Source organism: Cryptomeria japonica, chromosome 9 (assembly GCF_030272615.1).
Source record: "Cryptomeria japonica chromosome 9, Sugi_1.0, whole genome shotgun sequence".
NCBI classification, from domain to species: Eukaryota; Viridiplantae; Streptophyta; class Pinopsida; order Cupressales; family Cupressaceae; genus Cryptomeria; species Cryptomeria japonica.
In genome coordinates, this window is record NC_081413.1 from 641,018,989 (window position 1) to 641,091,077 (window position 72,089).

A 72,089-nucleotide genomic window follows, 5' to 3' on the forward strand; every position below is an offset into this window, starting at 1 on the left:
AAATGTCCTTACTTAGAACCAATAGATTCCTTTAAATTCTCGAGAGGGGTGGACATTCATCACAACACGAGGAGTGTCGAAAAGTCTGAAGGTCGGGCAACTTCACAACCATCAAACTTCTTTCAAAAGCAACCACGAGTCCGACTTCCAAAGGTGCCAACATCATGCAGACTTCCCAAAGTTGGTCAGATGATTAGGCGATTCTAAAAGCTAAGAACCCCGCGACAGAGGTTAGTAAATTCGAAAAGGCCGTGATAAGAGCAAAGAGAGAAAAAGTGGAGGGGGTGGCTTTCAAAGTTTAAATTTTTTATAGGTAACACATAGGCTTTGAATGGGGACAAGGACTAGCAGGAGGTAGAGAACTTCAAAATCTAGACTAGTGCATACAAGAATGGGCAACATAGTCAAGCGTAACATAAAGAAAGGGTGTTGCTTAGCAGGAGGGTGGAGGGGCGACTGGGCAAAACGCAAGGCCAACAAGCCAAAAACTGAAAGCAAAACAAACTACACTTTCAGTAAACCAAAAGAACCTAAATATGTACATGGCCATAAGAGCCTTATGATGAAGGAGAACAATATTGTTCAAGCGAAACCATTTACGGGTTGAGATAAATATATACCTCTATAGAAAAGAGGGTTTGGGATGCATGACATGAGATGAGATGAATTACGTCAGATGATGATTCCCAGACTAGGCTTCCAATTATGACCACACCAAAGTTTGTATATGTATTCATGTCAAAAAAAACATTCTCTGTGATAAGCTTCTGGAACTATACCTTTAACTTCTTTACAACTTGCTTGAGATAACTGACAATTATCCTTCTGAGAAGATCTAACCGTCGTATCTTGTCCTTGATCATACATCTCATAGCTTGGTAAAACAACATAGCCATCATGGTTCAATATTTAGACTTCACATGACGACAATTCAAAACCTTCAACAATTGAGGTTTTATCCATTCCATCATCAGAGCTATCCTTAAGGACACTTTTCTCAGACTCATTTGGGATATGGAGGAAAGGCAATTGTTCTATCAACTGAGGGTTCATCACTTCAAAAAGGGGATTATTTCTTGTCTGGGCATCCTTAAAGAATTTAGCCGGGTAATACAAGGGTTTCAAAGGGTTCCATTTAATCTCCATCCCTTGTGTAGGGGGCTTCTCTCTGGAAAGAGAAAGTAAATCTTCTTCGAATGCTACGCCCTACATAGAGCTGACTAAGTCGATAGAAGGACCTTTAGACAGAGGACCCTTTTTTGGCCTACTAACAATCAGGACATGACTCATGCAACCAGTACATGGCAACATTTGATTGTCATATTCCAAAAGCATAGAATCAAATCTTGGAAGGATTTCATCCTCTCTTACATGCATGAGCCCATCTTGGAGAGTGGCTTGAGTCAAATTTTCCTTCTTTCCAATTCCACCAAAAATGCTTATGAACCTTTCCACTTCAACCTCGGTGATGTGACCCTTATCGTCAACTACACCACATCGGAAGTCACTCTCAAAACCTTGACAAAGCCAACTTGAAACATAAGCCCTTTTAAATTATTATGATGTCTCTTCCTCTTCAAAGGAATCTGAAAACAGATCTTCAGGATTTACTTCACACTTTCCCTCATATGTACTTTTCCTCGAGGTTGCCCTTGTCGATCCCATGACATGGACATTTCACGTGATAATGTTTTAGAAACCCTTCCTTCCTTTCAAGTGGTGACCATGTATTAAACTAAAAACCCTTCTCTGGATTGGTGCAAACAGAGTCGCCAACCTTCTTATCATAAGACATTTAAAGTGTTTTCCAGGACACAGTAATTTCAAAAATTTCCCAAGTAGAGTCGCCAAAAATCTGTTGGTTAACAAATTTGTCACCCAGCTCTATATTCTCATGCCCACGAAGATGACAAATGTAACCACAGTTGAACCAGTCTAACAAACTACTAACTGACTGATTCTTTGCTTATTTTATAAGGTAGCAACCGTGTGTGTGAAAAGTGGACCTACATTTGTATCTAAATACAACACTTCAATTAAGTCATTAGATGCATGGTTAGTAAATCAATAATTAATGAATAATGAAACCATTACAAAGCGACCTATTGCCTTCTAGTAGATGTGAGTTTAGTTTTGCTCTCAGATTTCTTTATGCAACACCAGTGACTAGACGACACCTAAATGAAGGATTTAATCTATATGAGTATGAAATTGAGCTAAATGGATGCAAGATATGCAAGATATGCAAGATTAATGAATATTAGGCTAACATGATTAAGCTCTGAATGAATATTCAAGCAAGATGATTTAACGAATATGCAATATTCTCAATGCACAAAAATCTTAATAGACATAGAGCAAAAACAACATGATAACGATAAACCTCCAGGTTCTCTTTTTTTGAATGAGAGATGAGAGCCTGAATTTATAGAGAATCCAGAGAGAGACCAACAGTCAAGATCGATCAATGATGAACAACAGAGATTCTCCAAGAGGAAGCACAATCCAAGTGAATTGATGTGATTGGTTGCTTTTCTCAGCTTTAAAGGAAATTGAACTAATTTTAAGATAAAATTAGAAAAACTAATTTATTTCATATTTTTATATTTAATTGTTTTTTCTGATATTTTTCAATTTAATTCCTTTTTAATTTATTTTCTCAACTTTAATTTTTTTTCCAAATTAATTCATTTTTAATGATTTAATGGCAAATTGATTTATTAATTAAATATGCTAGGATATTTAATCAAGTAAATAGGATAATTGATTAAAATGATTTACTTGGAATGATTAATTAATTAAATAAATGTTTAATTAATATAGAATGATTTAGTTGCCTTTGGTTAGGACCTTGGTGATGTAGTCAAGATTAGGGGCCCATGGTTTACATGACCATTTTTAGGGTATTATAGTAGCTACCTTCTAATGATTTGCAATGATTGAACAAACAACCTGATGCCCTCCTAAATGGCACAAGGTTAGTCTAAGATCAAATAACACAAAAGCACACAAAATATTAGTGTTAGTCAATCTAAAACTAAACATATGAAGGCATACCAAAAGAGACACAAAGAGACATGCTAATATATCTAATAAGTAAAACAAAGATCATGAGACATCTCCAACTGCCTCTTAGCATGGCCTTAGCTTCTTCTCCCTTGTTCCTCTCCTCTCCAAGTTCCAAAATAGTGTAGCTCTCAGCAGCTTTTTGCACCATGGATGCTTATGGAGGATTGAGATTTGTAGTATAGCTCCAAATATGAAATAAAAAGCTATTTTTATGCTAAAATGATATATTTTAACCAAAAAGACAAGATTTAGTTATGCTATGCTAAATGCTCTCTAAAATGTCTATAGTCTAAATGCTTACAAGTTTTCAGGATCTGGATTATGAAGGAATGGGCTCTATTTATAGGAAAAATGGAGCAATGGATGGCCAGGATTGAAGGGTTTAATCAAGGGTCAAGCTTGAAAGTTGGGGATCCATGTGCCCAATTGGCACCAATAAAATAGTGACAAGTGTCAACACAGGATTGGGTTGAGAAAAGAGGTTGGAGGCATTAAAGGCCTGAGAAGACCTCATGGTTATCTAAAGGCTAAGGGTCAAGCCTAAATTAAGATTATCCACTGGATTAAGAGTTAATCCAAGGATAAACCTTTGTGCAAATGATTAAGAGATAACCATGGTCAAAGCATTAAAGGCTTGATGAGACCCTTGGGTTGGGTAGAGGTTGAGTCAAAACAAATGTTTTAACCATGTGGAAGGGTTTGGGTTAACCATTAATGGTTTTTGGAGACTTTGGGGATTAAGTGGTTGAAAGTTGGAAGCCTTCAATGGTTATCAAAGACTTTGAGGAATTAAGTGATTGAAGGTTGAAAGCCTTTAATGGTTATCAAAGACTTTTAGACTTTGAGAAGTGACTCCATTTTGCTTAGGAATGTGACAATATTTAGGGGATGGATTAGGCTAATTAGGAAGGGGTTAGAAGAATCTAGAAGGGGATTAGATTTTTGCAAGTGGATTTGGTGGGTGAGGGAAAATAGGATTTTATTTAAAATAAAAATTCATTTATTTCAATAAATATGTGCAAGTTGCATTTGTAGGAAAATGCAAGTGGGGGAGGTTTTAAAATGATTTAAATAAATGTTAATTTATTTAAAAGAGGAATAGGGGGATTTTAATTAAATAAATTGATTTTATTTATTTAATTGATTGTAATTGGATTTTAATGAATTAATTAAAATAAATTGAGTAATTTATTTAATTAATAGAAGAATGTTTGGGGATGAATTAATTAAATATTAATTTAATTAATTGGTGGCTAGTGGATTTTTAATCAAATAAATACGAAATATTCATTTAATTAAAATGGACAGATTTATGTGACTACACAACCCATATGCTTTTAACTAGAAATCAAATAAAGAAAGAGCTTTTAACTGGAAAGCTTTGTAAAGGCATTCACAAACTAACTACTATTTTTAGGATTTTCTAAATTTTAAAACAAAGCCACTATGAAACACCATTCATAGATAATATTACATAGCAACTGAGATTTCAAATCATCCACCACTTCAATATAAATTCACCAACTAATATCCATTTCAAATAACAAAAAAACATCCACACACCATAATTCAAAGATTACGAATGTATGAAAGCCACCAGTACTCCTTCTATATCAAAATAATAGATAACCACATGCATAAAAGTTTTGTTCTAATGAGAAAAAACAAAGTTTTCCCAAAAGATCATCTGAAATTAACTAATCTACCTATTTAAAGCTACTATCCTCTTGTCTTTTCCGTTTCTAAGAAACCATTACTAAAGATAATGGTCTTGAACATGACCATTTCAAAACAAAAATCCTATAAAGCAACGTCAAAATATAAACCACTTCACAACAGATAAGACTACAAGACCACCAAGCTCAAGCTCCATCGTTAGGTACCAAGTTTAGCTCCGCAATCCATCTGTCGATCTCATTTGTCTTTTCTTCTTCTTCAATTAGCGTCAACAAGATGTCTTTGAATTCTTCCCAATCAAAGATGGTAGCTCGAAAAAAGTTAGACATGCTCAAAAGAATATGCCACTGCACTGGGTTAGCATCAGGCTGCATTACAGGACCTCTTCCAACTGGGAGCACCGTTTCACTGAAGTTAATTATTCGGGTTTCTTTATGTCGCTAGTTCATCTCGCATACATTGTTCGTGATTCTCAGCTTGTTCTACAATCTTATCTAATAGGGAGACGACCTTCCTATATTCACTATAATCAATTTATGCTTTCCATGCAAAGACTGTAATTATCATACTATATCCTCATACTCTATCTCTGGCAAATTCAAATATGGGTTATGGAAAGGTAGTTCGCTGTCATGAGGCAAGACCATTCTGATGCATGAAAAAATGACGACAATTTCTCCTTTAGCTATCTTTAATGTTCTTTGCAAGAATGACATCAAATGAAGTAACGTATGTTGCCACCCTTTTTCGTATTTGGATTGCTTAATAACCATTAATGACGGTACTTCACAAATCTTGCCTTGATTTGTTCCCTGAAAACAATGCATGACGTGGCAATCGACGAGGAGGAAGGAGGAATAGAAAGAAGTCATTATTCTTATCGATCCAACAATCCCATTTAATTTCGTCAACGTCCAAGCGAGGCCTATCTATACCATTGTTCGTGTTGCTGCCCAAGGTACCCAGACCACTTGAAATTACTTCACCAAATGTCCTTACTTAGAACCAATAGAGTCCTTTAAATTCTCAAGAGGGTTGGACATTCATCAAAACACGAAGAGTGTCAGAAAGTCTGAAGGTCGGGCAACTTCGCAACCATCGAACTTCTTTCGAAAGCAACCACGAGTCCGACTTCCAAAGGTGCCAACATTATGTAGACCTCCCCAAGTTGGTCAGATGATGGGTGATTCTAAAAGCTAAGAACCCCATGACAAAGGTTAGGAAATTCAGAAAGGCTGCGATAAGAGTGAAGAGAGAAAAAGCGGAGGGGGTGGCTTTCAAAGTTTAAATTTTTTATAGGTAACAATATTGCCCTTTGATTTATTTTGCTATTGGGTTGTGATTTATTATTTAATTATTTATTGAGCTTTAGCGTTATTATTACCCATGTGGTTTGTTTAATTTAATTGGTTGTTCTTATTATTTTATTCTCTTTTACCCTTTTGTCTTATTTGATTAATTATTTATTCTACCCACCCTATTTTACTATTGGTTGAGAGATTTGGGGTAAGTAAATAATATTATTTTATATTTCTTACCTTGGTTTTATGCATGGTAGGTATGAAATATTGTTTAATCGAATATTTTGATTGGTCAGTTTATTGTATAGTTTTGAATAGATTTTTATAAATACGTTTTCTAAGATTTTGTGGGGGTTGGCTTTCAGGAGTAATTTTATGCATATTTGGAGATTTGATTTTGCTTGGAGCTTGGGATTTTTGGCTTGGCTAGATTTTGGTTTGGGATTGCGCTTCTTTAGATTCACTTGCCATAACTTCTATTATTCCAAGTTGGTTGGATTTTCTTCTACTTGAATTTTTGTTTCCAAGAAATATTGTATTCCTCGTGTCTACAAAAAGATTGTTTGCGGGAGGGTGCTGGAAATAGTTATAAAAATATTACTTGATAAAATAGTTATGAAATTTGTTTGTTGTGTATTGTCATGAATGGCGTATGATTTCATTTACCTATGTTGTCATGTGAAGAAATGGGTTGTTTGAAAGACTCGGGTATCCCTTGCTACCATGCTTGAGATGTATTATGCTAGATTTACCCTCTTTGATTGATCCAGTCAATGATTATGTATTTTGAGTCTGTTAGAGGTGCTCTCCGTGTTGCGTCAAGAGACATTGGTTATTCGCTTGGCTTGTTTAATTCTTTTTCAAAGTAGCTCTTTGACTTTTAATATGTTATGAGGTCATTCTGGGTTGTTTATTCTTGTCTTTGTATGCCTATATGATTTTAGACTTGTCGTGATTTTGTCTTTTTGTATTTTTTAAGTCTGAAGATCAAAAGCGCTAAACTTTTGTATGAATGCGTTGAAATTGTAAATGCATTGTTCTATCATATGTACGTGTTATTCTTGTTATCTCTAAATAATGCACCCTTGCTAATTTGCAAAAAATATATTTAAGGAGAAACATGGGAACACTCCTAGGCCAATGGATTGCCTAAACTTGGAGTGAGCCTCCAAAGAAAGCTGGTTCTTATAGGGCCTTACCTAAATTTAACTATTCCAATTACCTTACTGAGAAAAGAGTAAGAAGGATTGCATTCATTAAACCTACAAACTAACGGGTGATGTACCAAATGATGATTTGAGACTTACACACATAATAACCAACAATAAGAATGTATTATTGCACAACTCAAAGACCCATACCCTTTGCATTAACAATTTATAAGAAGGCTAAAATAAAAGCAATCTTAGTAGGAGAAAAATTCTTCCTCACAACTTGAGACTGATTTTACCACTGGCACAACTTATAACCTGCAAATGTATATGTATTCCTGCACAACAATCATCACATGAAATTGCATCAGTCATCAAGTACATAATATCATAAAAATGAGAAGGCATAAACTACTTATTACTGATAAAAAGGTGTTACAATGTTATATTAATTTCTCAAAATGAGTTACAAACTTTTCACTTCTACAAAAAGAACTCTCCCAATTACAAGTTGCAAGAAGAAAGTCTAGTAAGAACTAAGTTCAAAAATGAAGTTAAGACCATACTTATGATTTTTCCAAGTAGTCACAAGATAATAGGAATCCCAACCTCCTTGGTCGAACGCAACTAAAAACCCTACTTTTTAGGTCCCTAAAAGGCACTAAAAAGGCTCAAAAGTGGGGAAATGGTCAAACCATGACCATACATACCATAACAACACTTAAAACCATGCCTAGATATACTCTAAGAGTCCTAAAATGACGAGTAACCTCTCCTATATTTTCTCCCCATGTTTCCTAACTTATCTCAACTCCTCCCCTTTTCATAGCACACATGCCTTATATCCTTGGCACTTGTCATTATTTTCCAGTTACATCACTTTGACTTGGTTTATTGGCAACACATGTAATTATTCGTTCCATAAATAATATCTATTAAGTAATTTGTAATCCATCACTTGCTAAATATTTTTTCTTGCATTGATATTATCTATTAAGTGACCCATTATAAATCACTTAATAGATATCATTACATTGATAGAAAGATGCAAAGCAAAACATGTGATTATCCTATACCCACGAGGGTATTAGTGAAACAAGAAAATTGTTAAATGAAAAGCAAAAATGCCCATGTGCTTATCGGGCATACTAGAGTAACACAAACCCTAGGTTATACATTTCTTTTCTTTTGGCATTATCACTTTCATTTTGCTCTGTTGAATGTCGCCATGAGGATTGGAAGTTTTATTGGAGATTTTTCCAAATGCAGACCATGTCTTGATGTTGCCAAGCTTGGTAAGTCGTTGTTAAATACATCACTCCATATCACTATTTTAACCTTTGAGTTCTTTCCCTTGTCTCAAGTTTTTTGTCTTATCTTGGTCACTCTGAGATATTGGACCGTGCTTAGGGCTTTGTTGTGATTACTCATAGGTGCATATATGTTGCTCTTAGAAGGCTAATGGTTGTCGCTTTGAGGGCATGAATACTTCATAACTGTATATGCATTTTATGGATTCTCTGCTATTTCATGTTGAAGTTGCATTTGGTCTTTTGCTCTGATGGTTATCAAAAATCACTATCACTGTTATAGCCATTTCTATGTTTGTATCTCTCATATTCATGACTGAGACTCCATGTCTCGCATTCCCTTCTCGATGTTGCTACAAAATCTTGTTTTGTAACTTTTGTATTTTCTTTGTAACTGCTCCAACAGATTTATAATGCTTTATCTATGTGAAAAGTCATCAATTACTAAGACATGACTATCTCTCTTTGTACCTGTGCATCATATATACTTGTTGTTGTATCTCCTTTACTATCAAATACAGTCAACTGCTACTAGGACTGCTCCTTACATATTATTCTTTGAAGCACTGTATTTTATCAATGAATGTCACTCATTCTTTGAGCCAGGGCAGTGTTCTTTGCCTCGAGTCTTTCACTGTGAATAAGGATTTTTAAGTCTCATTGCTCTTTAAGAGTTGGGTTTGAAACCTTTTAAGGTGACTATATATACGTTGTCTTCTTGACTTTTTGTGATGATGATCAAGGGTTGTCAATATGATGCTTTTCTTTTCTTCATGACTTCAAAACCCTTATCAACCATTGGACTATCCATTGCTCGACTTGCCATTTATCATGATGGGCCCTCTTCAACTGTTCCTTGGGTTGTCATGTGCTAGGTATATTTTCAGTCCCTATTATTTCTTGATTTCTCTACGCTTGAAGACTTGTTTTAGGGTCATATTTCCTTTGCAGTACAAATTTGAGAAGGCTCATCTCCCATCTCGATGAAAGGACTCTCCAATGCTAGAAGACTCTGATTATATGATGGTATGTTGTACATTCCTGTGCATATCATGATTGTCATGCTTTAGTGGTGCAAGAGCACCTAGGACTTAGGCTAGTAGTCTTTTCTCAAATTTTGGCTCAAGCATCCGATCCACACCCTTCAACTCCTATCCTTCATTACCACCCTTTGATCTTGCTCATTCTATCCAAACCCATCTCTCAATCTTGATCAAAACTAAGGACATAAATGCAAAAAAAACAAAAACTCTTGACATGTCCATTCCTTTGGATCACACGATACTCATTACACCTATCCTTGCTTTATATTGCTATATATGGTCCCTGTGCTTAGATTAACATGCTATCCTATTGTGAGATAGCCCTTGAACATCACATAAGCCTCTGGTATCATTCATATCCATTCATGTCTCATCCATTCATTCTTTCGCTCAAAATCCCTTTTACCTTGCTAGGCACTAGGGTCAAACATTCAAAAAATCATAAAAATAATAAAATGTCTTGAAAAAATCTTAAAAATCATAAAATGTCCTGAAAAAAATCATTAAAAATCATAAAATGTCCTGAAAAAAAATCCTAAAAATCCTAAAATGTCCTGAAAAAAAAAAAAAATCCTAAAATATCCTAAATCTTAAAATGTCCTGGCATAATCCTAAAAATCCTAAAAATCATAAAAAGTCCTGAAAAAAACCTAAAAAATTAAAACATTTATAAAACCCTAAAAATCATAAAAATCCAAAAACATGTAATAAACATTGTGATGACACAAACACTTTAGATGAGCATGCAACTTTGCACTTCAACAAAATCATGACGTGACAAGATTACTATTGAGCAGGCATAACAACATTTGATCTACTTATCAAAACCAAACACATTAAATATGAACAAAAACCATTCGACATGAAACATATTGTTTGTTTGTTTGCTTATTTTCTTTTGATTGTTTCTGATTTTTCTTTTTTGGTGACATGTCTTTTAGCTTTTCTGAGATGTCTTTGACTAGAAATTTTTATCTCCAGGATGTCTTTGACTAGAAAGACGAGGATGGGGCATGTTCACCTGTTTGTTGCTTTTGGATTGTTCCTTAGTAATATGATGATTCATCTTAAGGCATGCTCATTTAAGACCATCAAGGACATAGTAGTGATGCAAACTAAGGCAATCCTTCTTGTCTGATGTGTTTTGTTTCACGCAATTGGTATGTCGATTCATTTGGGTTTGATCTATATCTAGATGAGTTTTTTCCATTTTTCATAATAAACTTGATGATGACTTTAGCACTTCAAAAGTATAAGAATTTTTATCACCTTTCATATACTCTTTCTCATCACTTTTCCCCTTTCATCTATCTTTTTCATCATCTTCTTCATTCTTCTTATTGCAGTGAGATCGATCAAACACTTTATCCAACGATCCATGTGTTTGAATCTTCAATCGCTTTATCAAAACAATCAACTTGATTCTTGCAATCGTAATGCCCCTGGATCAATCAATCAATCAATTCTTGGATCACCTTATCTTGCGTTATCATCAATCCCAATCAGCTTAATCAACTTATCAATCTGGCTATACTGTTCCTTTCCATTAATTGTTTGGTTATGCCTCATCAACAGTGCATTTCCATCAAATGTACATCTCAACTTAATCACTTGCGCAATATCAATCATCCAAGCTTCTCTTCTGCAATCTATCGAGAGATCAATCTCCATCAATTTGTTCGATCAATCTCTTGAGGAGGCATAACCAATCAATCATCACCCATACTAGGATATCTCTGGGGCATATATCGGTTGATTATTTTCTTTGAAACAATGCGACAAGCTACATTGTCTCAAAGAGGGGCAAAATGTAGACACATAAAAATTGCCATTAAAATGTCCTCATAATTAAACTTAATTTTTTTTCATCATTAGGTGGATCCTTATTATATAATATTCTTATTATCCATTATTATTCTTCATTGCATTATAATATTCATTCATCAATATATTATCTCATTTTTCATCATTATATCATAATATTATATTATTATTCATTTAATCCATTTGTATATTATATTATTAATCTTTTTCCAAATCTCTTGCATACCCAATGCATTCCCTATTTATAATATTTCACCTCTATCAATTACACTCACCTACGCATGTGGGATAAACACTTACAAATTTCAAAACCATCTTTTGTCCCACATTCATCCTACAACTTGGATCCACCCCAAGGATGTCTATAAAAACCCAACTCCTTTTTCGTTTGGGACCATCTAGCAATCTAGCAATTACTTTACTTTTTGCATTCTTCTCTTGCATTTCGCTTTTCTTTAGCTTTCTTTGCATTCATTATCTCGAATCTCCAATAAATCATAGCCTCTTGTGCACAGTGCTCTGAGAGCAAAAATCTAAAAAACACAAGACCTTGATTTAAGGAGTGCAATGGAGTAGTTTTTCGTAGCATGCATGTGTGTTTCTAGCTTAGATTTTTGTTTTGCAGGAAAACTTCATTGTTTGATTTTGGATCATTTGGATCTTCTTCCATAAGATCTCAGGTTGCATCTATAATATTGTCTACCCACACATATCTCATTACTATAGGCCACTTCTAAGGAAGTTGTAGAAATTGGAAGCTCATTCTAGGTAGGTGAATGAACATAGGTAGTTTTCCTTGCACAAGTGGCTTGATGTTGGTCATGTATGATAATTCTCTTATGCATTGTTGGTGAGATTTAATTCTCCTTACACTACAGTAGTTTGGTTGCTATTCTTATTATCAATCTCTTGTTCCCTTGTACATGTCAATATAGTTGTTTAATATGGAAGATGCTCTTGTTATTGTGTAAGATAAACATATATTTTCTACTAGTAGGTCATGCGGATCTCGATGGTTAGTTTAGTGGTGGTCATATGGATGGCCATTGGCTTGGAAGGAAACTATCCATCTTCTTAGGTATAGAAGTTGAATAGGCCACTATTGTCGTCTAAGGATAATTGTTAGTCCTCTTCCTAAAAGAAGAAGAATAAGGGGTGGGAGAGAGGTTTAATACAAAGTTAGTTAGAAAAAGCAATACATTTTCAAGATTATATAGGTAGAGAGGAAGAGCCATAGGAACCTATGAAATCTTAAAGAGTAAATTGGAGATATAGGTGACTATAGGGTTAATATAGAACCCTAAAAAATCACTAAATTTACTAACACATGGTGATACTAATTTGGAGATAGAGATGACTATAAGATTATTCTATAATCCCATAAACATATTAACTTGGAAATAGTCAATGAGATACTAAGTTGCATACCCTTCGCCAAGTTTTCACTCATTTGGGCTTTCCTTAGATATAAATCCATGTTATCTGTAATCTTGCTCATTGTATGTCTTGTTATTTATTTTATTCTTTTCTTATCTTTGCATACTTGATATTGCCATAGATTTATTAATTACACTAGGTCAGATTAGTGGAATTAATGTTAATTAAGCTAACTTAAAACAATCCATTGTTCATGAAACTCTAAGATTACAAATATAGATGTTCAAACCTTAAGTTTCCCATCATATTCAAAAAAGAAATTGAAAAAAAATTCTCTTCAAATCTTTGCTTTATAGAAATCCTTAATAAATTAATTTAAAAACTTCTACCCATTTCTATTGTTCATTTTTTTTCCCTTTTATATAATTTTATTTTGTACATACTTTTTACATATATTCCATTACATCATTTACAACAATTTTTCAATTTTATATTTCAAACTATATTTTCTTAAATTTATATAAGGATTCTCCTTAGTCTAATCTAAAGAGTAGAAACCATCTTCAAGATGGAACTATGTGGTCAAGCAAAGCCCATTATTATAAGCAATTAAAAACTGATTCAAGAAACGTTGGCCATTTAAAAATTTAGCTTAAATTCAACGCCTTGAATATTGATTTGTATTGAATAATAATAATCTTATCAAACATCACACCAAAACTTTGGTTCTCATCTAGAGAACAACACCATTTATACTATCTTTTACATGGGCAATAAAATCCATAAAAGAAAAAGAGCACAAATGACCGAACAATAATGCTAAGGAAAAGAAAACACCAAAACCACCTCCCCAAAAAATAAAATTAAAAGAATTGACCAAAGGCCATTCCAATATGCTTGCTTCCAAACACAAGAAAATTAAAAAGAAAACAAGTGTTGTCATTAATATCAAATTTAAATTTGTGGAGCACCAAATGTGGAATTCATTTCATTATTAAATTCATCTCAATTTAAATTTATGTAGTATTAAATTGAGAATTTATTTATATTTAATTAATACTAAATTTAAATTTGTGGAGCACTAGATTTAAAATTCATTTAATTATTGTAAATCTAATTTAAATTTATGAAGCATCAATTTGAAAATTTATTATTTATTTTCATTATAAATTCAAGTGTAATTAAATTCAATTCTATATTATTTACTTTTTTTACTATAAATTCAATTGTAACTAAATTTAATTCTCTATTAATTAATTTTATCAAATTTCCACAATTCATAAATTAGTTATATCAATTTCGTATTATTTAATTATTTCATAATAAACCCAGTTATAATTAAATTAAATTCTAAATTATTTAATTTTTGAAAAATAAACTTAATTATAATTAATTTCAATTATATAATTTTTTATTTTTTTACTATAAACCCAATTGTAACTAAATTCAATTATGGAAAGTAGGTGAAACATTACTTTTTTTTTTTTCTTAAAACTCCAATCACAACAAAATCCTTTGAAACATTATAAACCCCTTTTAAAAAAACTCCAATCACAACAAAATCCTCTATAACTGAGGCTTGGCCCTAGGGAGTGTCTCCCACCATCGACACCAGGCCTAATTATGCCTTTAAAATAGATAAATATTGCATGGAAACCAATCTCTACCTTGGCAAAACCACCAGGATTCGAAAAAGATGGAGGCCTTGCTAAACACAAATTGCGTAGGAAAAATATACATTTGATATTGGTGACCTCAACGCAGGTAGGAAAACGTTAACACAAACCTAAATTTAAAAAAATCAGTATCATTTAAGTAGCTTAGCCTCGGAATGTGGTAAGCATTCCATGAAAATGAAATTATAAAAATGCCCATCAGATTAAGCAAAGGCAAAGTACTTGATGGACACCTTGCAGTTATGGTTGCCAAATCAAATATTTATAAAAGATGTGCCCAATCCAAACCTGGAGAGTTTTTCGACATAGGGACTGTTAAATTTGCTTATTGAAAACGCGAGATTTGAAGCTTTTTTTCATCAAATTTGATGCATATTCGAGGGTATTATAAGCCAGGCTTCTGAAGGCATGTTTTCGTGAAGAATTTGGCGATCCAGAGCGGCCATAGTATGCAGGTCGGTGGGCTCTTTGAGCTTTATTCCGTTCGCGCTTTATTGGCATTTTTGTGGGGTTGACTTTGGACTTTTAAAATCAAACCCCAGGTTTGTTATTTTGCTTTTAAATTTTTTTGTATCGGTCATGATGACTTTTTGGCTTGGGGGGTTGGATTGCTCCGAGGCCTGCTGAAATGGGTTTTCTTTAGGTCGTAGAAATGTGTTTGTATTTGTGAATCTTGCCAGGGCTTGAAGATTTTTGGATGGGTTTTTGTTTGGTTGGGGACTTGAATTGGCTTTTCATTGCCTAGGGTTTCTTGTGATTGAAGTTTTTAGTTTGTTGTCGTTTATTGTTGTTAATACTGTTCGAATAGATGGAATTAGAAACTGGCATTTGAAGTGCGCGTGGTTGGAGATAGATCATTTTGATTAGGGTATGCAAATTGCTGCCATTCTATTGTTTTCCTTTTTTCGCGTTTGATTGTAAAATAGGCTATTTTCTCTGTTGGCTCTTACCGTCGCCTAGGATTTTGAAGGGTTTTGAGCTCCCTGTTACAAATTATATTTAAATAATTCAGATTAACACATGTAGAATGCTTCCTGAATGATGGGCACAGCCATTGTGGCAATAAATATGGTCTATTTGAAAGGCAAACGGTTTGTTCTATGCTAATGTATTTGAAATTCACGTGATTGTTATTTCTGGATTTTGTTCATATCTGTATATAATTTGAAGCTTGTCAACAATCTCTTTTTATGTGTTACATCTTGTAGTTAGGCCGTCCTCTTGCTCAGGACTGCCTGCTTTGATGTTGTTTTTGCGGTATCTACAGTGATTGTCAAACACCTGATGGAGTGAATGGTCTATGTTCTTTGAAGATCATTCCTTCTCGCTTTTCCTCCTCCGCCCATTTTCCCATGAAATTTGTGTAAAATATGATGAACAGGGAGAAGACATTGGATAAGATGAGTTCTTTTCCATCTTTCTTTCACTTAAAACTTCTTCAATATTTCTTTACAACATCATTTTTTGTCATTTCCTTGGTACAAGTGGAAACTTTGTTGTGGTGAAGGGGATTTAACCCAGTTCTTATTCTTTTGGTGTGATTATTTAGCTTTTTACACCCTAAGTTCTTTAACAACACAATCTCACCACGAGTTTTTTCACATTAAAACCTCAGTGCATCTCCTCTTCTGTTGAGGGAGATTCTCTCTGGCTCACACCTGTTAAGTACCCCTATATTTCTGTTACGTCAAATCTCCTTTGACCGGATAGAACCTATGGGTATAATCCCTTGATCTATTCAGTTGGTATGTTTCGGTTTACCAAGTTTCTTGATAAAATAAAAATACCTCAATCAAATCTCAAAATGTCAATTTGTATTTAAGTTCCGTGGTTATTTATTTTAGCTATTCACTCAAAATGCTGGTAGTTTAGTAGGTCATTTAAAGGGAGTAATGAAATAATTGCTCTTCATATTTCATATGATAATGATTTTTTGCTCTCTTTAGCCAGGCAATTTGGTTGGAAGAAGGAGACCAGCCAGGACGTTTCTCCTTAATTACTACTCTTTATTTCCTAGAACATCATGAACAGAGGGAGGTCAAATCGAAAGCGGAATCAGGATTTGGAACTGAGGCTAGGCCACTCTAATTCAGACAAGGGAAGAGCATTGACCACCATGCAAAACATTGCGTTAAGCAATGTTATAGTTGTTGAAGATGATGACGATGTCATTCATATGTCATCCTCAATGGTTTCCATTCATCATGAAGTTCAGGCATCATCAATGGTCTTACAAGTATGTCTGAGTTATTACTCACTCTATTATTTTAATGTGATAACTACCAGCGATGGGAGGCATTCCTTAATTATTATTTAAAGCTTATACGTGGTCAAACTGAGAAATTACAGTTGGATTCTTAGGAATGTTTAGATGTTCATAGTGATTGGCTCTGTATTGTGTATGTCTCCATGATTTGGAATTCCTTCTGAAAGGCAATATTTACTTCTTTGTATTTGACCAGGTTAGAAATTCAGCTCCTCGGCGTTCTCTTCGAGTGCAACCAGCTTTGAGTGACGAGGATTTAGAGCTTCGACTTGCAGTTGGAGGTGCATTCATATACCTTGATATGCATAATGTTATTGATAACCTTGATATGCATAATGTTATTGATAAGTTAGACAGTAGTCTGAAGATTCTTCATCATTGAAGGAATGTGATATCGAATATGTTTACTAGATTAAAATAGATTGTAGTTGGGGAAAGAAAAAGGTTACCTAAGGAGGATTACAAATACCCATGGATTGGATTCTTTTATAAAATGAAACATTAGAAAATAATAGTGCTCTTGAAGGATAAGATTCTCTATTGTTTACATGCCTGAAAGAAATGGGATTATGCAAAACTGAAACCTCTATAATATTGACTATTGTTAATCTAGAATAGAATATTATGTACATGGTTAAAAGACACACTCATGGTGGAATTCAAAAATTGTATAGGTGCAAAATGTGCAAATTGTGGTTGAGAAAACTAAATATGCTGGTAAAGTATTATGTGCAACATGCCAGTGCTCTATGACAGAAATTTATATACCAAATTGAATCACTTTTCAATTATCTATACCCCTACTTTTACTTGTAAGAGTTTAGACGATAGTATCAATGTGAGTAAATAAACTAGAATATCTCTTAGCAAATCTGGTGTGGGTGCAATTTGAAAGCAATTAAGATAGAATAAATTATAAATTGAAAACTACACAAATTAATATAAAGTTTTGTTACATGCATCTTAGTTCTTGTTTCTGCTCTCTATTTGTACACCGCACTCCCATTCCATGATCAAGAAATCTGAAATCCTTATTAACTGCACTCCCATTCCATGATCAAGAAATCTGAAATCCTTATTAACTGCACTCCCATTCCATGATCAAGAAATCCTTATTCACCTCTCTCCCATTCCATGTGATCAAGAAATCCTTATTCCATGATCAAGAACCTGTTAACATAGCAAAAAACAAAAGCACATAGCGCTTTTATTTTGTTATGTACTTAATTTATATGTTTGTGCAAATTATAGCTTTTTTTTAATATATTTTATAAAACCATGCGCAAACCATACTGAAACTGGGTTTAGAAGATTGGTGAACTGCTATATCTGAACCTAACTGGCAACCTAGGTGATATGTGTTATTTTAACATGAACTATCTCCCGACCCTTGAAACATTTTGGAAGGTTAGCTTGATTAGACAGGTCTGCAAGAAAACATCTATTCAAGCATCTTCTCATCTTGGTTTATTGCAGAAAATATTCATGCGTACCTACAGAGAATGTTCCTTGGACATACTATTCCTAAAATTTAAATTTATTTAAGATTGTCTTGATTAAGTGGAACAAGATGTTTGAGATACCCAAGCTATCCTGAAACTGGGTGTTAGAAATTGGTGAACTGCTGTACCTGAACCCGAACTGGAAATTTAAATGTCATGTTGTATCTCAACAAGAACTATCTCCTGACTCGTAAAAATTCTATAAGGTTATCTTGATTATAGAGGTCTCCTACAAAACATCTGTTCAAGCCTCTTCTCATCTTGTTTTGTTGTGGAAAACATTTATACATACCAACAGAGAATGTTACTGGACACCCTACTCAAAATTTAAATTGATTGACTTGTTTCAATAGAACAAGATGTTCCCACCTTATTAGGTTAAATATAGTTTTTATATATTTAATATTTTATATGTTCATATCCAAGCCATACTGAAACTGGGTTAAAAAGATTCATGAACTGCTGTACCTGGATCCTAAGTGGCAACATATGCATTATGTGGTATTTCGACATGTACTATCTCTCGACTCTTAAAATGTTTTGCTAGGTTAGCTTGATTAGACAGGTCCCCAAGAAGACATCTGTTCGAGCATCTTTGCATTTTTCGTTGTTGTAGAAAATATTCATGCATACCCAGTAAGAATAGTACTTGGACAAACTATCCTAAATTGATTGAAGTCTATCTTGATTCAGTGGAACAAGATTTTCAAGCCTTATTGGCACTGCATTGTCTTTAATTGGTAACAGACGCATTGGGCTAATTTCTATTTCATTGATGTTTCCGCTACGAAAATTAATGATTCATGGGATCCAGCTTCGTTGGGTACCATTTCTAAAAAATATCTTTTTCTTTTTCTTTTGAATCATCCAGCAGATAAGAACATTCCTCATTGCCTTGTCAATTCTCCCCATAATTGCTTCATCATCCCACAGGAAGTCCTTCTGATAACAAGAATACCAGACAACTTGTAACACAAGACTCAGATTTTGCAATCACATAAAACCCTTGAATCGTTGATCATCTCTACATCAGGCAGATAGTGTGCTGTGAAAGTTGACTCTTTTAAAATATAATAGCCAAAACTCAAGCCCTTTGCCCTATTTTTCTCAATTCTGTTCTTTGTGCTATTTGTGTGGATGGTAGTCCCTGTTGACATTGATATAACACTAATGTGCAGGTCTGAATATATATCCTCTGAAAGGCTTCTTGTTTGTGCTTTGTTCTGATCTGCAAGTGTAAGCCCTCCAGCAATAAACTCTTGCTTTTGCTCATTTGGCTGCCATGATTGGTTAGGGAATGGGAAGCCCGGGTATTAGTAAAATCAATTCCTGAAAAATATTGAAGATAGTTGCATTTACAAAGCTTCAAAGGCCATAAGAACCTCTGAACCAGACAAAGGGTCAACCCCCTTTGGCCAGCACAAAGTCTGGGCAAACCGATACTCTTAAAGCTTTATTAGTTGATAACCAAAAAATTTCTAACTAACCAAGTAGGCAAATGTAGCCATGAGGATTTTGACTGACAAAAGAAATCTTTGAAGGCATTCAACAAATTCAATTTGTAACTGTCTAGAAATCCTCAAAAGTGTTAAACAAGAAACCTATCTGTAATTGCAGATGCTATTAAATTGTCATATTATGTAAGAAACATTATTGTGATTGTCAGCCCAACCATGGGCCCATCTTCAAAGGACCAGAATTAACTGATCTTATAGTTTTATTGAGAATCAAATCTGCAGGAAGGATACTCAAATAAGTGTGGAAAGCTGCTAAGAAAATAGGATGCATATTTTAACAGGGACTATTGGCATCAGGAGCCCAGTTTAGAGGTAAATAACATTCTCCAAGAGATATCACAGTAAGGAAAATAATAAAACCTTGACTGTGAAGGCTTGAGGTTAACGGACGGCATCTTAAAAGCATGTAGACAAACAACTGCTAGGATCTACACTTGGAGGAAGTTAGTCTCAACAGAAGAAAAACGCCCACTACTACAAGAAAGACTAGCAGAGAGGTTCAAAATTGGGCATGTTGTGATAATTTTATTTCTGAAGTAATTACTAATGTAACATTTTGTATTGCCATGGATTTGAGACAAATCTTTGCCCTAGCTTTTAACCTTGCTATATTTGTGAAAGAATTGTACGAGCTAGTTCTACTGTAGCCAAACACGAAATGTATCGCATTTACCAAGTGAAACATATGTATCAATGTAAATTTCTGGTAAGACTGACACGGCCAAATATTCCAAGTGTGGAAGCCTGCTAAGAAAATAAAGGTGCATATTTTAACAGGGACTGTTGGCATCAGGAGCCCAGGTTAGAGGTAAATAACAATCTCCAAGAGATATCACATAAGAAAAATAATAAAACCTTGACTGTGAGGCTTCAGCCTACTGGATGGATTCTTAAAAACATTGAGACAAACAACTTCTAGGATGTTGCCAATGCTACACTTCGAGGAAGTTAGATTCAACAGAAGAGAAATGCCCGCTACTACAAGAAACACTAGCAGAGTGGTTCAAAATTGGGCTTGTTATGATAATTTATTACTACAAGAAACACTAGCAGAGTGGTTCAAAATTGGGCTTGTTATGATAATTTACTACTACAAGAACACTAGCATAGTGGTTCAAAATTGGGCTTGTTATGATAATTTACTACTACAAGAACTAATTTAACATTTTGTATTGCAATGGTTTTGAGAACAAATCTTTGCCCTAGCTTTAACCTTGATATATTTGCGAAAGAATTGTATGAGCTAGTTCTACTGTAACCAAATATGAAATATATTGTATTTACCATGTGAAACTTATGTATTGATGTAAATTTCTTGTAAGACTGACACGACCAAATATTCTTTTGTAAGATATCAGATTGTACTCTTTGTTTTTCAGTAGCCAATGAGAGTTAAGTTTAGGTGCTTTTTACCCCTTTTCAGAACTTTTTCCTTCTGTTTTTGTCTTTGCTCTCCTTTACACACGAACAACAACACCTCTGCAATTATTTTTTGATTCATTATAATACCATGCAACAGATTATATTAACTCAATTAAAAATGCAATCCATCCAAATAATGTTCCCTCCTAATATAAAATATTTAAATATCAACTAATTTTCGAGCGTGTGTGTATAATATCTGTATTTATATGTAGTGACACACATATATACTAAGTATATGTGGAGAGTATTCAAATAATAAACTTTACCTCGTAGATATTGTAGATATCTAGTTTATCTATATAGTAGCTCTTTTTAAGTTTTGAAACCATTGGTTATTTTTCAGATTGTGCCTTTTCTGATGCTTGCCCAGGAACTTCATCTCAAGTTGATGTAACAAGGATTTCATCTGACCGAAATGTTTGTCGCGAACGTAATCCAGCACCAAGTTGTACAATTAATATTGTTGATGATGGTGATGATGATTTAACTCCTTATAAGGTAAGAAATGATAACTCTGTTGTTTTAGTGGGATATTTATAATATTGTCCCAATTTTAGAGTTAAAGTTCTATTGATCTAGTAACAATCTCTTTTTACAATTGTGATGTAATATGCAGTATGCAAGTATAGTTTTGTCATTTATGTATATGTTTGTAAAATTTGAGGATCCCATCTTGATTTTCTGCACGTTTTCTGGGATGTTAAGGATATTAGTTGTGAGAAATTATTGATCTGCTCCCATCTTGGTTGATATGCTTAAATTTACATTATTGTAGTTTTTGAGGTGACATTTTATTCACAACAAAATTCCCTCAGTATATTCCCTTGATATTCACAAAACATCGATATCACCTGTGTGTTTTCTTTTGAAATATGGCTCCATCAAAATCTTAAATCACTTATTTTAAGAAAAGGAGCTTGTCTGATATAATATGTAATGTCCCCTTTTGGGATATACCTGATTTTTTCCCAAAAATAGCAATTCCAACAATACAATTCATTTACAAGGAATATTCTATAAATTAATCATACAATTGTTATAAAACTTGGAGAAAATTGTAATTAATCAACAACAAATATTATGATGATAGATAATCCCTATAGAATACAAAATATCCTAAGTGTATTTGGATCCATTTCATAGTTATTCCCAACAGGCAACCATATTATGAAATTCGATGGGAAAGCCTGATAGGGTGCTGGGAGGTTGTCCTCCTCAATCAAGCCCGAGGGCACCGAATGAGTCTCTGAGTCATTCGGACCCTTGGCCCTAGATATTGGCACATCCATCTTGGGGTTGGCAAACTTGATGAGGGATCCAGTACTGCTGCATCTCCGTATCAAACATTTCACATTGATTCCAAATATGATTGCTGATGGAAATCAGATAGATAATTAGTAATCTTATATTTCTTGTTAGGATGCACTATCTTGCTCAACCAAGCCCAAGGGCATGGAATGAGCCTCCAAGTCATTTGGCCCCTTGGCCCACAAGTATGGCAGGACCTCCAGTCCATCCAACTCGGGGTGGCATGCTTGATGAAGGAAAACCAGTGCTGCTGCATCTTTTTAACAGATTTATATTGAGACAAATAAATAAATAAATACAATAATACTTGCACTAACTTTCCTTATTATTGTATACCACTGTTCTTTTATTGCTGAACTCGTTTCCAAACGAAAGCTTGGTGATTTGATTTCACTTGATTGATGGATTGCTGTTGAATGATTGATTGATTGAATGAATTCCTTTGATTGTATAATTTGAAATTTTGAGGTATTGGTGAGTGATGATTAAGTGATTGTTGATTAGATGATTGATGAGTGATGCTGTAATGAATGCTGGTTTGATATATTGGTGAATGATTTGCTGATTGAGTGTTTGCTTGATTTGGTAATTGATGATTGCTTTTGTGGATTCATGAGTGATGATTGATAAGTGATCCTTGAATGCTTGGAATGATTTCTCCTTTATACTTGATTGGTTGAAGGGTCACCACCTTTCATAAGAATTGAGTCACTACCCTCCATTGCTGGCTTTTTTTTTTATATTAAACTTACAAAAAGTATAGCTTCAGCAGTAACGTGAGGTCATGCCTCAAAACCAACAATCCTGACCTACATAGATCTGATCGATGACTACTAACAGTTTTGCATGCACATTATAAACAGCACAATCCTATACTTAGCCTATTCTATGATGTGTCCAAGCAAAAATAGTATACATAGATAATGTTCATGTTCGAACAAAAAGGACCAAACAGCATCTCAACACTCATGAAGATGATCCTGACAGGGCTCCATCCAAGCTGTCCACCCCAAAGGGCCTTCCATCCAGATTGTCTTCCTTCCCTCATGCGGCTGAGTCAACATTTGGATCTGTTCCATTGTTGGGTTTTTGGCTTTCCGAATCTCAGCACCAAGATTCTCCATTGCAGTGGCAAAAGAGGTGTGGTCTCCTGCAACCCGCCTCCATTCAAATCCATTCTCCAGCTCATATATGAACATAGTAACGTGACCATCTTTGAGAAACCGCAGAAATTTGTTCTTCTCTATCCTCATAGTTATAGAGACCTGCAAAATAATTTAATGAAGAGTGAGTCCACAAAATGACTCAGTAAGGGCCCTAGTATTACCTTGGAATTTATCTTCATTTCTAATTTTCCAAATGTACCATAAGATATCAGTAGAAAGAATATGCCAAAATAGATTAGTATCTTTTTTCAAACCATGGATGCAACCAGTAAGAACTTCCATAATATTAACCTGGTTAGGAATAGAAATGCCAAACATCAACCAGATTTCTTTAGCAATAATACACTCAAAGAAGATGTGTCTAACAGATTCAGGCACTATACATATCTTGCACATATCAATATTGGATTGATCTTTCCTGAAAGGAAGCTTGTTAATTAACATCGGCCATTTAAAACATTTTTTCTTAGGAACAATAGGACTGTTCCATAATCCTATGAATACTTTCTGCCACTGCTTTAAAGATAAATCTGCATACCACAAAGTATTAGCATGATTGATAATAGACTCATCATAAGAGAGAGTATTATAAACAATGATAGACTTAACATTAGAAATAAGGATATCATTATTCCATTTATAAGCAGAAAATCTGGTATAACTTATTATCCACATTACAATTTTTAGGCAACTGAAGAATAGCTCAAGCATTTTTAACCATATCGTAACTTCTTTTTTGGGAAGCCGGAAGGTCATACTTAGCACTAAGTGCTTCGCAACTCCTAAGCATATCACTATCAATAATGTCTGTAAAGCAACAAATACATTTGTTAGCCCATGCTTTGGCAGAACAGCTTTGTGTAAGTGCAAGAGATTTGGAGGAGTGGAAAAGGTTCCACCAGATAGATCTCTCTCCATGAATGTGATCATTGTTGCTGGCCCTACTATTGGTGATGAATGGTCTAACTATTTCCCAAGCTCTCCAGATAGATTTAAAGACACGCGAACCCTGTATTGAGACTGGGAAACCTCCAGCCACCAGGTCACAAAAGGGTAAAGACTTCCAAGATTTAGCCCCCTTAAGTACAGCCCTCATAATGTTGCTTCTGACCAAGACTTTCCATGGTTCACTGCCTTCAAACGCCTGAAAGATCCATTTTGCAGCAAGTGCAATCCCTTGGAGTCTTAGATCCTTTAGTTCGAGCCCTCCCAATCTCTTCTCAATATGACACCAACACCATTTAATTGAATGTATCTTATTGTTTCTTTTCCCATCAGACCATAAGAACTTCCTTATAACTTTTTGGATTTCAAGGATCTGATAGTTACAAAACATCCAGACAGATGAATACTAAATGCTGTATGAAGATATAATCTTTTGACAAACTTGCACTCTGCCAGCAAACGACAGATATTCCACTTATTTAATTTCTTTTCTATTTTACCTCTAACCCATATCCACATTTTCTTTTGAGAAGGGGAGATAGAGAAGGGTATCCCCAGGTATCTGACAATCTTGTTAGGACCCCCCATTGGAACCCAAATTGCTGTAACCAATCCGGAGGGTCCTCTCTCCACCCAAGCAAGGTGGATTTAGTTTGAGAGATTTTGTCCCCTGAGATCTCACCGAGGAACTTGATTTTGCTTTCAAGGGCTTCCATGTTCTGCTTGGTGAGTTCTACAAATAATGCAGTATCATCTGCAAACTGAATATTAACCAAATCTCACCCATCAGGGAGCACAAATAAATCATTTTTCAAATTGATCTCCCTTGGATGTCCTCCTCAAATAAAACCTTCTTCCTTTCATATCTCATGTTTGAGGGAGTCACAACTCTTGATTTCATGCCTTTTGACCATTCATTAAACTTAATTAAATTTTAATTATATTATATTTTATTTTTATTTTTATAATTAAAATTATAATAATTAAATCCTATTTCAAAAAGGGGACATTACATAATAATAGGAGAAGATACAGAAAAGGTGTTGAGATTCTGCACTGGAATGAGAGTCAATAGCTGAGGCATTTTCCTTCAAAATGGTTGAAACTCAAAGTTGTTGACTGTATGCTATGCCATGCAATTGGTGATGTTGAAACCCAGTAGGTATCCCATATAGTAGTTCCACCTTCCAGTGATAACTAATATCAGTCCTAATAAACTGCATACAGCCAGAGTTCTATCTGTGGAAATCAAATAGCTATCAGTATTGTGGTATCTTGAGGAAGACAAACTGAAGCATGCTTGGGACAAATTTTCTTCCACAAAGTTGTCTATTAAAACAGTAACTTTTAATCTTAAAAATTCCAGTACGTGTCATGCTTGCTGCTATGCTATGTATTGATCTAAAGGTTGTTGCGAAGTATATATACATCTACCATTCTTACCAGTTTATGTTTCTCTCAGATTATTGGTCATGTGGTACTTGAGCTTGAGGTAACTTTGATAATGCACTTGCATCTGTAATGTACAATGAACATATATTCACTGCCTTTTATGCATTTTAGTCCATATTCGAGTTTATAAATATATCTGTTTCCTTTCCAATAACTGCCTGGAACATGTTATGTTTGAAATCAACTTTAATGCTTATGTGACAATGATCTCAATTCTGCTGATACAGATTCTTATAATATAGGTTCTCTCGATTTGTCACTCTTTTTCTGTTTTTTTTTTTATCAAACCAAGAACATTATTTTTGCAGTGTTGTTACAAGTGACACTAATTGTGATTATCTTTTAGACACTATTGTCTGAAATTTGCCGTTTGATCATACTCTATTGTAAAAGTGTTTGCAAACATTGGTTGCAGTTTATTCTGTCTTGAAATGTTGGACAATGTTTTTACCACAAGTAGAAGTTCCAAATTAGCCAAAACAACTAATTTTCTGGGCATATTCAACCAGGCTTAAAACATAACATTCATTTTTGTCATGATAATTTGGGTTCCAATATACTTCATAAATCATTTATGTACTATTTATGTTCTTATTTGTCATGATTGCTTGTGTTGTTCAGATTTGTTTTTGTACACCATTTATGCACATCTTTTGTGTCGTGAATTTTCTTTAGCAAATAATGCCATACCAATTTTAACTGATGGAAAACTTTATTAGATATGTTCTCACAAATGTGAATGTCTTCTTATTTCATGTTTATTGACATCCTTTTTTCTTATAATATATGTTAGTTTATAGGATGTTTTATGTTCTGGTTTAATTCTGGTTTCTTGTTTCTATTTTGTTAATGAAGATTTATTTTTCTGCTTGTATCTTTTTCATATGCAGAGGAGGAGGCAAGGGCTTGCGTCAAGCAGCAATAATCCACCTGTTCAAGTAAATGAATTGAATCTAAATTGCCCCATATGTATGGATTCAATGAAGGAGGAGACTTCTACTGTCTGTGGACATATTTTCTGTAATAGTTGCATTTTAAGTGCAATCCAATTTCAGAAGAAATGTCCAACTTGTCGCAGAAAACTGACAGACAAAAATATACACAGAATCTACCTTGATAGCCACACTACATAATTTATTTGTAGAGGCGCTCACATTTTGGAATTTGGTTGATGAACGCTACCTTACCATAAGTCTCTCTATATGGCCGAGGGTAATATATAAAGGGATAATGGCTAACAAGTGTCTTCTGATGTGTTCACCTAAGAAGCCAAAGTTGATAAATGGTGCAAATGTTTTTATTCATTTTCTACAGACAAAATTGCAATTACAGCAAGGGCTTCCATCTTTTATGTACTGTTAAAAAATTAGTTCTCAGGTTTTCCATGATTTTCTGAAGACTTGGGACTGTTGTCCATGTTTTCTATGGTTGTCCATGTTGATGAATGTTACCTTTACACATAGGTCACAGCTGGGCTGAGGGTAATATGTAAAGGAATAGCTAACAAGTGTCTTCTGATGTGGTCATCCGAGGAGGACCAAAGATGATAAGTGGTGCAAATGGTTTTATTCATTTTCTAGAGATGAAATTGCAATTATGGCTCAGGGCTTTCATGCTTTTGGTTGATCTGTTATAAAATGAGCTCCCAGGTTATTGATGGGTTTCTGAAGACTTGGGCTAATTGCCTGCTTTTTCTATGAATTTTTTGAAGTGTTTTTGGGATAAAGGGGCACATGCAGTTTCTTTGAACATTTATTTTAATGCACTTATTTGTGGTGTTTACTCTTTTTGAATTGATGTGGCTTTTGTAGATCTTCATAGCATCCTGTTTGTGTCTGCATTTTTTGTGCCATGATATCCTGTTAGTGTATAGAATACAGTTTAGAGGACCAAATGGCTGCATGGCTTTTTATTTCCAGCAGTCAAATTTGATATCCTTCAATTCCTTGATGATATGTCTTACGAATGTCCTCCACACTACTTAAGCGGTTTCTTCACAAAGTTTTCTGGCTAATGTTTCAGTCAATCATGCCATACTTTCAAGCCGTTTCATGGAGTTACTTTGTTGTTCGTTGACAAATCTGGGATATTGGCATGCGTGTTGCTGCCCAACTTAACCCCCTTGTTTCTTGACAATGTTTTTGTATTGCTCCTTTCGATTGTGAAACATTGTGTATAGACCCTTGGGAAATGGAAGAGAAAAATGTTGAATATATTTTTGAGGTAGTGTATTGTCTCTTCAAGTGTGAGAAGTTGTGTATATGCATTTCTGTTTAAGACTGGCGAGAGGAAATCAGAGTATTTATTGCGAAGAGATAAAATGGTGTCATACAAGGAGAGATCTCAGGGCATTCTCATTAGGCGTACAATCTACTTGTGCATGTAGTTTAATTTCTTCTAGACTTGTTTACCAGTTTCTTGACTATTCGTGCACTTTCTTTCATACATGGAGAATGGATGGATATATAGTTTGTAATTAAGGTTGTGGGAACAAGGGGAGAAATTACACAAAAATGTAGGTATAGATAAATAGTATGAATGAAGAAGATAATTAAGGAAACGTGGTGGAGGTGGATTAAAATATTCAATATTGCTAATGTTTTGTTTTTCAACATTATGCGTATTGATTGGTCGAGCTTCTTCATTTGTGGTTACATCAAAATTTGCCCTCACGTTGTGTGAACTTGAATCCATCAATGCAAGTAGAACTTATGTAAATGCTGCAAGGTCTAGAAAATATGATTAGATCGTACCACCCACGAATGAAGTAAACATAGGGTGGAGAAACTTGTATAAGTTGGCGCCTTTAAATAAGATCAATCGTTGGGAAGGTTTTGTCATCTGCTGCAGGAAGATGTTACCAACTAAAGGCCAAGTATATTTGCTTTTAGTATGCTTTAATGTGGAGGAAGCATGCTTAAAGTATGATTATGTGTCTCTATTTGCGTGGAAGATGTTATCAACTAAAAGGCCAAGTATATTTGCTTTTAAGTATGCTTTAATTTGGAGGAAGCATATGATTAAAAGTGTCTCTGTCTGCGTTAATCCCAATGTACACTCCTGGGCTTTAGAGAGTCTCTGCTTGGTTTTACGTTGTTGAATAATGGGCAGAGAACCTAATGACAGTAGTTCGCTCCTGTCTAAGTTGGATTATAGGCATTGCGCATGTTTTTTAATGGACGCATCACATGCAACTAAACTATGATTAGAATGCTTGACATTTGTTTTTTTTCAAGAAATATAATATAGTTATAACTGTATGAATTATGACAACTATATATAACTTATCCAGCTAAACTTAAACATCACATTTAATTAATTTAGAAAGTTAAAAAGTGGGCAACTAATTATGTTACAAATTGAAAGTGCACTTAATCCTCTTTTTTCTCTTTATGTTTTCATCATATTCGTTACATGCCTTATCTCTCACAATTACAGAGGTTTGAGTAACGGCACAATAAAACTTCATTTCTAATGTCTTAATAGATGTGCTACAAACCAGTGTCCTATGCTGAATATGTCTAGGTTATTTTGTCTCACATGAGTAGAAAAAGTCTCGGCAAAGTCTGATACTATCTTGATATAGTACAAAACAAATTTCTAAAAATAGTACTCACAAAAACTTGAAATGATGGCATGCGAGTGGAACAAATGGGAGTTTGATTGATTCTTTAGGTCTTGTTGGAAGGAGTAGCAGAGCAGACAAAGTCGAGGAAAACCTAATGTATGTTATCACAAAGTGATTGCCGAGCTTGAGACTCAAATGACATTATCGAGGTAGGGATAGAATAGATGGTTGTATTGTTGGGACTTAGGTTAGATTGTATAAAAAAGCAAGGATGACATTTAATTTTTTTGGGTTAGGCATTAAGGGGATGAAAAATGGAAAGGGGGAGGATTTTTGAAAGGAATCTTTGAAAGGATGTGACCCCTACCATGAGAAAAGATAAAGATGAGTAATGTAATCTCAAATCAAACACATCCATGGCCAAAGGGGATAATTTTTGGACAAAGTCTAGAGAGAACGAACATTCAACAACTATAGAATCCATCGCCTTCAAACTGAGGGATTTGGAAACTAATTGAATGGTTGGAGAATAAGGCACATTTGGGAAGGGGTTTATCCCCGTCTCATGTGTGGCCTCTATTAATGTGAAAAAGGATTCAGATCGGGAAATAGAGAATAATGTGTAGATGACATTATCCTTTGCTGATGGTTATTAGTATTCTACTTATCCGTTGTAGATGGTTATTAGTATTCCAATAGTTTAATTTTAATATAATGGTGAGATTGCTAGTTCTCCATTCTTAGGGCTACTCTTCCTAACCCACACAATTGGTTCTAGGACTCTTAAAAGTCTATTGTGGCTGCTAAGATCAAGTTCTTTCACCGTGCTAAGGGACTTTTCATTGCTTTTTATGCTTCATTTGAAGACAAAAAATTGGTGTTGGGATAAATTTGGGCTTGGGAGAGCATTCTCTTTCCCTCAAACCTTGGACTCCTTCCTTCAATCCCCTCATCGAACCACTTTCTAGGAATTTGGCTTGGTCAGACTGTTGAATCTTCCCTTCTAGTTTTGTGAGGAGTCTTGCTAAGAGGCCATCGAATAATCAATTGGTCAACTATTGAATGTTGATGATTTTACCTCACATGGGTCACTCCACCTTCGCTTGCATTAAATGGTTGACATTGACATCTCCAAATCTCTTCATGGGGATGTGGTTTTGATGGTTAGGGACTTGGACACAACTGTTGGATTATGAGGGCCTCCCTTTTCAATGTAGCCATTGCTTTGCTACTGGTCATCTAGCTTCAGTTTTCTCCGTCATGTCGGAAAGGTACAACTACTAGGTGGAAGGATGCGATCGAAGGTCACTTAATTGTTGAGGTTCCTACCTCCTTTGAGGTTGACTTTTCCTAGGACTCTTCTTAGCTTCATGTTTCGAGTATGGCTTCGTTGTGCCCCGATGTTCCTACCATGATTCCTCTAGCTTCTTGTTCGACTCTGGCCGTGTTGTGACCCCTTATTGCACATGCTGTGGATCCTTCTGCTTCATCTTCGATTGCCTGCACAACAAATCCTCCCATTAAGTGTTTGATTCTTTTGGTTTCTTCCTCTCAGCTTCAATTTTCTCTCGTGATTGATTCTTGTCTCCCAACTGGAGACACCTTGTTGTTCCCCCTTCAGATGATGCTGATTTCCTAGTGAGAGTCGCCTCTTATTTCCCATTGTAATGAGGTTTTGAATGGCAATATTGCTTGGATTGTCATTAGTAGGAGGACCCTTGTTTTCCATTGGTTCTTTGCTCCAATTGAAATCTCTAGTCTCTTGTTAGTTGTTTATTTCTTGATTCTCATGTCTTTTGAGATTCGCTTCATTCACCTTGATGGCTGAACTATAATGGGTCTAGGCCCTTCCCGTGTTTATCTAATCAAAACAGAATGGTGAGACTAGGGAGAAATAACCAAAGTCTAGACTATCTATCTCGCATTGACATAGGGGATGGGAGAGTTTCATCTTCTTGAGCAAGATGAGAGTGTTTTCTTCTTGCGCAAGATTTTTTCCAAAAGTTTTTTCTATTATGCAATATATTCAATGGTGGATCTATTACCAATGGTGGATCCCATCCCTCCACCGTGGTCTGTTGAGGCATTAACACCTCCCTAATTTGTCTTGTGCAGGTTTCAAATCTACTTCATTGCTTCGGTGACCTCTTTTGTTCGAGGACCCAACCAGCTGTAGTTGTTGCTATTAACAGCAACTCGAACAAGTCACTCCGTGCTAGGACATCATCCATCACCCTTGAAATACCTGCATAGGATTCAAACACTTGACGCGTATCAACACGACCTGGCAGCTCACCATTGCATTGCGGGGTGAACCCCAATACATTCACATGATTTTGTTTCTTCTTAGTATTATCCTTCTATATCCTACTAGGTTTTGAAATGGCTACGATGGTTGCCTCTTTTGAAAAATGAATTTCCTTTAGGAGTGACAAGGGAGAAATCTTGAGCATTGAAGGAGGATGTTTTTGAGGAAAGCAAACCTTGTCAATTTATAGAAAGGGTTGAGGAGCTTTGAAATCCTTGTAATTGCTAAATGGATTTGCAATTTCATTCATTATAATTAATAAAGTAATATCTCCAAATAAAAATATTTATCAAATTTATTTTTAATATAGCAATACACAACAAATTTGATGTGTAAGATAAATTTTCAAACTTTCTTCAAATACTTTGGAAAAATATAAAGAAACACTTTTATTTTCACAAATTAAAATTAAAATTTGTTAGTTTTTGTACATAACTTTTGAATCTTTTTCTATAATTGAAATCTAATTTTTACACATGAAGTATGATGTTATAATAGTAAAAAATCTAGCAGAAATAGTAGCAATTTTTTTGGAAACTATCAAAATAAAATACCTAAAAATTGCGAGTCACACAACATTGCCAACGTTGCTCTACTCCAACTTGAAAGATAATTCTTCAATGTTTGAGGTTAATCTAATTGAACTAAAAAATAAACTGATCTTCCATAGCAACACACTCCAAAATGTGCAACAAGTCCTCACACAATTTTGACAAACACATGCACAAATATTGAATAATTGTAATAACTTACAAATCTTGAAGTTCCAATGCAATCTTTAATTGATGATTTAATTGATTCCTTTTATGAGTTTTTGCCCATAAAAGGAATGTAAAAGCACAATTGTTCATAGAGAAACTTGAGATGAAAAATAATAAAAATAACCTTTTTAAATACACACATCTTCATATTTATAACACATTAAGGCTAACCTAGCTACTTGAATTCCAACACCATATTTGGCAAAATATATATGTTAAAATTATATTTCAAAATCTACACTCCAATGTGCATGCTTAAATTTAGTCCACTCTTACACGTCATAAATTCATTATAGAATATATTTATTTTGGCAATTGATTGTCACGAGCATTCCACAAAATCCAACAACCCACTTGGAGTCCAATTAATTAATTTAATATTTACACCCCAAAAAAACATTTTAGGATGTAAAGTTTCATTGAGATCATAATTGGTTATTAAAAATATTATCTTCTCATTTATTCATTTTAGCTAAAAGAAATATTAGAACAAATATTTATTCTAGAAAAAAATTAATTAACAAAAGCACATGACAATCCACCCTTCTCAAAATTGCTTGGCCACAAGCAATTGTAAACCATGATGCTCAATAGTTATTGTGCCAATGTGATGAAACAAATTGCAATGCCAAAATAATTTGAACCTTGTTCTTGTTAAGCGTGACAAACCTCGCTAAAAAATATTGCAAGATCTGTATTCTCTAACATCGAAAACATCCTTGTACAACTCATGTAATATAATCACCTCTTTGAAAAACAACTTCGTGAGAATAAATTTCAAAGAAATGTGCATGATCACATCATAAATGCAAACCTTTAAAGGGTTTGTGACGTGATGCATGAGTATACTTTTCCATCTTTGACTTGGATCAAAACATGAAAATTCAATTGTACTAACTCTTCTATTCTAAATGTTTCCAAAATGTCAAATTAATCTAAAACACTATTCACCATACTTGTGCTTCACCACTCCGATAGGGCTAGACATTATAGGTTGTTAAATTGAATGGATTGGTATAGAAGAAACAAGTTGCAAATTTCCATATTAAGTTGTTTCTATTTCCAATGTAAACATTTTACGAAAGTCCTTCAAGTGAACAATAGAGATTTTTTTTTTTATAACCTCATTAAGCAAGAATTTGTTGCAATTCAATTATGTTACTATTAGCGAGTAAATATATTGCCATTTTTGTATTTCTTTCAAAATATATCGAATTTCAAGTGCAACAATGTCTACTTCTATTTTGAAATTTGTATAATTCTATATCAACTTGTCTTGTAATTTTAGCATAAAATGTGGAAAACATGTTTTTACTTTTGCTTAGCCCTTGCTACAAACCTTTTGTTGAAATTTCAATTTAAATGTTTCTATTGTTGAAGCTTTCCCACCTTCTTTATGCTGCAACATTATACAAAGATTCTTTCCATTTTTTCCTTCTATCTTTTGTTGAAACCGTTAGCTGTAGCAACAATAGTTTTACTAATCTTAGCATCAATGGAAAATCTTTTGAACTTTCTAGTTAGTGTACAAGTTGCATAACTTTAGTAATGCCTATTGTTTCTTGCAAATTTTAGATATGTGCTACAAATGATAAAATTAGTTTGATTCTTTGTAAGATATATTTTTTTTCAATTAATTTGCAAAACCAAACCTTTTCCTACTTAATTTAGATATGAATATTTGAGTTCCTCCAAAATGTATACAATGTTGTAATGAAGGACACCCAAAGAAGCCATGAGGTTCCCATCAAATTGATTTTCAAACTTATAGAACTTCTCTTCAATGTATCCTAGGAAGGAGCTAAATATTGGAACTTGATTCCGAATGTGTGACACATAATTTCCTTATGTTTTTGCAATCTTGGAATATATAAACAAATGACATAATGTACTTATTCATAAAAAAATGAATTTCAACATGATGTTTACCTTTCTTATCTTTAGAAATATCTCATAGATCCCATGTTTGAATGTACTAGCGTCTTTGGGAATTATGGTCTATGCATTGTCTTAAATCAAAATGCTTGAATGATGACAATAAGCTTCCCCCTTGAAGTTAATAGACAATTCTATGTTTGAATGTGCTAGCATCTTTGGGAATTATGGTCTATGCATTGTCTTAAATCAAAATGCTTGAATGATGACAATAACCTTCCTGACAATTCTATGTTTGAATGTGCTAGCATCTTTGGGAATTATGGTCTATGCATTGTCTTAAATCAAAATGCTTGAATGATGACAATAAGCTTCCCCCTCGAAGTTAATAGACAATTCCACATGAACACAACCCATTATATGTGGTATACGTCATTCTAATATTAGGAACTAAAAAATAAAATAGGGAAATTGTTGTTGCCTTGTTGAGTGTGCCATTTATTTGACATGAAAGATTACCGTACATGTGCATTTGAGGTCATAGCTTGAATAACTATTCTCTCTATCCACATATAAAATCTAAAGCCAATTAGAATGCTATGGATTATGATTTACTCCCTTGCCATTGTCAAACAGGTGGTGACATCCTTCTATTTATTGCATTTGATTCAGATGTTGCACACGCTGGTCCTTGCTATCAATCATAACATTTTCCTTATGCTCATTTGTAGCTAATTTGGATTTGCTTCTTGTCTAGTTGAATGAGACGATGAAATTAACAGTAATAGTGATATGAATCTTAATAACTTTACTTTTATAGATCTCAAAATATCACTAGGACCAGACCTGTTAAGGGTTTCAAAGGGTTAACTTTGCTAACAGTCAGAGAGGATTACTAATTGGCAACCACTGGATTCGGGGTGAACCAAAATCAATTTTGATGGTGTTGCTCATGGCAATCTTAGACCGTTAAGTGTGGGTTGTGTTGCGAAAGATAGTGATGGTCTAGTGATGGTCAAATGTAAACTTCAGCTTCAATTGATTGGGAGGTTAGGTGTGGAGAGTTTACATCTAGAAGGGGACACCCAGATCATCAAACATGCTATTATCAAAGGCGAAGCCCAGAATTGGAAAATAGATAAAGAGATAAAATGCATCAGAAATCTCCTTGTATCTTTTCGAAATTTCAAAGTGTCCCATGTGTTAAGGGAGGGAAATCATGATGTCGATTCTTGTGCCAACCAAGCTTTTGATTTATAAGTTGGCGAACTCAGCTTAGACATTTACTCCCCCAATGATAATCTTTCGGTTTGAGTTGAAGATAGATATGGGTGGGTCAACTTTTAGTAGTGGAAGGCGATGGTAGTTGGAGATACTGATCGTGTACTAAATGAAGCAAATGTTTAACCAAGAACATTTATTGCTTGTCAGAATAAATTTGACGACTCCCTAAGGGTGTGCAGAGTGATGGGGATCTCCTCCAAATCTTTTGTTTCTATGGTGGAGAAGAATTGTTTTTTTGAATGGACAAGGGGGCGGTGTTTCTTTATTAAACCGTACAAACTGTGAGTTGTATCAAGGCACAATTATTACCAATTTGCACTGCTCGTCTTTTGCATGAATAAGTGCATTAATGACAACTTAGTAATTCCATAGTCGTTGTCTAGGTGCTTTCGATGTATGAATCACCAAAAGATTTTGAGTCAAGTTGAAGGAGGAGAGAGGGTGTATCATTCTTCGTTTTCCCATTGATGATGCAGATGATCCCGAGGAGGTGGTAGATGGTAGATGGTGGCATGGCTGCGAGTAGTTAAGGCAAGGAAATAGTTATTGCAGATTAGTAGTGGCCTGGTTTCTGTTTTGTTATGAAATCTTCGAGCTGATTGATCTCGATTTTTTGTATTATTGTGTAAATGATTACCAGTAGTTTAAGGTGGTTATCCAGGTAGTGGTTGATGGAATCAAATTGAGTAAGGGGGTTTTGGTTTTTGCAGTTTACTAAGACATTTTTCGTAAGGATGATCTGGACAATGCATTTTAAAGAAAATGTAACTTTTTTTTTTGGCAATATCAATAAAAGTAACATTAACCAATCAAAAATACAAATAGCACTAGGACCCCACATCCTTTTATAAAAAAAAGATTGAACTCGAGGAATATGTTTCACTACAGATCATAACTTTCATCTTTTTCCCATGCTTATAGTGCTTTCCATGATAATCTACATATTGAAATGACAGTGTAAAGTAAATATATGCTATTACCATCTCTTTCATATTTTAAATTGTACTCATAAGAATGATAGAAATTCTTACCATTTTCTTCCTTTATGAGGTTAAACAAGCTAACCTTTTCTATTTATTGGTGGATTAAATAATTAATCATTTCAAATTTTAGCCCCCCAAAAATTGTCTTTAACATATCTATTTGAAGTTCCCAAACATGATGTATATTTATACCTAATCATTGCCTAAACACTTCCTTTTTATGATCCATGCAAGAAATATTTTTCTTAATTTTGTAGGTGTTGTTTTAATTGAGGGACTGCCATCTTAGCTTCCTTTCCATTTTGACCAATTATCACAATTTTTTTGAGTCCTTATACATCCTCTGCACTTGTATGCAATGTGGCGAGTTTCCTTTCAACAACAAGAACTACTTTGAATTTCAACAAGTGTCTTGAACAAATACTTGGATCCCATACACATTTTTTTGGATTATTTCATCCTTATTATTGTGCTTTCCATAATGACAATTTTTTTTCAATGATAAAGCATTAAGCATCAAATCTTTTCTAGTATTATTAATTTCATGCCACAAGTTATAATAATGAAGAGAATCAAATTGCTTAAGATTAGTTGTTGGTGTAAAGATTTTAGCAAGTTGAAAACCAACATTAGTATTTGGTGAGGATGCAAGGACCTCCATAATATTATATTAACATAAAACATAAAATATACATAATTGCTCTAAATTAGTTAATATTTAATAAAATTCAATCAAATATAGAAATGTTTTAGAATCAAACTTGATTATTTAAAGACTTGTTCACGTATAATTGAATAGATACATGACATACATTAATGACATAAAGTTTGAATTCAAAAGCCAAGACTAGGAAAAACATAAGAAAAAGATTTCCTTTACAAGTTATCACATGGTCAAAATACAACGAGTACATAAATGTAAAAGATGATGACAATCTTGATAGGAACATCTAAATCACGATCTCCACTTGAGCACAACACATGGGAGAACATTGTCAAAGCACTTTATCGCCGAACTGTAAAGCACTATGCTTCCATGCACGAGAATGCCTAGCAAATTAAAATTGGTAGAGTGATGGAATTTAGCACAATATGATACATCTTACATTCTAAGATGCTAATATATCGATATCATGATATGGAACAGAGTGTGGGACATCACGATCAAATAGAAATAATATGTCAAGGGATAAAATAAGATTTGGCCAAAGCACCTTTTTGAGTCGACTATCAGTAGATAAGTCAAAGTAGAGAATTACCCTTCTCTAGAAACTCACCCTTATCTTTTCTCCATATATGAAACCCATACAACACACAAATAATACACATTGATAACATAACCATGCATATAAACGAACTTCAAAAGCATACATGAGTGCACAAGGAATACAAGAGTAAGTGCGTATAAGATCTTACACAAGCATACACAAACGTTCAAAGAAATTTAAGAACACATAAGGGCAAATAAATGTATACGAGAGCACATATGAGCATACAAGAGTACATAAAGCTTAAAAGTGCAATAGTCTATTCACATGTCTACTTATCAAATTTTGATAAAAATCTTCAATCATGATAGTTCTGAGAAGATACCTGTAGACACCTAAAATTGTCCAGTCTAATTAAATAAATATCTTTACACCTCTACCTACAAAACCCTATATTTCAATAAATTCATGTTGTATATATATATATATTTATGTTAGCAACGATGGCATTGGTGCATAGATTCGATCACGTTCGTCGATATTAGAGGCCAACAGATGCAGGAGAGCCGGTAAGTACTACAAAACCTCCTTGTATTTTGGTGCATTAATTATTGTCATAAATGCATGTCAAGTAGAGTAATAAATGCGCATTAGGTAGGTCGCAAAAAAAATGTCAAGCAGGGTTAAAAACGCTAAGGCGCGTCTGCGTTGGTGCCAGGCGCATCTAGGTAGGATAGGCGTGTCTGTGTTGGTGCCAGGCGCGTCTATGATTGTAATAGCGTCTGTGTTCAATGCAAGTGCGTCTATGCCAGACAGGCACGTTTATGCAAGATAGGCGCGTTTGTGTCGAACAGAGACACGTCTGTGTAGAGCAGGTGCATTTGGGTACGATGCAAGCACGTTTGCGTCTTCAAGGTTGAATCGATAGTTCTGTGATAAACATACACTGTCGATTGGATAAGCTGCTGAGAGGATACACTCAAGCAGGTCCTCTAGGGAAGACTAGGATAACAAATAGGGCTAGGATTGACAATTCTGTGATAGAACATACGTTGCCAATCATGGAAACTAATCAAAAGGATACACTCAAGTAGAGGCCCTATGATAGGATAGATTGAGACACTTTGTGATGAACAGGGAGTACCAAAAAAATTGACAATTCTGTGATATAACATACGTTGCCAATTGGATAATCTACTCAAGAGGATACACTCAAGTAGGTGCCCTACAAGATAGGATCAAAGCATCACTATGTGATGAACAGGGAGTACTACTAGGATAAAAAGAAGCACTTTGTGATGAACAAGGAGTACTACTAGGATAGAGTGCCATATGATAGATATAAGCACTAGGATAAAAAACAACACTTTGTGATGAACATGGAATGCCACTAGGATTGACACAATTAATTTGCTTGACTACATGAGGACCTACCTATGCTGGAGTCACGGGAGAGATTCCCATCGACTCAGAGTTTACGACCAGAGCTGACACTCGAGGATAGAGCAGCAGTGGAGGCTATGAGCTTGCGATATATTATGTATGTGCCTGAGTTTGGGTCGAAAATGGGATTGCTGACTACCTTAGCTGAGAGATGGCACTCAAAGACTTGCACTTTTCATTTGCTGATGGGTGAGATGACATTCACCTTAGAGGATGTATATAGGATACTGAGGATACTGATCAATGGGGAGTTGGTTCCTTATGATCGAGATGGAGACAAGGATGCACTGAGACGAGTGTTCCAGGATCCAGGATAGGTACAAGGACCGAGATAGGGACAACCACAAGAGCATCCACAGGGACATGGGGAGGAGGGAGGAGAGGAGGAGGATGAGCTCCTATCCTTGAGGGAGATCTACCAGGGACAAGCAGATGAGATCCAGGATCTGGAGAGGGACGGGGCTAGGCTCAGGAGACAGTTGAGGTACACTGAGCAAGAGAGAGATCAGGCTATTCATCACTACACAGAGGCTGAGACAACACTGAGGGTAGGCAGACATGAAATAAAGGACATAGGAGCCAGATATGCCTATGTTCTATAGGCAGGGGAGGAGCTAGCCTACTGGAGAGACCTGTACTATGGGGTGGTGCCACCAGATCAGTGGGCTAGGAGCTTTCGGAGACCATCGCGGACTACGACGACCACTAGAGGGAGAGACAAGAGACATGTGTCTAGTAGTGGGGTCATGGGTCCTCCACCACCACCAGATAGAGGGGGCAGGAGAGATGATCCTGGGGCGGGTCCTTCCAGGGCTCAGACTCGGTCGAGGCCAGCTAGCTTCGAGGGAGGGAGTTCATCATAGCCTTAGAGGGCTTCCTATGTATCAATTTGTACCATTTTGTATGGTGATGTAGACAACTTCAGGTGATTGTAGCCATATGATTTTGATATATATATATGAGATATTTCATGCTTGCGGTAGCTATATGCATGTGTACCTATGTGATGTTGCTTCTATGTTATGCATGTTGCTATATGATGTTTATGATATGGATGCAAATATGTACATGATAAAATGCAATATTTTTGTTCTTTTATGTTTTTAAATGTTATGCAAATGCAAATGTGAATGCATGAAATGCAGATGAATATGATAGTGCAAATAACTATTTACATGATGAGAATGTAAAATGTGCTAACATGTGTTGTGTGCAGGATGTGATGCAATTTTGATATCTATATGTATGTATGAAACACTAATATGTGATAATGCAAGTGCAAACTACATGAAATGTAGATAGTTTTGGCTTGTCATTATACTCAGTCATGTGATAGCAGGCTAGACGGACTCAGGAAGGACGATGGAGGTCAATAAAGAAAGGGGAATGGAAGATAGAAGATTTGGAAGTGAGAGAGGTTCTTGTGCTATTATCATCATTGAGCTTTATTATGGAAAACAGGTTATGACAATCCAGGTATATGTTCGACCCAGAAAGTCATTGTACTCGTTTGTATGGAGATCAGACAGTCGCAAACAAGGAATGCCCCAGTTCATACTAGACTCACATTGTCCTCATATCCTTGGACAAGTCACAACATTACTAAGAGAGAATCCACAAACAACAAAGAAAATAGGTGATGATACCCCATCCTTGCCTTTCTAGTCAAAGACATCTTGGAGATAAAATCTCTAGTCTGAGACATCCCGAAAAGCTAAAAGACATGTCACCAAAAGATAAAATCAAAAGAAAACTAAGACTCGACACCAACATTCACTATATTCCTCAAGTTTAGTGTCTCTTGTATAAGTCTATTTTATTGTGATCACAATGTTTACTTTCACAAAAGGATAGATAGCATTGAACCATAATGTAGTATGAGTCTGTTGAAAGATTTGATTTATTGAAGCCCATTGTTGCTGCTGTGTCTCATTTGAAACCGACTGAATCCATGAAATTGATACTTTATTGTGAGTTGATGATGCAAATGTTTCTTTATTGTGGATTGTGTGCGGATAAACCTAAGAAAACTGGAAGAAACTATACTCCTCGGAATGTGTGATGCTCTCAGTTCCACACCCATCACTAGATGTAGGATTTTCCTTAGCCACATATAGGAGATGATTTATTATGGATGGCAGGGGGTGAAAAGGAAGGTTTATTAGGAATGGCTAACCAATCTTAGGTAGATCAATACCAAGCCATGATGGGAATGGGTAAGTTTTATTATGGATGAATAGCCAGTGAGTGTGTGCAAAGCGAAAGGATGAAATGGAATCCTGAAGGAGGGAGGAGCAATGTCTCTACGCACGGTGCTAGTAACTTGGTTTTCACCATGGTACTTTCCCAGGGTGCCACCAAAGTGGTTTTCACCGTTGGACAAATTTTTTTCTCTTTACTTTTTTTTTTCGTTTTTTAATTTTTTTGTATGTTTGAATTAGGATACTCTGAAGAGCTATGTGTAAAACCTGTGAAGGTGCATGTTGTTGATAGGATCCTCCAAAGATTCTTCCTCTGGGGTTGAGAGTTGATATGCACCGGATCGATAGGCTGCTGTGATGATGTAAGGACCAAGCCAATTTGGTTCGAACTTACCCTTCTTCTCTCTGTCTTGCTGATTTCTAGGATTTTCTTTGAGAACTAAGTCACCTACCTTAAATGTGCGAGGCTTTACCTTGTGATTGTAACTAACTCATTCGTTGTTGATAAGCCTTGAGATGATTAAAAACAGTTTGTCTTCGTTCATCCAATAGTTCTAGTTCTTGTAAGCGAGAGACCCTGTAGTCTTCATCACTGATAATGTTGTGCAAAGAGACTCATAAAGATGGTAACTCGACCTCAATAGGCAAGATAGATTCAACGCCATAGACAAGTGAATAAGGTGTGGCTCTTTTAGGTGTGCGAACACTTGTGTGATAAGCCCAAAGTGCGGGATAAAGTTGGATATGCCAATTTCGGCCAAGGTCATCGACTGTCTTTTTGAGGATTTTAAGAATAGTTTTATTAGACTCCTCAACTTGATCATTACCTTGGGGGTAATAGAGAGTGGAGAAACGATGAGTAATATGGAGGCAATCACAAAATTCACGAACATCCTAGTTTTTGAAGGGACGTCCGTTGTCAGTGATGATGGAAAGAGGAATATCGTACCGGAAAATGATATAGTTAAGGATAAATGTAGCAACCTGTTTTCCTGTGACTTGTGTAAGAGGCATGGCTTCGATCCATTTTGTGAAATAGTCTGTGGTAGTGATAATGAATTTGTTGGTGTAAATAATTATTCATCTTGGATATTATTACACCTTACTTAAGTTTAATTAGGAAATGCATTTCATAGTAGTTTGGGTATGAGACACTTGGGTGTTTGTGCCACATTGGGATAGTGTGTGTAGGAGAATTTCCACCTTTTATGGTGTGATCTTCTTGTTACACTCCACATTCAGTGGGTGATCCACCTCATGTGGAATATTATATTGTTTCTCCTACCTACCCACACCTATTTCCTACCTACCCTTGTTTCTTATTGAGCCACATGTCATGTTTGTGTGCTCACATATCCATATAGCCTTACCTATATAAGGAGGCTCATATTCACTGTATGCAACAACAACGAATGCTTAATGATCCAGTTGATCATATTTTTCATCTTGATAGAATACAATTTATTTCTATCATCTATTTTGTTCTCTCTTATTTGTGCTTTCCATTGCCTCTTGATCTTGGTAAAATCTCACATGGTATTAGAGCCATTGGGGCTTCATTGATTCGTCTTGAAGAGGCATTATTGCGACGTCTAGAGGTAGATCTGAGGAGCAGCATTTTTTGGAGGTGTCCTAGACCAGATCCGACCCTGCCATTGCGTCCAGAAGGCTGTTTCCATGAATTTTGGTTATAAAGTCGGCTTATTTTGGTGAGGAAAATTTTTTTCGCCAATTTTGCTATTATTGTATGAATTTCGAAATATTTTTAATATTTTCCGAAAATAAAAAATCAAAATAATTTTCGTCAAAAAAAAAATTGAAAAAAAAAAAAAATATAAAAATTTCGAAAAATTTTCAAAAAAAATCGAAAAAAATAAAAATAAAAAAAAATAAAAAAAAGCAATTTTTGGGGGTCCGTAGACCCCCTCGTACCTGCGTGTCGCAGGTTGCAGGTCCGGACCGGCCGCTGTCAGCGTCGGCCGTCCCGTCCTGTCCTCACGCCGTCGCTCACGCCTGTACCTATCTGCCATTCGCCGGTCTGCAGCACCCGTTCAAATCGCCGCATGCACCTCTCCGCCGGCGCCCAAGATTTCTGTGCTCCCGACGCCTCCCCAGCTCCCCGGCAACAACATCGCCCGGCACCACCATCGGCGACGTCCTCCCAGCTCTGCTTGCTCGCCCGCTGCCGCGTTGGCTCCTCCCGACACTGGCCCTCGTCCTCGGTTCCTTCGGCAACTGCTCCCCAGCCGCCTACCGCTGGCGGCCCCCTTAGCCACCGCCGCCGGCCTTTCGGCTCCGGCCGCTCCCTCCGCCGACGGTCAACCAGACAGGAGGACCTGCGTTCGCCACGTGGCAGGCGGCCATTGGCCCGCGGGTAAAACCCGCACGCCACGTCATCCATACATCCACCACGTCATCTGCCACACAGAGCCGCCTAGTCAGCAAATCCGTACGGTACGACCTGCACAGTCATCTGCCACGTCATCAGTGCGTACAGTACAAACGCTTAGTCAACAGAGAGGCGAAGTTTTTGCGACGGTCATACGGCTGTCAAATTTAACACAGTGACTTGCTGACATCAGCACCACGTCATCATTTTTCAAAAATTTTGCAGGCCCCTCTCATTGAGCTTTTTGATTTTGCAGTTCAACTTCAAATGGCCATAACTTGCTCATTTTTGCTCCTTTTTGGGTGCAATTTTTTTTGAAATGGGATAGAATTTTGTGCTCTCCGCAGTGGTGAAGAAATTTTTTGATTTTGATGCACTTATTTTTCAAAAAATGCAGTTTTTGGTGACTGTACCTGAGTAATCCCAGTTTTTGCAACTTCAGAGGCTTCGTTTAGGGTCATACGACCTCCTTTTCAGGTGCTGTTTTTTTTGAAAGTGCATATTTTTTCATCTACTTTCACATGATGCTATTATATTGATGCCATTGTAAGTAGAAATTGTACTTTCAAATTTTGGCCATTTTTGGCTCTCTTGGTACTTGTATATTTGCTTGAATCTCAGTTAGATTCATTGCACTATTGATTGAAGTCTCTTGTATCTCATTTGAGAAGTTGTAAAATTTGCATCATAAGTCCACTTTGCCTTGTTTTGCAAGTGGCTCATTGTAATCACACTAAGTATAAAGTGCCAAAATCATCACTTTGGGGGGGGTGGTACTTTGATTGAGTGAATTTGGGGGGTGTCTCTTGTTCTTTTATACTCTTGTGTTCCTTCTTTTTTGTTGCTATGGGTTCTTCTAATTTTCCTCTCTTAACTCCTCATAATTATGCTACTTGGAAAATTGATGCATGGAGTAAACTTATGGAAAAAGGACTCACTCATTACATTGATGGAACTATTGTTGCTCGTGCTAATCCTAAGGTTGATCCAGTTGGTCACTTGGATTGGCTCACTAAAAATATCATGGCAATTGGTACCTAAAGAAAGTATGTATCAAAGGATCTCATTTTTCATATTGAGAAATGTAGTCTAATCAAGGATGCTTGGCAAAAGTTTCAAAACTTATATGGTCAAGTTGATGAGATTAGGGGATATCAACTTGATAGTGATCTCACCATGTTGGATCCCAAGAACTTTGATACTATACAAGATTATGTCACTAAGGCAAATGAGTTGAGGGCACAACTCAAAGATTGTGGCATTGATAAGAAGGATACTCAATTGATATTCAACTTGATAGGCAAACTTCCACAAGAATATGCAACATTTGTTTCTAGTTTCCAAACCCATAGGATGACAATGGGTTCAAGCTACACAATTCCTACATTTGATGCTTTCAATGAAATGTTGATGATGGAACAAACTAAGTTGATAAGCATGGGCATTCTTAAGGCTTCTAAGTCTCAAGAATTAGTGGCAAATCAAGGGAACAAATGAAATCAAGGAAAGGACAACTCAAACAAGAAGAAATGGCAATCAAAGCCTAAGGACAAAGCACCATCTTCTCCACAACAAGGAGATTCATCCTCTTCCAAGAGGGATAACTCACCAAAGAGAGAGAGACCTACTTGTGCCTATTGTAAAAAGTTTGGTTATGAGGAGCGTCGTTGCCATTTTAAAAAGATTGATGAGCTCACACATATCATCAAAAAGAATAATATTGATTTGCCTAATGTCTACAAGAAGGATGATTCATCAACTTCCACTTCCTCACATTCAAAAGGAAAAGGGCAAGCATTCATGGCTTCTACAAGTGGGAAGACTCACTCTTTTGGAACAAGAAAAGGAAAAGCTCTATGTGCTACTATTAGTCATGATTCAGAGAGATGGCTTCTAGATTCAGGGGCTTCTCATCATATGGCATCTTCGCAGTCTATGTTCTCTACATTTGAGCCTTGCACCATGCCGCAGATATTGATGGGCAATCATACATACATGGATGTGATTGGGAAAGGATCTATTGACATTGGGGATAACTCCTTCAATAATGTGTTGTGTGTACCCCACTTGACAAACAATCTCCTTTCCATCTATCAAATCACACATGGCGCAACTAAGAGAGTTGTGGAGTTCACACCTGAGTCAGTTTTCATTAGAGACTTGGAGACTAGAGCTATCATTGTGACTGGGGTGGTTGATCATGCATCTCGATTATACTCCTTTTCAGATTTTGTTGATGATGATGATTTCACATTTGATGATTCTACACATGTTGATCACACTTCTTGTGATGGTTCAGATTTTGAGGAGAACTTGGGCACTTGAACATGGGGATTTTCACATGTGACCCCATTCTTGAGTCTTGTATTTCATCTCCTCATATTGATATCACATCACCTATTGCACCTGATGATGCAGATAGTGCAACAGTTTTGCCTTCATGTGATTCAGTGCAGCAGGATATTCATTGTCTTCCAGCTTCAGATTCATGGGATGATTACTTGAAAGACATTGCAGGTTTGTTTATGGAATCCTACATTGCAGATTTGGGAGACATCATTGATGACATTCATATTCTCTTTGATGAATGTGATCCTTCTTTGATTGTTGCGAGGGAACACTCTGACCCTCTTGTTCATTCTCTACATGATCATTCTTTCGAGTTTGACATGATTGTGGATACTTATGTACAACAGTTGGAGGAGGTCTCTTTATTTTTTGAGGAGACATGTGAGTCTTTGGGACATGTTCTACATCCATCTCCACTAGATCTTGGAGTGCCTTTTTCAATAGTGTGGCATAGTTTACCACCTTTGGAGGGGGTATCTTTCAGCATCAACATGGGGACACTTGAGCAGTTTTCAGAGATTCCTTTCATAATGAGTTTTCTTCATACATCTTCCCTTCATGATTGGGGAGACTTCATGGATACACCTTTGGTTTTGTTTCTTCCTGAGGGGAGGAATGTTGTTCAACGTTCGTGGAGCAGTTTCTTCATACATCGAGCTTCTATCATTGGTGCAGATTCCACATTGAGGGGGGGCTTCCTAGTCTCTCTTCTTCTTCTTCTTCTTTTCTCATATGGGGGGGACTTTTTCCTCACATGGGGTTTTGTTCCTCACATTCTTCTATGAGAGTTCTCTTGTATAACTTTCATCTCTCTTTTGGGGGAGGGTTTTTTCCCATTGGGTTTTTCTCTCTTTCCCCACTTTGTGAGAGATTTCATTGCATTGGTTTTAATGCATTTGCATTTGTACATGGGTACCTAACATGGCCTCGTAGCTGGGATCCATCTTGCATTGCTTAGTTGCATTGTAGACTTAAGTGCGTTCCCCTAAGTTGCACTTAAGGGGGGGTGTTGGTGTAAATAATTATTCATCTTGGATATTATTACACCTTACTTAAGTTTACTTAGGAAATGCATTTCATAGTAGTTTGGGTATGAGACACTTGGGTGTTTGTGTCACATTGGGATAGTGTGTGTAGGAGAATTTCCACCTTTTATGGTGTGATCTTCTTGTTACACTCCACATTCAGTGGGTGATCCACCTCATGTGGAATATTATATTGTTTCTCCTACCTACCCACACCTATTTCCTACCTACCCTTGTTTCTTATTGAGCCACATGTCATGTTTGTGTGCTCACATATCCATATAGCCTTACCTATATAAGGAGGCTCATATTCACTGTATGCAACAACAACGGATGCTTAATGATCCAGTTGATCATATTTTTCATCTTGATAGAATACAGTTTATTTCTATCATCTATTTTGTTCTCTCTTATTTGTGCTTTCCATTGCCTCTTGATCTTGGTAAAATCTCACAGAATTTGTGGCCATTGGAGGAAGGAGGGTGAATCTTGCCAATGAGATCGAGTCCCCACTGACAAAAGGGGCAAGGAGTCACAATCGGTTGAAGTTCTTGTGCTGGTGCATGAATAAGGTCTCCATGAATTTGAAATTTCTTACATTTCTTGACAAACTGATATGAATCTTTTTCCATATTCGGCTAGTAATATCCAGTCTTGATGAGTTTCTTGGCTAAGGTAGGACCACTAGAATGTGGACCACATATTCCTTCATGAACTTCGCGTAACACAATCTAAGCTTTGTCCCTTTCTAAACATCTAAGGAGAGTGCCATCTAGACCTCGACGGTATAGGATATCGGCTAAAATGACGTATCAAGAAGATTGGCGAATGAAAGTGCGGCGTTGGTTGTTGGATAAGTTAGGAGGAAGGGTGTTGTTACGAAGGTATGTGAAAATGGATTTGTATAACTGGGAATCAGGACAAACGACACATATCATCTCAGTAGGAGTGATCTCATATGAGGGAACCAAAAGGTTATCCACCAATAACTCATAGCGGGTTTCATTTTGCCGTAGATCGATTAGTGAGGCAATAGTAGCCATGGAATTTGCGGCTTGATTCTGCTCTCTTGGTATCTGCTCAAAGGTTAACTTCATGAAATGTTGCTTGAAGTCATCTAGCATTTTATTGTAAGGCATTAATTTTTCATCCTTTGTTTGGTAGTCATCGGTTGCTTGACGAATTACTAGTTTAGAGTCCCCAAAAACATGAAGTTCCTCGATCTTCCATTGAACTGCAATCCGTAGTCCAGTTGTTAATGCCTCATATTCGGCTATGTTATTAGTGCACGGAAATGACAAATGATATGATTTTGGAATGGAATCCCCTTGAGGTGTAATAAAGAGGATGCCAACTCCTGCACCATGTTGTGTGTATGAGCTGTCAAAGTACAGTTGCCAAGGCTTTGTGTGTGATACCATCAAGATGGATTCATCTGGAAATTCTGAAATTAGAGGAGCATCATCTATCATGGGTGCATTTGCTAACTGATACGCGATAACTTGTCCCTTTATTGCTTTTCTGTCCACATATTCAATGTTGAATTCACTCAAGAGCATCACCCATTTGGCTAGTCTTCTAGTAAGTGTCACCTTATTAAGAAGGTATTTTAATGGATCGATCCTTGTGACCAACTTAGTTTTATGAGTTAGCATGCAATGTCGTAATTTCTTCGAAGCATAAACCACAGCGAGACACACATGCTCAATTGGTGTGTAGTTTAGCTCATAACCAACCAAAGTACAACTGATGTAATATACTGCATTTTATTTACCCTCAGCATCTTGTTGTGCTAGGAGTGCCCCCAATGCTGTTGATGTAGTTGATATGTAGAGTAACAGGGGTTATGCTGGGACTAGTAGCATCAAGACTGGTGGATTCAGAAGATAATCTTTGAGTATCTGAAAAGCTTGTTGACAATTATCATCCCATTTGAATTTGATATTTTTGTGTAGCAATGTTGAAAAGGATGACATTTATCTACAAGTTGTGCTATGAATCGTTGTGTGGACTGGAGTCTTCCTTGTAAAGATCGAAGTTGACTGATATTCCTTGGTGGTGGCATTTCTAGGATCGCTTTGACTTTTTTTGGACCGGCTTCGATTCGTCTTTTTGAAACAATGAATCCCAGGAGCTTTCCGGAGGTTACCCCAAAGACACATTTCTTGGGGTTTAGTCTTACTTTGTATTTTTTCGACCAATCAAAAATGACTGAAAGGATGTCCAAATGTGTATCTCTGTCTATTGATTTTCCCAAGAGGTCATCAACATAATCTTCTACAGTTGCGTGCATGAGATCATGAAAGATAGTATTCATGGTTCATTGGTATGTAGCGCCTGCATTCTTTAGCCCGAAGGGCATGACATTCTAGCAGAAAGTTCCCCAGGGACAAATAAATGTTGTTTTGTGCTGATCCTCATATGCGATTTTGATTTGATTGTAGCCAGAGAATCCATCCATCAAATATAACATTGCATGACCTGCTGTGAGATCTACAATCAGGGCTTTGTTTGGCAATGGAAAGTCATCCTTAGGACAAGCTTTATTGATGTTTCTGGGATCTATACATATTCTGATGCTGTGATCCAACTTACTGACTGGTACCAAGTTGGAGATCCATTCAAGATAATCAATTGGGCGTATGAATCCGACATCCAATAATTTTTCAAGCTCTACCTTGACTAATAATGCCACTTGTGGATGTATCTTTCTTAATTTCTGTTTTACTTGTTTTGCCCCCGGTTTAACTGTCAAATGATGCATTACTAAATCCGGATCCAGTCCAGGCATATCGACATATGACCATGCGAAATTGATTTGTCTCTTTGTGAAGAGACTTATGAACTTCGGTCTTTTTGTCTCTGTCAGAGATTGTGCCAGGAATATGTTATGTGGAATCTCTTCTGTACCAATGTTTGTTTTGATGGTCTCCTCTACTAACATAGATGATTTTTATTCATATGATGCCAGGAGAATGTCAAGCCTTCCATCTTTGGGTGCATCAGAGAGGTTTTCACCCTCAGATACGTCCTTTCTTTTTACTTTTTTGGGGTTAGACAGTGCCACAATGTGGTTTTCACCGTAAAACCCTTGATTTGTTTTTTATTTTTTACATTTTTGTGACTGGAAGGCCCAGCACCCTCACCAAAATATGCCACACTGTTGAGTTCTATAGTGTATCCCGCCTTATGGTCCCGAAGCGGAAGATCATCTCGTATGCCTAAAAAGTCGATAAAGGCTTCAACATTTTGGAACGTGTCAAATTGTGTAGGTCCTTTATGGTCCCAATCAATAAGTTGGTGGTGAACAAGGGGAAGGCTTTCAATGTTTTCAAAGTCAGCGGGTGTTAGGGTGCATATATAGTTATATTCAGGTATGTCAAGGTAGTTGTCGAGATCATCATTGGCACTCTCCTCATCTGTCTCGATCGTGAACGAGTCCAAATTGTCATTAATAAAAGTGCATTTCAGAATTGGTGTCCTCATTCTTCATGATTTCAACCTTGAATCTAAAGACAAAGACCACGTGGGATCCTCAGAGGTTGTTTCTTGACCAACTTTGATTTTTTTATGAAATTCCTCTTCTTCTGTGTGTTCACCTAGTTCTTGAAATGTCTCGGTGAGTTCATAGTCAGTGGAGGATTTGTCTGAACCCCATTCCCATCCATTAGAGTTAGTGGAATAGCGGCTCTCCCATTGATAATTGGAAATCATGATTTGTAATGCTTTTTCTGATTTGTGAGTGTTTACCCTGGAAGAGATGAAACCAAGCCCTTTTGAGCGCTGATTTTTAAATGTCAATTTTGGTTGCAAAGGTTGAGTGATACCTTCTTTTCTTAAGCCAAGAGGAATTTTACCATCATGCCCAAAATTTTGTAGGATCTTGAATCCTTTGCCATATTTTTCACATGGTATCTTGATGTGATCTTGTGTATCATCTTCAGGGTCTTTGTAAAGCATTTTGTATAAGTCTTCTTCTTCCATTTCACCCCACTTTTGGAATATAGTAGGATCCCATTTTAGTGTAATGATAGATATCCATTTAGAAAGATGTGGTTGTCCATATTCTTTTGGTGAACTCATAACTTGCCACAAGCACATGGTTTGATTCAAAGTGTATTCACCCATGCCTTTGTTCTAATATTTCCCTTTAAGCTCACCTTGCTTTGATGTTGAAGGTTTTAATGATTTAGGGTCAATGTATGCAAAAAAAGGAATAGCTTCTCTATTAATTGGAATTATTGTCTCATCTTTTGGCCTCAAGTTATTGTAGTATATAAATGGATTAGGATCACCATTAATTGTTACTTCAACTCTATTATGAGGAAACTTAATGCATTGATGGTATGTAGATGGGACTTCTCTCATCTCATGAATCCCTGGACGTCCTAGCAATATGTTGTATGTGAGATCCAAGTCTAGCACTTGACAAACCACATCCTTCGTAACTGGCCCAACTCTGAGGGGTAAGGTGACTGTGCCTTTGGATGAATGCTCTTCATCGTCAAATGCCTTGATGGTAATTTTGTTTGTAGCATTCACAACTTTATCTGAATATCCCAATTGTATTATTGTGTTCAAAGTACATATATTGAGACCAACTCCTCCATCTATCAGGACTCATTTTATTCAATGTTTATGTAGGAAGGCTTCAATGTGTAAAGGTGAATTATGTGGTTGGCTCACAGAGGCATCATCGACTTCTATGAATGTAAGAGAATGTGGAACAAAAAGGTATCCCACCATGGCTTGAAACTGGTCCACGTTCAGATCAGTGGAGACAGTAGTGTCTCTCAAAGTTTTCTCAAGAGTGGCTTTATGTACGGGGGATATGTGTAAAAGCTCATGGATGGAGATAAGCGCGGGTGTCTTCCCTAACTATTCTACCATATCGTACTCAGGTTTGGCTGATGAGGAAGCAATATTTTTAGTTGGAGCACTTTACAAAGTGACCTTTCCTCGACGAGTTGTAACATTACATTCAAAGGTAGGTTCAGAAGAAGATCCAATTCCTTTTAGGACAACCCGAGGTCTTTGGGTAGAATTTTCAAGCGTTTTGTCATTTATGATAATGGTAGAGACATAATTGTCCATAGGAATGTGATTAATAGTCAAATCATAGTTATAGGATGCTTTGGTATAGATGGTCTGCTCATTTGTGGCTTTGGATTTTCCCTTGTCATGTTTAGGGAATGGTTCCTTAAACATATCATGTTCTTGATTGGATGAATGCCCTTCAATCTCAATGTCACCTCTATCAGTAAGATCTTATATGATGTTCTTTAGCCGATGAAAATTTCCCATTTTATGTCCCTTTCTCTTTTGATATTCACAGTACTCATCATCATTCCACCAATTTGGTTTTACCTTTGGTTTGTATGGAGGATTGTCAGGAATTGTTATTATCTTGTTTGCCACTAGCTTCTTGAAAGCTGACTCAAGTGGTTCTCCCAATGGGGTGTATTTTCTTCGTGGTTTGGAGATTGTTTGAGTATTCACTTGGTTATTTGTAGAACTTAATCCAGAAAAAAATGATTTTGGGTCTTACTGTATTAGCATCAACAACACCATCATTGACTGTGTTCTTGTTCTTGTTCCAAAATCTTGGGTTGTCTTTTCCTTTAAAGTCCTCTTTGTTTTCTTTGAATATCTTAATTGCTCCTTGTTCAATTAGGACCTTCTTTGTTGCTAATATCTTTCAATGACGTCCTTGAAGGTGGACAAACAAACTTTTCTCAAGTCATAACCATTGTCTTTATTGACATTTTGGGTGAACATCTCTACCATTTGTTTTTGTGGAATTTCACAAGAGCATCTGCTGGCTAGATTTCTCCATCTTTGTAAAAATGATGAAAAAGATTTTCCATCCTTTTGCTTGGTGTTGCACAGAGTGGTGACTGATATATCTATCTCTATGTTGTATGAGAAATGTTGGATAAAAGCCTCTGCTAAATCACCCAATGACTTAATTCCAGGTGGGAGTTGGGAGAACCATTCCATAGCTTGATCACCTAAGTTTTGTGAGAATAATCTCATCAAATTTGTCTCTTCTGCTGCTACCTCAATGGTAGCCATGAAAAACTGTCTTATATGTGCCTTAGGGTCTCCTTTGCCTCCGTACTTATCAAACTTAGGTGTCACGAAATGTGTAGGAAAATGAGGCATTGGAATGCTTTTGTCAAATGGATAGGGACATATGTCTCTCATTGTGGAAGCTGGCTTTAGTGTATTTATGTTCTCCATTCTATTTTGTAAGTCCTTAATTTGCTGCTCCAAATTTTTCTTAGGTGGAGATCGACTTCTTGGACCATATCCCATACCTGAGGCACCAGGTGGAAGAGGAGCATGTTGCATATATGGATGGTATTGATCATACACATGTTCATATGGAGGAGGTTTATAGTGATGCTGCATATATGGACCACTTGGTATAGAGTCATGATGAGGATGGAATATCTATTTTGTCCATGTATACCATACTCTACAGACATGCCAATATTGTCATAAATATCTGATATAGGAGATGCTTCCTTCATTATAAACCCTGAATCCTTGAAGCATTCTAGCATTCGAACTTTCATATGCAATTTAGCTATCAACCACATTTCTGTTCTTTGTTGAGCTCTTGTGCACACATAAAATCTGAAAGAAAATATATCAAGCAAGATCAATGGAGATAGGAAGAATGGATATCCAAACCCTATTGGACATGTGATGGTATAATATTTGTGATTTGCACTGTCTTAGGTAAACTTCATATGTTATGGTGGATCTTTGTTGTTGTTAGGCTAGGGCTTTGTGGTTGAATCTATTTTAGTCTTTCAATATTGTTATTCCATTTTTACTATAAAAAATACCCATATCAACTATTCAAGAATCATTAGTATCATGACCTAATGTATAAAAATATTCTATCCAACTCCTTGTCCAAAACATCCAAGAAGTAAACTATGAAAGATCATCGAAAGCTATTATAAGTTTATGATCACAAGTCCAGGTGTTGGGACCTCAAAAAATTTGGCAAAATTTTGAGGGCCCATGTTAAAATTTTTGCTTGTGGCACTTAGAAGCACTCTTGCAGAATAATTCCAAGTAGCCTACTTTGAGGGTCAATATCTTTGCACACATTGATTGTCATGAAAAACCACTCTGGTATCTTGTTACCCTCTTATTAGAGATGGCATATGTCCGTTTGCAGCCTCCCAGGATCAGTTTTGATGAGATTTTGAAGTCCTTGTTTGTGGGTACTGAGGTAAGTTTGTTGATTGCAATTGTTAAACTTTTTTGAATAGCCATCTTTGGGGAATCACATTTTGTTTCCAGTTGAATGACATGCCAAACCAATAATTTTTGGTGAGTGTCTGCATCTTAATGAAACCCCATGTCAATTTGCATATCCCCTTGAATCCATTTGACACGTTTTCTAGCTTTAATCCATTTGCAAATTGTTCAGATTTGTAGACTGGATAGTGTAAAATATGCTAAAGTAGCCCGACATATTGATTTTTATTTCATGGCCTATTGACCTACATGCTAAGATGAATGTTACCAATGATTCTCCATATGTTTATATACCACTTTGATAGTTCCCTCCCTTCAACTGTTGGTGATGATATATTGATGGACTGTTGGTGATGATATAATTGTGATATGATGCTTTATGATTAGTTATTTGTCGTCATTGATGACAACCATGTTTGTTTATGTTTGGTATATCATCTAAGTAATCTAAGCCTAACCGGTAATGAATTGAGTTGGACAACAAAACTGCTAACTTGACAGTGAACCGATAAGCAAGAACAAAGATGGAGATGGTTGCGGTAGAGATCCATGTTGAGTTAGGTGTTGCGGTTTGGAATGTATGCTTATGAAATTGTAATGAGTCTATGACAGGTACCACATTATGTTTGGAGAACTAGAAGTCATGTTTGTAATTGACTGTTGTATATTCAGTGCAGGGTTTGAGAACCGGTAACAAGATCTTTAACCGACCTGATGTTTTATGGTTTGGCGATAAATCTTATCATGTTCATTACTTAGTGATGATGTGTCAGAAACCGTGTGTGATGATAAGATTGCATTTAAGCATGTACAAGGAGCAAATTTCTTGGGAATCAATGAAGTGCTTAGCAAAATATGTTAAAGGGTTTGACAACTTATCAGATCGATGTCCGGTGATGTGTTATGATCATTCAACAACTGTAATTGTCTTGAAATTTGTTGTGTATGATGATCTGTAATGATCTATGATATAAATTCAATGTATTTTGAATGTTGCTAGGGTTTTGTAACTGTCCTAATTGTAAAGTGTATTTAGGTCATGTTTGAGAAGGTTTAGTGTGTCGGTGATCAAAGAAGGAGAGTGTGCCGAACTAGATTGAGATGTCTGCATGTGTGAAGCAGATTGGAGCTGAAATGGATCTGTACTAGCAAGCAAAGAGTGCATTGATCATATCATTTATCTGGTGTTTCCTAATAGTTGTAGTAGTATTAAAATCCCTTAACCGGGTAGGTCCTAACAGGCCTGATATTGTAAATCCCTTAACCGGGTGGCTCATTAATTTGGGTTCAAATCCTTTAGCAAGGTTACTCCTAATAAGGTAGACCTCCTAATAGAGCCGAGGTTAAAATCCCTTCACCGGGTGACTCCTAACAGGGTCTGCTCTTAATCGGGCACTATTGTAAAGCTCCTAACTAGGCTAGGCCTTTAACAGGGCACATTCCGAAAGAGTGCAAATTTTGTGGGTACCAACTCCTGCTGTGGTTTTTCCCATTTGGGTTTCCACGTGAAAAATATTTGTGTTCATACGATGGTTGATTTTTTTATGTGTGGATTTGATATCATTACATTGCTTACATGTTGATGAGCACATGAATGAGTAGTTTGGTAAGTTTTCTTTAAGTGATTGATTGAGTAGGTACCAATACTAGTTAAGAATTGTTTTAGAGAAGTGTTTTTAGATTGGTGAAAGATTGCAGTTTATTGTTATTACCAATTCATCCCCCCTCTCAATAACAACCAGATCCTCACAATAACAATTGGTATTAGAGCATTAGGTTCTCTTTGTGGAGAATCTTAACCACTTGAGGTAAAGATCCGAAGATGATGAAGAAGGAGGGTACCAAATTCACTAAGGACAACTACAGAATATGGAGTGATAGAATGAAGATTTACATCAAAGATATGGGTGCTCAGTTCTGGCAGCATGTTATTAGTAAGTATGTACCTCCTACTGGTCCTTTGATAGTAGATTAGCTTAAGGAGCAACAAGAAATAATTCAAGCATTGGAAGCCATTGTAAGTACACTTTCTGATACTGCATATATTGATGTCCATGGTTTAGAAATTGCTTTTGAAGTTTTGGAGAAGTTAGAATTAATCTATGATGGTAATAAGCATGTTCAAAAGGCTAAATGAGAAAGTCTTAGAGGAAAGTTTGATGATGCGAGAATGATGGAAGGATAAAATATCACTCAGTATGGGTAGAGGATAAAAGAAGTTGTCAGTGGAATCAAAAGTGCAGGTGGTACTATAGAAGAAGACACCGTGGTGAGTAAAATACTTAGAACCCTATTGCCTGCCTACGCCATTAGAGTGTCTGCTATTCAAGAGTTGAGGTTAGTCAGTAATGATAAGGTTACTATTGATTCTTTGATTGGTAAGCTCACTTCTTTTGAGTTGAATAGTTTTGATAATAGTGTACCTAAGATAAAATCCACTTTCAAAGCATCTGTATCTAGTGTACCGGTGAGAATAGGGAAATATATTTATCATAGTAATGAATGCAGGTCAAGTCATCATGGCGGTAGTGAAGATGATGTGGATGATGAAGATAATATGATGGAATTTAAAGCTCTATTAGAAAAAAGACTTCCTAGAGGCACTAGTAAGTACGAAGGCAAGCTTCCTCTTAAGTATTTCTCTTGTAACAAGATAGGACATATAGCTGCAAACTGTCCTAATAGTGATCAAAAGGAAAAGTTTAGAAAATATAAGGGAAAATGAAATAAACAATGTTATGTTGCAGTGGATGAAGGTGCTACTGATGAGGAATTTGAGGATGAAGACAATGAGGAGATTGTTTTTGTTGATATTAAGGAAGATCTGTTTGATAAGAAGGCTTTAGTATCTCACATTGACAACAATGATGAATGGATTATTGACAGTGTTTGCTCACACTACATGACCGGTGATAAGAGAAAGTTTATTTCTCTTAAAGAATTTAATGGTGGTGTAGTAAGATTTGGGAACAATTCACCCTGTATGGTAAAAGGTAAAGGTTCTATCTCTTTGAATGGTAAAACCAATGTTGATGATGTATATTGGGTTGAAGATTAGAAACATAACTTGTTGAGTGTTGGTCAGTTGAATGAAAAAGGTTATCACCTTGAGTTTAAGAATGAAGTGTTTAGGATCTTAGGATGCAAAGGAGAACTAATTGCTACTGGTAAACAAACTAAAGTTAACTTATTCCATCTGAATGCTAGTGTAAACAATTGTTTAGTTGCTAAGATTGAAGATAGTTGGTTATGACATAGAAGGTTTTGTCATGTGAACTTTGATACTATGGTTAAGGTCAGCAAGTCAAATAGGGTGAGAGGTATGCCACAACTTGTTAAACTAGACAATGTAATGTGTAAAGAATATCAGTTGGGTAAGATGACTACATCTTCTTTTAAGAGTAAATCTTTTTCTTCTGAGAATATTCTAGATTTGGTGCACACTGACTTATGTGGTCCTATGAGGATGAGAAGTTTTTATGGTGACAAGTATTTCATTTTATTTATTGATGATTTTTCAAGAATAATGCGGGTTACTTTTCTGAAGGAAAAGTCAGAAACTTTTAGCAAGTTCAAGGCATTCAAGGCCTTAGTAGAAAAGGAAACCGGTAAGAATCTTAGTAAGAATCTTAAGTGCCTAAGATCTGACCAGGGTGGAGAGTTTACATCAGATGAGTTTGTGAGATATTGTGATGAAAATGGAATAAAGAGGCAATTATCTGCTCCAAGGACTATTGGGATTTGGCATAACTGATGTAGATGAGGTGATGCCGTTAAAGACTGATGACTGCACCGATAGAGGATAGAAGTCTATTTGTGATGTGATTGAGATTTTTTGATTAGATGACTTGATTAGTTATTTGTGTTGTCATTGATGGCAACTGATGTCAAATAATGTTTATTGATGTTCCTGATATTTTGTTTTTTCATCTAAGTGATTTGGTTTACTAGAAGATAGGATTTACCGGCAAATGACTGAAGTCTATCAAATAGGACTTTAACCGGTGAAGCAATGATGTTTTGATTGAATTGGGTGATCAATGATGATTGGTGATTTGCGGTTTGGAAGGTGAGCTTGTATTAACCGGATCCTCATAGGATTAACAATTGGTATTAGAGCTTTGGTCCTGTGTGTACAGAAAGACTAACTGCTTGAGGAAAAGATTATGAGGAATTCAAGATGATGAAGAAAGAGGGTCCCAAGTTCAACAAGAATAACTACAAGATCTGGAAAGACAAAATGAAGATCTAGATCAGAGGTCTTGGTGCACAATATTGGAAGCAACTTGAAACAACACATGTTGCTCCTACCACTACTCTCTTGACACCAGATGAACTCAGGGAGAAAAAAGATAACATGTAAGCCCTATAAACTATTGTAAGTACTTTATCTGATTCATAATAAATTGACGTTCAAGGATTGGAAACTGCATGCGAGGTTTGGGAAAAGTTAGATACAATCCATGGAGGAGATGAGCATGTTCAAAGAGACAAAGAGGAAAGCTTGAGAGGAAAGTTCGATGACATGAGAATGCTTGAAGGAGAAAATATTGCACAGTATGGTCAGAGAATCAAATAAGTTGTTGGCGACATAAAGACCGCTGGAGGTAAAATGGAAGATGATGCAATAGTAAGTAAATTTCTGAGAACTCTTCAACCTCAGTATGCTATAAGAGTATCCGCAATTCAAGAACAAATATATTTCAAAGGAAAAGGCAATTGTTTATTCATTGATTGGAAAGCTTACAAATTTTGAGTTAAATAGTTTTGACAATAGTGTGACAAAATCTACTGAATCTGCCTTTAAAGCTTTTGTTACCGGTTCATTTGCTAGAAAAGGAAAATATATAAGTCAAAATCATGAGTGCATGACAATTCATGGAAGTAACCGGGGAAATGAAGACAATGAAGATCAAGTGATGGAACTTGAGGCACTGTTAGCAAAGAGATTTCCAAGAGGCACTGGTAAGTATAAAGGAAATCTACCTTTGAAGTGTTTCTCTTGTAGTAAAATTGGTCATATTGCTGCTAATTGCTCTAACATTGATAAGAAAGAGAAGTTTAGAAGATTCAAAGGAAAGGGAAAGAAACATTGTTATGTTGCAGTAGATGAAGGTGTGACAAATGATGAGTCTGAAGATGAAGATGACAATGAGGAAATAGTGTTTGTAGCTGTGAAGGAGGAACTGACAGATGAAAAGGCACTAGTATCTCATATGGAGAATAGTGATGAATGGATTATAGACAGTGGTTGCTCACACCACATGATCGGAGATAAAAGTAAGTTCATAACCCTTAATGAATTTGATGGAGGTGTTGTTAGATTTGGAAATAACTATCCTTGCATGGTGAAAGGTAAAGGTTCAATCTCTCTAAATGGGAAGAGTAATGCTGATGATGTATTTTGGGTTGATGGTCTTAAGGATAATCTTTTAAGTGTTGGTCAGCTCAATGATAAAGGTTATTTTCTTGAGTTTAAAAGTGGAGTCTACATAATTCTTGGAGGTAATGGTGAACAGATTGCTACCGAGAAGCAAACTAGAGGTAACTTATTCCATTTGAATAGTAATAGTAATAATTGTCTAGTTGCAAGAATGGAAGACAGTTGGTTATGGAATAAAATATGTTGTCATGTTAATTTTGATAATTTGGTTAAGATAAGTAAGTCAAGTGTTGTAAGAGGATTACCCCAAATTGTCAAACCGGATAATGTGATATGCAAAGATTGTCAAATTGGTAAGATGACCTCTATTTATTTCAAGAGAAAGAATTGTATTTCTGAGAATAATTTAGATTTGGTACATACTGATTTCTGTGGCCCTATGAGAACAAAGAGTTATTATGGTGATAGGTATTTCATGATTTTCACTGATGACTATTCTAAAATGATGTGGGTGACATTTTTGAAGGAGAAATCACAAGACTTTAGTAAATTTAAATCATTTAAAGCTCTAGTTGAGAATGAAATCGGTAAGAATTTGAAGTGTTTAAGATTAGACCGAGGAGGTGAATTCACATCTGATGATTTTGTTAAGTATTGTGATGAACAAGGTATAAAGAGACAAATGTCTACTTTGAGGACACCACAACAGAATGGAATAGTAGAAAGGATGAAAAAAACAATAGTTGAAGCTGCAAGAACCATGTTATTACATGGTGATGTATCCAAAATGTTTTGGAGAGAAGTAGTCAGTATTGTTGTATACACTTTAAAATGGGTACTAGTAAAAAGAGGTAACAATAAGACACCCTATGAGCTATGGTATGGAAAAAAACCTTGTGTAAGTTATTTAAATTTTTTTGGAAGTCAATGTTTTATTAAGAGAGATAACTACACTGAGAAATTTGATGCAAAATTTCATGAGGGAATTTTTCTTGGTTACTCTTCTAAGAGTAAGGCATTTAAATGTTAGAATAAGAGAACTAAGAAAATTGTTGAAAGTGCTAATGTAAAAGTTAATGATCTATCTAATAAGACTGAAGGTACAAGCAGATCAGAACCTGAAAAGGATGATAAGGAGGAAAAACTTATGATCATTGAACTAGAGACAAAGAATAATGAAGAACCGATAAATACAAAATTAGATGCTCAACCGGTAAGTGATGACAATGAGGAAGAAAATGAAGAACTTGATGCAAAAGATGTAGAACCGACACATGCAATACCTAGATATGTCAGATTGAACCATTCAAAAGAGCAGATAATTGGTGATAAGAATGTAGGTGTGCAAACTAGGAGAAAGATTCGAGAGAACTCATGTTTGATATCTACAATTGAACCTGTCTCTTAAGGAAGCACTAAAAGATGATGATTGGGTTAATGCAATGAATGAAGAATTAGATCAAATTGAGAAGAATCGGACATGGTCACTTGTTCCTAGACCAGAGGATAAGAATGTAATTGGAACAAAATGGGTCTTTAGGAATAAATTGGATGAAGAAGGAAGAATTGTAAGAAACAAGGTGAGGTTGGTCTGCAAAGGGTATGCTCAAGAAGAAGGTGAGGATTATGGTGAAACATTTGCACCTGTTGCTAGATTAGAAGGAGTAAGGATGTTGTTGGCATTTGCTACATATAAGGGATTCAAATTTTACCAAATGGATGTCAAATCAACCTTTCTAAATGGAATTCTAGAAGAAGAAGTCTACATTGAACAACCAGATGGATTTTCCTTGACTGATGATAAGGACATGGTGTGTAAATTCCATAAAGCACTTTATGGTCTAAAGCAGGCACCAAGAGCATGGTATGAGAGATTACATGCACATTTGATCAAAATTGGATTCCAACGTACCAGTGAGGACAATAACATTTATTTGAAGATTGATGGAGACAAGATGCTGATAGCAGAAGTATTTGTAGATGACATGATTTTTGGTGGAAATGATATATGCATATGGAATTTGTTGATATAATGAAAAAGGAATTTGAAATGTCTCTAATCAGTGAAATAAAGTTCTTTATTGGCTCACAGGTTCAACAATTGGATGGTTGCATTTTTATTTGTCAGACCAATTATATCAAAGAGGTGTTGAATACTTTCGGCATGGAAGACTGCAAACCGGTAGGAACACCGATGGTTACAGGTTGTAAGTTATCAAAGGAAGATGATTCCCCTACTGTTAGTGAAAAAGAGTACATATCTATGATTGGCAAGCTATACTATGTTGTTCATAGCAGACCAGACATTTCTCATGCTGTTGGATTAGTGGATAGATTTTTCAAAAGAGCCTAAGGGGAGTCACATGGTGGCTGTGAAGAGAATTTTTTGGTATCTCAAAGACACAATAGACTATGGTTTATGGTATCCCTATAAAGGAGATTTTACTTTGGATGTCTTTACTGATGCTAATTGGGTAGGTAATGTGGATGATTTGAAAAGCACAACCGGTGGAGCTTTTCTACTTGGTGGAAGATTAGTGGCATGGACGAGAAAGAAACAAACTTGTGTTTCTCAATCTACAGTTGAAGCAAAGTATGTAGCTGCATCCATGAATTGAACATAGGCAATATGGATGAGACATGTGCTAGAAGGATTCAATATAGATATGTCAGAATCAATGACTATCTATTGTGATAATACAATTGCAATAAATATTTCTAAGAATCATGTACTTCATTCTAGAACCAAGCACATTGTATTGACGTATCATTTCCTAAGGGAAAGAGTTCAAGAAAAAGGGGTGAAGATGGAATATGTGAAGAGTAAATATCAGTTAGCTAATATCTTTACTAAGCCCTTACTGAAGGCTACCTTTGAGTTTCTTAGAGGTAAACTAGGGGTTAGAACCCTACACTCAAAGAACTAGAATGATGGAGATCCATCAATCCTATAGATTTTGTGTTTATCTTTCACTAAGGATTGATGAAGGTGCAGGCTACTCCTTTGGAGGAGGAGTTCTGATATAATTTTTTTGATTTGATTAGTAGAGATGATGGAAGCGACAATAACATAATTGAAGACAAGTGATGCATTTACACCTTTGGCATTGCTATCAAAGGGGGGGAAGAAAAGAAATTAGATATGGGAGAAGAAAAGAAATCAGATATGGGAGAAGAAAAGATATGAGATAAGTTCAAGATCAGAAGATCAGATTGAGATAAGCATTGGTCAAGGGGGAGAAGACAAAAGGAGGAGAACCGACAGATGATGTGATACTTGAAAGAAAGTTGTAGATGATGATGTTACTCTGATTGTATATCTGATTGGTGTTGGCATCAATTCCAAAGGGGGAGATTGTTGGAATTTGGTATAACTGATGCAGATGAGGTGATGCAGTTGAAGACTGATGACTGCATTGGTAGAGGATAGAAGTCTATTTGTGGTGAAGAGATTGAGATTTTGTGATTAGATGACTTGATCAGTTGTTTGCGTTGTCATTGATGGAAACTGATGTCAAATGATGTTTACTGATGTTCCTGATGTTTTGTTTTGTCATCTAAGTGATTTGGTTTACTGAAAGATAGGGTTTACTGGTAGAGAACTGAAGTCTGTGAAATTGGACTTTAACCGGTAAAGCAGAGATGTTTTGATTAAATTGGGCGATTGGCAATGATTGGTGATTTGTGGTTTGGAAGGTGAGCTTGTATCATGGAAAGGAGTATCTGACCAGAATTGGAACTTGTGATGACTTCCAGAAGGCGTGTTTCAAATTTCTGATGAAGTTTTGCTAAGGTTTTAGCAGGGTTTAAAGCTGATGAAGAAATCATCAAACCGGCAATGATTTTTGTTATGACGGTGATCAACGACGAGTCTACATGAATTTGGTAACACGACACAACCCACATGAATGATTTAATTGTTGTTTTGGCATGATTCAAGGAATAATTTCTTGGGAATCAACAAAACACTTTTTGGAATGTTTTGAGGGTTTGACTTTGGTACAGATTGGATTTTCGTGATGGGTTACGATCAACCAATGGTTGATATTACATTGTAATTTTTTTGTAATAATCTGTATATTGATTTGAGATAATCTCTTATGATTTATATTATAAATTCATAATGTAATTAGGGTTTAGTGGCCGACCTAGTTGAGATGGATATTTAGGATGGCACAGTTGATGTTTATGATATTGGTGGTCTTAGAGAATGTGTTGAGCTATCCAAGAGAAGTGTGAGATCTGCCTAAGAGTTGCAGAGTGTTGAGCATAACTGGACCTGATTAGGCAAGCAGAGAAGTGCAAGTAACAAATCACTTTTTCACTATTGTTCCCTAACAGTTGTAGCAGGTTAAATCCCTTAATCGGGTAGGTTCTAATAGGCCTTAAACATTTAAGTCCCCTCATAGAGCATATCTCAAAAGAGTGTTAAATCCTCTCATGAGGTTGATCCTAACAGACCATGAAGCTCCTAACCGGGCTTCTAGGAAAATCCCTTAAACAAATGACTTCTAACAGGGTCTGCTCCTAACAAGGCTAAGCTCCTAACATGGTGTACTTGAAAAGAGTACAAATATTTATGGGTGCCAACTCCCACTGTGGTTTTTCCCTATTTGGGTTTCCACATCAAAAATTATGGTGTTCATGTGTGAAATTCTTTTCATGCGATGTTCTTGTTTATGTTACATTTCATGCATTATTTCTGAGTACACCAGTTATGATGTTTTATTAGAAGTTTATCAAAGGTTACCGGTACTAATAAGAGTTGTTAGAGAAAGTGTTTGATTTGATTGATGAGGATAATGAGTTGGTAAATGATCAAATCTATATGATTTCTTAAATGGGGTAAAAATTGATAGATGTGGTAAATGATATAATTAATGTGTTAAGCAAATCTAATAAAGAGGTTATTAGATCTGATAAAAGGAGTTGAGATATTTGATGAATGATTTCAGATCTGATAAGTTTGATTTTTGGTTTAAAGTTTTCAATAAGTCTTAATACTGATTCACCCCCCTCTCAGTATTAATCGGATCCTCATAGGATTAACAAGGACACCACAACAAAATGGAATTGCAGAAAGGAGAAACAAAACCATTGTTGAAGTAGCAAGGACTATGCTGATACAAGGAGATGTACCTAAGATGTTTTGGAGAGAAGCAGTTAGCACTGGAGTATACACATTGAAATGGGTATTGGTGAAGAAAGGTAACGACAAGACACCCTATGAGTTGTGGTATGGTAAAACTCCTAATATCAGTTATTTCAAAGTCTTTGGTAGCAGGTGTTTTATAAAGAGAGATGATTATAATGGCAAATTTAACCCTAAAAGTGATGAAGGAACATTCCTTGGCTACTCTACTAAGCGAAAAGATTTCAAGTGTTTTAACAAAAGGACAAAGAAGATCGTGGAAAGCATCAATGTAAAAGTTGATGAATACTTTGATGAATCTGATGATACCAACAAATCTGATCTAGTAGATGATGAACAAAAACTTGTGATTATTGAACTGGAAGTGCAGAAAGATGTTGAGTAGAACAATCTAGAGGAAGATGCTCAACCAGTAGATGAAGAAGATGAATATGAAGAACAAGAAGAGGTTATTGCATCGAAACATGTCATACCTATGTATGTAAGGTTAAATCATTCTGAAGACTAGATAATAGGTGACAAGAATGCTGGAGTGTAGACTAGAAGAAAAATCAGAGAAAGTGCATGTCTGATTTCCATAGTTGAACCAAAGATAGTGAGAGAAGCTCTGATGATAAAAATGTGATTGGTACAAAGTGGGTATTTAGAAACAAGCTGAATAAAGATGGTGAGGTTTTTAGAAACAAGGCAAGACTAGTTTGTAAAGGGTATGCACAAGAAGAAGGTGAAGATTATAGAGAGACCTTTGCACCGGTTGCTAGACTTGAAGGAGTTAGGATTCTACTTGCATTTGTAGCCTTTAAAGGTTTTAAAGTTTATCAAATGGATGTAAAGTCAATATTTCTGAATGGTATTCTTGAAGAAGAGGTGTATATTGAACAACCAGATGGGTTTGCATTGTCTGAAGATAAGGATATGGTATGCAAAGTGCATAAAAAATTATATGGATTAAAGAAAGCACGAAGGGCATGGTTTGAAAGACTTCATGCACATCTGATAAAGATAGGATTTTAGAGAACTAGTGAGGACAACAATATTTATTTGAAGACTGAAGGAGACAAGATGTTGATTGTAGAATATTTGTTGATGACATCATATTTGGAGGAAACGATGATATGAGTATGACTTTTGCAGATGAGATGAAGGAAGAGTTCTGATTGGTGAGAAATTTTATAATTGGTTTGCAAGCACAATAGATGAAAGGTGGTATCCTTATTAGTCAGTCTAAGTATGTGAAGGAAGTGTTAAAGACCTTTTGAATGGAAGACTGTAAACCGGTTGGAACACCTATGGTTACAAGTTGCAGATTGTCAAAAGAAGATGATCCACCCTCAGTGGATAAGAAGGAATACATATCTATGATTGGGAAACTTCATTATGTTGTTCATAGTAGACCAGATATTGCCCATGCAGTTGGTTCAGTAGCAAGATTTCAGAAGAGCCCTAAGGAGACACATATGACAACTGTAAAGAGAATTTTCAGATATCTTAGAGGGACAATTGACTATGGATTATGGTATCCATACATAGGAATTTTTTCTTTGCAGGTATTTGTTGATCCTGATTGGGCAGGAAAAGTGGATGACTGAAAGAGAACAACCGTTGGTGCATTCTTTCTAGGAGGAAGACTAGTATCTTGGACTAGTAAGAAACAAACTTGTATTTCTCATTCTAAAACAGAAGTAGAGTATGTAGTTGCATCCATGAATTGTACACAAGCTATGTGGATGAGACATGTCTTGGAAGGATTCAAGCAGGATATGACATAACTGATGATCATACATTGTGATAACACTAATTCTATTGATAGGGAGACTCTCACAAAGAAGTGCAATCTGGCTCATGTACTAGGAATAGGTCTCATTGTGGGCTTCCTTGTTTATCCTAAGCCCTAATCTCCTTGTTTGAATCAACACCAATCCCCAAACTCCTTTGGAGAACTCTCTACCAATTGGATTGCTCTAGTTACTCAGTCAAGGTTAGAACTCAAAGGAGTAATTCCAACCACCAACATGTCTAATTCTTTATCCTTCACTTGCAGGGGATTAGAAAAATTGAAAATAGCAGTCATGCTCCTAGCCGGGCTATGACATAACTCACCTAGGGCATGCTTTCAAAATGCTCAAAAACAACTTCCTAGTCTTGAAATTTTGTATATACACTGTACACAGACTCCATTACTCAAATCCCAATGGCCATAAAGAAAACACAATGTCAATTCAAGTTGGAGCCATTTCTAGGGCCTTAAACCCTTTACTCAGGTCGAGAGCAGTAAAAAGAAGAAAGATTTCAAATACACCAACTAAACCTGCTCAATGAAGGAACACAAATACTTATAAAGCACCACAACAGTGAATACTAGACCACCATGAAAGAACAATGCGGAAATAAATTCATTTAGTATGGACTGCAATAAGCAATTTGACAATTTTTGTGAAAACTAGGAAATTACTTGAATTTGCCAATTAAAAAATTCAATTTTAGATCTTCCAATTCTTCTAAAATGTTTTGAGAGGCCTTATATATGCCTACTTAATCAAAACCAACCACCAATCGGTCCTCTAAGTACCGATTTGAGCATTTTGCAAAAATTGCTCATATTGTTGCAAAATGTTGTCAAGCAAACATGACAACTTTTCCTCCACAATGCATTTTTACAACTTTTGCATATCTACACACTCTTGACCCCCTAGGATGGTTTCCTAACATCAAATAAATATTTCCAAAAGCCTAATGAGGCCTTACAAGGAGTTTTACACAATTTTTCTATATGATGCCATTTTAGGCTTACAAAGGCACATAGGGCAAAGTTGAGTAAACAAGCTAAGACTAAAGACAATCAAACTACAAACAACCTCAAAAAACACTTTTGGACTCTTCAATAGTCTTTTATCTATTATTGAACCTATGAGGATCATTCACTCCAAAATTTGAAAGTTCATCAAGAAACCTCAGGTGCTCCTGCACCATACTCCCCCAATGAGAATGAAGTCAAGTGGCTCCTTTAGGAAACAAAGAGAGGTAAATCCAAAACTTTGGAAAGTTTTATTTAGGTACCCAAGTGGCCTCAGATTCTGGAAGATGTTTCCATCTAACCAAATGCTCCATGTAGGCGGTGTGCCTAGTCTTCTTGAGAATTCTTGAGTCCAACACCTTCTTCGCTTGCAGCATGGTTGGAGGTGGCAAAGGCAGGTCTAAAAGTGATTGAGAGACATCTGAAGATATACTGTATTCCTTTGGAAGTGTGCCTTTGTACTGCACCAAGTCTGCAACATTGAAAATAGGAGACAAAGCTAGGTCCCCGGGTAGATCAATTTTGTAAGCATTTTGTCCATATTTGGCCAAGACCTTACAAGGTCCAATCCTTCTCATTTGAATCTTGATAGGGATACCTTTTTGAATCCTTTCCTTATTCAAGTGGACCATTACCAAGTAACCAACAACAAATTGCACATTCTTCCTCTTTTCACCCACTTTGGCCTTGATTCTTTGAGAGTTTTCTTTTAAAGTCTGCCTAACTTGCTCATGAATCTCCTTCATAGATTGAGCAATGTCAAAAACATGTCAACTCCTCTACTCCATAATTCCAAGGTCTCTAAGCTCCAACACACCTCTTAGATGAATCCCATAAACTACCTTAAAAGGACTCTTGCCGGTTGATCTATTCACACTGTCATTATAAGAAAATTAAGCTTGATGGATAATCTGATCACAAGCTTTTCCATACTCCTTTTCAAACATATGAGAAGGTTCCCAAGTTTCCTATTTACCACCTTTGTTTGGCCATCCATTTGGGGATGGTATGCTGAGCTAAAAGACAAGTTAGTACCCAATCTCTGCCACAAAGTTTTCCAAAAATGACCAATGAACTTGGTATCTCTATCTGACACTATGCTGATTGGCAAACCATGAATCCTAATGAATTATTTGAAAAACAAATGAGCAATATGGCTAGGATCTTGAGTCACCTTACATGGAATAAAATGGGCCATTTTATTGAATCTATCTACTACAACATAGATGCTATCAAATCCAGTTTTGGTCTTGGGTAAACCAACAATAAAATCCATGCTTACACACTCCCATGGCCAGTTTGGGATAGGTAATGGCTGATAGAGTCCAACATTAGAAGAGGTTCCTTTTTCTTTTTGAAAAACAACACATTGTTCAACATACTTTCTAATATGCCTTTGCATATTTTGCCAATAAAAGGAACCTTTGAACAAGTTCCAAGGTTTTATTCAACCCAAAATGACCACTTAAGCAACCATTGTGCTTCTCTTGCATCAAGTTCTCTTTCATGGACCCTCTTGACACATAAAGCTGTCCTCCTTTAAACAAAAGACCATCTTGTAAAGTAAAATATGCATATTCACAATGAAAATAATTCCTAAACTCTTGGCAAACCTTGCAGATGTCAGCAAAATCTTCATCATCTTGGTATAGCCCTTTGAAACTATCAACCCCAATGCTCTTGAGATGAACTTCTTGAACTATTAGTAACCTTATAATTAATGCATCAACAACCTTATTAAATTTACCTTTCTTATTTGTAATGGTAAAAGTATAATATTTCAAGTACTCTACCCATTTGATATGCTTATGATTCAACTTTTCTTGGGAGTTGAGGAAACTAAGAGCTTGATTATCAGTATAAACAACAAATTCTTTAGGTAATAAGTAATGCCTCCATTTCCTAAGTGATTTAACAAGTGCATATAATTCCAAATCATATTAAGAATACCTTTTCTTGGCTTCATTGAGTTTTTCACTAAAAAATGCAACCAGTCTATTGTCTTGGCTTAGAACCGCTCGGATTGCTATGTTGCTTGCATCACATTCAATGGTGAAGAGTTTGTCAAAGCTTGGGAGAACAAGGACAGGTTGAGTAGCCACCTTTGTCTTCAAGAGTTCAAATCCTTTATGTGCCTCTTTTGTCTATTTAAACTTAGTCTTTACACCTCGTTTGATTGTATCAAGCATAGGTGCACATATGTCACTTAACCCTCTGATGAAATTCTTGTAAAACTGAGCCAAACCATGAAAAATCCTCACTTCACTTGCTATTTTAGGTGTAGGCCAACTGATTATTGCTTCCACCTTTGAAGTATCCATCTTCAAATAACCACTTGAGATTACAAACCCAAGATATATCAACTCCTGTTTCATGAACTCACATTTCTCCAAATTGATAGTTAGTTTCTCATCACATAATTGCTTCAATACAATATCTATATGCCTAAGATGTTCTTCTTTAATTTTACTAAAAATCAAGATGTCATCTAGATAAACAACAAGAAATATACTAATGTAATCCTTGAGCACTTCATTCATGAGTCTCATGAATGTTCTAGGGGCATTTGTTAGTCTGAATGCCATAACAAGCCATTCATAAAGACATTATGTGGTTTTGAATGCTGTCTTCCACTCATCTCTCTCCTTGATTATGATTTGGTGGTAGCCACTCTTGAGGTCTATCTTGGTGAAATATTTAGCACCCCCTAAACAATCCATCAAATCTTCAATTCTTGGAATAAGAAATCTATATTTGATTCTAATCTGGTTGATGGCTCTTGATTCAGTACAAAGTCTCCAAGCACCTCCCTTCTTAGGTGCCAAAATGGTGGGAACTACACATGGGTTGATGCTCTTTCTTATAAGACCATTATCCAAAATTTCTTGGATTTTCTTAGCCCCTTCTTTATTCTACTCCGGTGTCATTTTGTAGGTTGCTTTATTAGGCAACGAGGCTCCGATTATAAATTCAATCTGATGGCTTATGGCTCATTAAGGAGGCAAAGTAGCAGGTGTTCCATCACTTATGATCTCCTTAAACCGACTGAGTATTTGCTGCACTTCATCAGGAATACAAACTTTCTTGTCCTTCTTTTCCTCTTTTGGTTTCACAACAAGTGCAAACCCCACTCCTTCTCCTTCTTTGAGAGTGTTTATGAACTCCTTCTCACCAACTAGTATCAAATTTGAACCTCTAGATCTACTCTCTTCTTCATCTCCTATGGACTGAATTTTATAGGCAACTCCATCTTTTTAAAAGGTGTAGGAATTCTTTTCTCCATGGTGTATTGATTTTCTGTCAAATTTCCAATGCCTACCTAGGAGTAGGTGGCATGCATCCATTGGCAAGATATCACACAATATATTCATTTGTATCCTTCTATGGTGAACTCCACCCAAGTTTTCTCGTTCACCAAAACATGTTACCCCTTGTTGAGCCAAGTACCCTATAAGGATCACTATGTGGGATTCTTTGTAGTTTGAGTTTGCTTACTGCTTCTTGTGACACTATGTTATTAGTGGATGCTGAATCCACCACCACTCTACACACTATACCCATGATCTTTCATTTTATCCTAAACAAAGATATTCTTTAACTATGTTCCCCCTTTACTGGTTCTTTGATCAAAACTCTTCTTATCATGAGGTTCTCTCCAACTTTGGAATCTTATCTCACTTCTGGTGTCTCAACATTTGCTGCATCCTCTTGGATATAACTCACTCTCCTTTCACCTCCTTGGGATGAAGAATACTTCTCAAGGCATCTATAGGCCAAGTGTCCGAGTTGATGACAGGTGTAGCACTTCATTATGGAGAAATAGGACCCTCTTCCTGATCCACTAGACCTTCCTTTACTAGAGTTGCTAGATCCCTTTCCTCTATAGCTTCTCTTGCTATTGGAATCCCCAATTTTCCCTACCAACTTGGATTCCCCTTGGGATATTTGGTCTACATCTCTTCCACCATAGCTACTTCCATGACCTCTGTCATCTCTTCCCCTACCTTTGCCTCTAGTACTTTGCTCTTGTTTCTGTTTACTCTTCTCTTCCACCTTGAGTGCCAATTGATATCACT

The 72,089-nt window shown here is 36.0% G+C and overlaps 1 protein-coding gene across 10 annotated transcripts; it reads left to right on the plus strand.

Moving 5' to 3' along the window:
• Nucleotides 1-14,357: 14,357 nt before the first annotated feature.
• LOC131030982 (uncharacterized) lies at nucleotides 14,358-27,628 on the plus strand. 10 transcript variants are annotated; one of them, XM_057961973.2, is made up of 5 exons: nucleotides 14,358-14,516; nucleotides 16,375-16,664; nucleotides 16,891-16,975; nucleotides 21,482-21,636; nucleotides 26,900-27,628. In XM_057961973.2, the coding sequence occupies exons 2-5, from the start codon at nucleotides 16,452-16,454 to the stop codon at nucleotides 27,140-27,142; spliced, it is 696 nt and encodes a 231-aa protein (XP_057817956.1). In that variant the 5' UTR covers nucleotides 14,358-14,516; nucleotides 16,375-16,451; the 3' UTR covers nucleotides 27,143-27,628. The 10 variants fall into 10 exon arrangements, with proteins under 10 accessions (XP_057817956.1, XP_057817954.1, XP_057817957.1 ...); XM_057961971.2 differs by having other exon boundaries at nucleotides 16,379-16,664; XM_057961974.2 differs by lacking the exon at nucleotides 14,358-14,516 and adding an exon at nucleotides 14,527-14,970.
• The last annotated feature ends 44,461 nt before the right edge of the window (nucleotides 27,629-72,089 follow it).

Coding starts and splice junctions, on each gene's coding strand:
- LOC131030982 (XM_057961973.2), top strand. CDS start 16,452: ATGAACAGAGGGAGGTCAAATCGAAAGCGGAATCAGGATTTGGAACTG. Junction 16,665..16,890: donor CATCATCAATGGTCTTACAA/GTATGTCTGAGT, acceptor GTATTTGACCAG/GTTAGAAATTCAGCTCCTCG. Junction 16,976..21,481: donor GCTTCGACTTGCAGTTGGAG/GTGCATTCATAT, acceptor GTTATTTTTCAG/ATTGTGCCTTTTCTGATGCT.